The following is a 72,089-nucleotide window of genomic DNA, read 5'->3' on the forward strand; positions in this document are numbered from 1 at the left end:
GATTTAGAAAAGAAGGCATATGCTATTCTAACTCAGGCGTTGAGCAAGGATATCTATCATCAACTTGTCAGCTTCAAAACGACAAAGCGATTATGGGATGCATTGAAGACGAGAGGTGTAGGAAACGAAGCGACTCGGCAATTGCGACACGACTTACTCAAGAAAGAGTTTGATGGCTTCACGTGTATGGAAAAAGAATCCTTGGGAGATTTGACTAGTCGGTTTTATCACTTACTGACTGAATTGGGTAATTATGGGGTAGTAACAACTCCAGCAGAGGTAGTCACAAAGTTTGCCGATGCATTGCCACTTAATGGAATAGCTTCTTGGAAATCCTGAAATACAATGGAGTATTGGCTACGACAAACATCAATGACTTCGTTCAGCTCTTGGAAAACAAAGATCAGGAAGAAACCCTAAAGGCGAAAAGGGTTCCAGTGCCACGAAATCCTGATATGTATTATGGAACTTCCAATACTTCTTCTGCAAGACCAGTTTCACATGCTCCACTTCAAACGACGTTTGTCACAAGCACAGACTCACATGGCAATCCGATACAAGTTCCAGTAAAGCCAGCTCCAACAACAGACTTGTATGGAAATCCTCTACAACCAGCTCCACAACAGCAAGTCTATCGGCCATCTACTGTAGCAACTAATTTATACGGGAATCCACTTCCTGTTCAACAACAAGCTTGTTATGGGAGCACATCATCTGCTGGTCAGCCATCTAAGCCAAATACAGTACGGCTTCACACTTCAAGCTTCTCGAAAGTAACTGTTGAAGTAGCAAAGGAACATATGGAGCTACTGAACACCTTGGTGAGCGCGTATTGTGGGTTAGTAGAAGGTCAGATCGTAAACATCAATCTGACACAACAAGATTATCAGCAAATCGATAAGGAGGAAATGGATTTGATGGACATCAAATGGGCTTTCGCAAGTGTTGAAAGGCGGGCAAAGGATTTCATGGAAAGGACTGGCAGAACCAGCTTGGAAAGCAAGAAAGACACCAAGTATGGGTTCAATAAGCAGTCTGTCAGGTGCTTCAACTGTGGTGAACGGGGTCACTTCAAGAGAGAATGTACAAAGCCAGCTCAGCATGGGAACCAGAATCCGTTTAGGAATCAAGGCAATCAAGGCAACCAACAGAATCAGAACAGGAATAACGAGCGTACGTTGATACCTGTTAACAACCCAAGTCAAGCAGGACCATCAAATGTCAACCAGACTCTTGTGGTACAAGTAGATGAAGGTCGTCATTGGTCAATTCAGTTGGGAAATGATGTACTGGATGGAACAGCTTGTTTTGCTGAGGTTGTCAAGGATCTTAAACACGCCAGTGGTGGAGAATCTTCCACCAATGGTGATGAATCTTCTGAAGACGAAGACAGTTCTGGTTACAATAGAAGCTCGGATGAAGAATCCTCAAACTCAGGTGATGATTATTTGGATGACACATCAAGTGTGTCAGTCGATGCAGATGTTGATGAGCTATTGGAAGAAGCTGCAGCAGGAAATCATAGAAGATCTATATTGGTGGATCAAGCTACTTATTCTTCTTCTTCTCTTCATTCAGCCTTTATGGCTAATGTTGGCAGTTCGTCAAGTCAGGTATGTGTCGATGAACCTACTGTTGTTGATTGTGATAATTGTGCTAGCTTAAGTATTAAATGTGCAGATTTGGATGCAAATATGTCTGAGTTGCAAGGAAAATATGATGCTTTAAAAGCTAACTTGTTTGACTTGCAAAACAAACATGTTTCTTTTAATGCTAAGTGGTGTGATTTGCAAAGCAAACATGAGGCTTTGCAAAACAAGTATGATGTGACATTCATCCACAACCAAAAGTTGACCGTAGATCTTTCTAAATGCACAGAAGCCAACATGTTTTATGAAAACCATGAAAAGGAATTTAAATCGGTAATTGAAAAATTAAAGAAAGATAAAATCGAGCTGACAAAAATGGTTTCAAGAAAACAAACTGACATAAATTTGTATATCAATCGCCTTGAGATAATGCAAAAAGAGATGGCTTGTGTTAAAACTGAAAGTGAGGCAATCCAGCTCAAGTTAGACAGCTATTTAAGCTCTAGTTATGTGTTGGATCACATCATTGATGTTCAGAAAGAGAAAAAGGATGTCACATGCATTGGATATAAGAAATGTCCACCACCTGTTAGACATAATTATGATGCCATGCCTGATGAAGAGGATAGAACTTACTTTGAACCATCTATTCCTTTAGACATTTAGGAATTTGCGATCGGACTTGGATACAAGAAGGAAGTATCATCAGATTCGGATGTGTCAGCAGATACATGTGTGTCTTCTGCTGAACAGAATCAGGATTCTCCAGTTATTATTGAGGATGCTGATTCTTCTGATGATGAACCCGATGATATTAACTCAGCAAAGTCTGATGCGTAATCAAAGAAGAGGACATACCTCTTGAGAATCATATTCTATGTGATCCTCCCGCAAAACCTGCTAAGACTGTTCCGATCGAGTCCACGTTTGCAAAAGAGTCTGAGAGTGTGAATTTGCTGTACACTCTTGTTGGTGATGATAAAATCTATTCTGATAAAGATTTTCCGATTAAAAATGTAAATCAATCTTTAATCTGTAAAGTTTTTGAAAATTCGACAAGTAAGTTTTTGGGAAAGTCGGGTTCACATGTTGTGGTAACACAGTGCCCTCCGATTCCAAAGGCCGAAGTTCGAAAACAATATGGTAATCAGAAATTACCGACAGTGAAAGAGCAGCAAAATCATACCAAACCAAAAGGTAAATTACCGACTCAAGGTCAAAGGAAACAGACTCAGAAAAAGGACAAGAAGATGAACTTTGTGAAATCAAAGGGAACGGACAAAATTGAAACATTTGAAAACAAATCTAACTTAGATTTTGTTAAGCAAGCAAAAGTGTTAAAAAGAAATGAACCAAACAGTTCAAAACCAAGTACCTCGAGATCACAAGTTCATCATCGACAAGACAATCACATGTTACTTCGGGGTTTGTTGAACGAAGATCATGTTTTGAATGTGGTGAAATTGGGCATATTGTGACACCTGTGTCACCGCGACCATCAAACAAATACCAAGCCGATGAAATATTGTATTTCATACTTGGGATCTTGTATAAATATGTGTAAGTTTTGCACATATCAATTATTGTTCAATTTCAAACTCTACATTGCTTTCTAGAGCATTATACGCTAACTGGTGCGTAAACGTACTCAGTTTAGTGCGACAAATACTCCGGAACATCAACATATACTCAACATACCTTAGATAACCTTTACATAACTTAGAAATAAGTTTTGAAGGCTTTGGTATAGCAAAAACAAACTTTTGGATCATTCAGGGACTCAAAGTGTCAAAAAGTGCATAAGTTTGCACTTTCGCGCATAACTTACGTTCTGAATACATCCGGACATCCAAAAATTTATGTAAGCATCCTTATATTATGCCTTAGTGTTTGGCATGAGAAAAATCCATTCGTCGCGTCATTTGGATCGTCTTTTGTGCTTATGCGCATTCCGTCGTAATTAAGCGAACATCGCGATCGTACGGCCAAACGAACCGACATCCGACATATTTTTGGGCATGTTTCATGTCCACAATGTTTAGGCATCATTTTAGGGCCTTAAAGATAACTTTACAGGTCTTAAAGGGGCTGGAAATAGCTTAAACACGCAACAGGGACCAAATACGTAAATTCTGCAAGTGGTGCAGATCAGACGGGACTAGGCGACCCGCGTAAGACCTGCACCCACTTTCACGCGGGCCGCGTGAACATGTCTGACAGCAGATTCTGCATTTAATGCAGAATCTGGCCTTTCGTTCGATCAAAGGGCGATGCCTTTTCACCCAAATGAAGGGCCAAGGGTCAAGTACACTGAATCTAACCCCTGGACACGTGTACGCACGAGATCAAAGCACGTTATTCGATAAAACGATCCTAACGGTTCCACCTTTCCTATAAATACCCCCCCCCTTTTTGTGTAAAAACCCACAAATCAGATCTAAATGCTCTAGGTTGATGCTTTTGCTTCATACCTGAGCTATTGGATCTTGATTAGCACTCGGGGACCCTCCGTAAGTCTTCTTTCGCTCTTTTATTCGCTTTTCGAGTCCGAAAGTCAACGTTTTGTTGACTTTCTGCATTGACCAGCTTTTGGTCAATGTGAAGTTCATGGAACTTCATAACGTGAGCGTGATCACGATGGTTATGGTCCATAGTGACCATACCTACTGATTACCACGTTATCTAGGCTCAGTGACGAGTCGTAGTTTCGGCCAAAATGCGCATTCTTGCGTATTTTGTAACCAAACTACTCGAGGGCATCAAAGCCGTTTGTTTTGATGCCAAACCTGTTTCTAAACTTAGTTAAGCATGTTCTAACATGCTTAGCTCGTCACTTTTAGTTTAGTGCTTATATAGGGTCGTAAGGTAAGCGATTTAAACCATCGCTTATACTTTCGAACCCGACCCATTTGGTCGGTCATTAGGACCCGACCAAAACACATTAGGTGACCATAGCTATAACCTTCCGAGGTTATACCGTGTGGTCGCAATGTTAGGCGTTCCGAACGCGTTCTACGCGAACGGCGCGTAAGGTGGCATAAGCTACCTAAACGGGTCGTGATGGACCGTAAGCACTTAGGTTAAGTTTCATTTTAGTATGTAGGCTTTGTTAAACCATATTACACGAGTCTCCATACTCGTTTGGTTTACGAACCCGCGTACTATCCGATCCTTCCAATTTGGTCTGGTATATTAACATAAGCTACCTATTAGGTGCCGTTGATATTCCGTGATCTTTAGCATTATCCGGTTATTATACAAAGAACTCAAAGCAATCTCAGGTGAGTACATTGAACCCCATCTTTTACATGTTTTCGAGGAGTCAATGTGAGTACATTGAACCCCTCTTTTACTGTTTTCCAAACTGTTTTGGGGTGAAACACATGTGCCTACTTGCTACTTTTATGCTTTCCGGTTTTCACATCATATACTACTATGTTCGATAGTACATATATAGTACATGATTTCATTGTGTTTATGCTATGTATGCCCATTGTGTGCGTACTTAGTACATTGCTTTACATTTCATGCTACGTACGCCCATTGTGTGCATACGTAGTACATTGTTTCACATTACATTACTGTTGCATATGCTCATCCAGCATATGAACACATTACACTACATTTTGAACCGTTGTACTCTACAATACATTTCATGCTACGTACGCCCATTGTGTGCATACGTAGTACATTGTTTCACATTGCATTACTGTTGCATATGCTCATCCAGCATATGAACACATTACACTACATTTTGAACCGTTGTACTCTACAATACATTTCATGCTACGTACGCCCATTGTGTGCATACGTAGTACATTGTTTCACATTGCATTACTGTTGCATATACTCATCCAGCATATGAACACATTACACCACATTTTGAACCGTTGTACACTACAATACATTTCATGCTACGTACGCCCATTGTGTGCATACGTAGTACATTGTTTCACATTGCATTTCTGTTGCATATGCTCATCCAGCATATGAACACATTATACTACATTTTGAACCGTTGTAACCATTTGACTATACATAAACATTTCTACCGTCGTTAAACATTTCATCTTGATGGTTTGGTTTGAGTAAGTGATTAAGTAACGAGGCATGTGTAATATGATACAAGCATGGTGGATACGCCGCTGGTACTTCCTATATATAAGTGTTTGTATGGTATTACATATCGTAGCGTTATTTGAATCATTTCAATTTGAGACATAGAACATGTTATACAAATAACACGCTTTTCACAAGACATTGATTTACAAACAACAAATCTTATACAAACTCTTTTTACATGGTTATTCAGTTAACCATGCATTGTTCTCTTATTTATACATATCATTTGATCTTACCGTTTTTCAAATGATTTACAAGACAAAGCAAAATACGAGGTTCATGACTAAACATTTTCTCAAACTCAAGTCATGAATTCCGTTTTCACAAAACCAATGTATCTCACAGGCATTTTTATGCTGACGTACCTATTTTCACATGTGTTTTCAGGAGATGATGCATAGGACTTATCAAGACATACTTAGGCAGACCTGTGCCTTAGTGACTTAAAACGAGACAAGAACTAGTTAATTTATGTTATGTACACTTTGATTCTTGTTTAGACAATGTAAACCTTCATGTTTGATTTATAAAACGAAACTTCATTCGCCATGGATTTGAAACAATTGATTCTGTTACAACACTCCCCGACGTTTCCGCCACGTTTTGTATGTTCTACGTGGTCGGGGTGTGACAGAAAAGATGGTATCAGAGCCAATGGTTATAGGGAATTAGGTTATTAGTAATGCTTTAACCTAGTCTATAACCTTCCTAGGACCCTAACGCGAGTTTACTTGCGTTTAGTCATAAAACAATACCGTCACCTATCCTTAGGCGACGACCACAACAAGAACATAAATTTCAAAACCGCCTTGAAAACTAATCATCTGTTCTAGGATGATTGATTACTAGGTTTTGAACCCTCTATTGTAAGGTTTTGAACCCTTTGTTATAAGGTTTTGAACCCCTTTGAATTTTCAAAACTCTCGTCAAAAGTTTTGGGTCCTAAATAGTGTGAACACGTGCGAACTGGAAGAGTGAATGCCTGTACCCTGGGTTTTCTGTCTAAGGTTAGAGTGTTCGTACAAATCCACATAATCGGACCAGTCACTCTTACCTGGGAACTCTTGGGGTGAGTGTCCACTTATAGGCGAGCATGTCTTCGCGATACACTATGAGGATCTATTTGCTTTGATTCAGCCTTGGTGTTGTTTGTTTGCTTCATGATTCAAACAAATGACCATCAACCGTGATTATGGTCGGTGATTGTAACATCCTATTCTTACCCAATACCATTTTATTTGTTTCCTTTCATGTTTTCCTCTTTTAGAATGCCTCCTCGACGTGAACACCAGATAGCAACTGCCGAGCTGGCAGAAATTATTGCGCAGCAGATGGCTGCTCAATTCCCAAATCTCTTTGCTCAATGGAACCAAGCCAACAACAACAATGGTACATGCAATTTCAAGAACTTTAACTTGGCTAAACCACTCAAGTTTAGTGGTTCTGAGGGAGCAACTGGGCTTCTTCAATGGTTCGAGAGCATCGAGAATACTTTTCGCCACGTGCAGTGTCCGGATAATCGCAAGGTCGAGTTTTCTTCGAGTGTGTTTCAGAAGAGGGCTCTTACATGGTGGAACGGGGTAATGAGAGACCGTGGTGCAGATGTTGCTCTAGCACAGACATGGGCTGAACTGAGAGCTCTTATGATGAGAGAGTTTTGTCCTCGTCATGAACAACGAGCGTTGGAGAAGGAGTTTGATGATTTGAAACAAGATAGTGGCGAACACAGGGCATATACTGATAGGTTTGAGGAGTTGAGTCTACTTTGCCCGACTATGGTCGCCCCACTCGACAAGGCTATCGAAAGGTACATCGACGGCCTGCCTGACTCGATACAAGACATTGTCACTGGTAGCAACCCTACCACACTCCGTCAGGCCATTGAGCTATCTGCAACCTTGACTGAATCGCAGATCAGAAAGCATAAACTTTTTCAAAAGGGTGACAAGAAGCCAATCGAGGAATCAAAGACCATGGATGAACAAACTGAATCTCCTAAGAAGTCAAAGAAGCGAAAGGCTTCTCAGAACTTCGCCGTGGTCGCTCACAATGGTCAAGCCGTCCCCAACCAACCAGCTCAACCCCCTGCTAGAAAACCATACAATGGAACTGCACCCTTGTGCAACCAATGTAGCCTCCATCATCACGCCAATGTACAATGCCGCAAATGCCAAACTTGTGGACTCATAGGCCATACAACAAGAATCTGCCCAGCTGCAGCTGCACCAAACCAAGCTGGCAACAATCCCGCTCAAGGTCGTTTCCTACCAGGTTCTTGTTTCAACTGTGGCGAGATGGGTCATTTCCGAAGAAATTGCCCAAAGCTTGCTAATGCAAATCCAGCACAAGGATGATCACCCGACTGACTAGAAGACAACATCGTTTGGAAATAATCATGTCTTATGTATTAAGTTTCTTTTGTTGTCAAGACCCAAGGAACAGTTGATATCGTTGTTTATAAATAAATCTTTCATTTACATTGCAATGTATTTCGATGGTTGCATGTATAAACGACATATCCCTTGCAATACCGACAATCAAGGAACCGTATTCCTTGAAGAACAGACTACCCCCAAAATTCTCCCATTCTATAATCGCTTGCGTCTTCCACGGAATTCCTAAGTACCCGATTATTCTAAGGAAACGAAGTACAAGGCGCAGGTTACAACACAAGACGAATACCCAAGGTACCACTATAAATCCTTAATAGGGTACCTAGGAATTTCCCGTAAGTCTTTAATTGTTGTATACCTTCATTCGAATGTGGTGATTCCTTGTAATCAAAAATCGAATTTTGGGAGATCTTTCTATCTTCTCAGATAGATTCCAGTGAACATTGAGATCCGTCGACAGGTTTCCATATCCGTATTCAATCGATAACAAGTTAATAACAAATTATGATCAAATTAAACAATTATGTGACTATGTGCTTATGTGTTTCCTTATGTATTGTTGTGTGATCCAAATTATGTTATCCAAATCTTCGTATAATCTTACATATCCGTGTACAAGAGATTCATAGTAGGATGCCCAAAGGTATTACTTAAAATCTTCAATGGACTTCTATGTTATAGTTAAGTCCCTCGGATTATAAAGTACTACTTCATAATTAGACCCCTTGAGTGGTCTAGCTAAACAGATTCATCCAAAAATCTGGTTAGGGATATCATGTGATGATATAGCTGAGAGGACTCCTTGGTGGCCTAACCAAGAGGATCCCCTGTCGATCTAATTAAAAGGAACCGATGGAAGTCTAGTCACCCTCGTCACAAGTTTGATATCCTTCCCCAAAACATTACAAAACAAACTGTGCAGACTGTGCAAGGGATTACGTAATTATGGATGCATACATAATTATGGAATTTAGTGCACAGAAATCACAGCAAGTTCTGTCATGTGTCTAGAGTTAACCCTATTCATTTCCAATTCTGATGAAGCATCCGTTGAGGAAAAATGAACTAGCTATTCATTTTTCACTTCTGAAGAATATCCGTTGAGGAAATGAATATCCGTTTATCCTTCATTTCCAAATCTGAAGAATACCCGTTGAAGATGACCCCGTTTGCTCATTTTCGTTTCTGAAGATTTATCCGTTGAGGAAATGAATATCCGTTGTGTAATCCTTCATTTCCAACTCTGAGGAAGCAACCGTTGAAGATGACTCCGTTAGTTCATTTTCGTTTCTGAAGATTATCCGTTGAGGAAATGAATATCCGTTGTGTAATACTTCATTTCCAACTCTGAGGAAGCAACCGTTGAAGATGACCCCGTTTGTTCATTTTCGTTTCTGAAGATTATCCGTTGAGGAAATGAATATCCGTTGTGTAATCCTTCATTTCCAACTCTGAGGAAGCAACCGTTGAAGATGACTCCGTTAGTTCATTTTCGTTTCTGAAGATTATCCGTTGAGGAAATGAATATCCGTTGTGTAATACTTCATTTCCAACTCTGAGGAAGCAACCGTTGAAGATGACCCCGTTTGTTCATTTTCGTTTCTGAAGATTATCCGTTGAGGAAATGAATATCCGTTGTGTAATCCTTCATTTCCAATTCTGATGAAGCAACCATTGAAAATGACCCGTCTGTTCATTTTCGTTTCGGAAGAATGACCGTTAAGGAAATGACAAGATATTGCCTTACATATCATTGGTGATTATTTGGCAAATTCACAAATAGACTCCTACGAATAAATTTCGGGACGAAATTTCCTAAAGTAGGGGAGACTGTGACACCTGTGTCACCGCGACCATCAAACAAATACCAAGCCGATGAAATATTGTATTTCATACTTGGGATCTTGTATAAATATGTGTAAGTTTTGCACATATCAATTATTGTTCAATTTCAAACTCTACATTGCTTTCTAGAGCATTATACGCTAACTGGTGCGTAAACGTACTCAGTTTAGTGCGACAAATACTCCGGAACATCAACATATACTCAACATACCTTAGATAACCTTTACATAACTTAGAAATAAGTTTTGAAGGCTTTGGTATAGCAAAAACAAACTTTTGGATCATTCAGGGACTAAAAGTGTCAAAAAGTGCATAAGTTTGCACTTTCGCGCATAACTTACGTTCTGAATACATCCGGACATCCAAAAATTTATGTAAGCATCCTTATATTATGCCTTAGTGTTTGGCATGAGAAAAATCCATTCGTCGCGTCATTTGGATCGTCTTTTGTGCTTATGCGCATTCCGTCGTAATTAAGCGAACATCGCGATCGTACGGCCAAACGAACCGACATCCGACATATTTTTGGGCATGTTTCATGTCCACAATGTTTAGGCATCATTTTAGGGCCTTAAAGATAACTTTACAGGTCTTAAAGGGGCTGGAAATAGCTTAAACACGCAACAGGGACCAAATACGTAAATTCTGCAAGTGGTGCAGATCAGACGGGACTAGGCGACCCGCGTAAGACCTGCACCCACTTTCACGCGGGCCGCGTGAACATGTCTGACAGCAGATTCTGCATTTAATGCAGAATCTGGCCTTTCGTTCGATCAAAGGGCGATGCCTTTTCACCCAAATGAAGGGCCAAGGGTCAAGTACACTGAATCTAACCCCTGGACACGTGTACGCACGAGATCAAAGCACGTTATTCGATAAAACGATCCTAACGGTTCCACCTTTCCTATAAATACCCCCCCCCTTTTTGTGTAAAAACCCACAAATCAGATCTAAATGCTCTAAGTTGATGCTTTTGCTTCATACCTGAGCTATTGGATCTTGATTAGCACTCGGGGACCCTCCGTAAGTCTTCTTTCGCTCTTTTATTCGCTTTTCGAGTCCGAAAGTCAACGTTTTGTTGACTTTCTGCATTGACCAGCTTTTGGTCAATGTGAAGTTCATGGAACTTCATAACGTGAGCGTGATCACGATGGTTATGGTCCATAGTGACCATACCTACTGATTACCACGTTATCTAGGCTCAGTGACGAGTCGTAGTTTCGGCCAAAATGCGCATTCTTGCGTATTTTGTAACCAAACTACTCGAGGGCATCAAAGCCGTTTGTTTTGATGCCAAACCTGTTTCTAAACTTAGTTAAGCATGTTCTAACATGCTTAGCTCGTCACTTTTAGTTTAGTGCTTATATAGGGTCGTAAGGTAAGCGATTTAAACCATCGCTTATACTTTCGAACCCGACCCATTTGGTCGGTCATTAGGACCCGACCAAAACACATTAGGTGACCATAGCTATAACCTTCCGAGGTTATACCGTGTGGTCGCAATGTTAGGCGTTCCGAACGCGTTCTACGCGAACGGCGCGTAAGGTGGCATAAGCTACCTAAACGGGTCGTGATGGACCGTAAGCACTTAGGTTAAGTTTCATTTTAGTATGTAGGCTTTGTTAAACCATATTACACGAGTCTCCATACTCGTTTGGTTTACGAACCCGCGTACTATCCGATCCTTCCGATTTGGTCCGGTATAGTAACATAAGCTACCTATTAGGTGCCGTTGATATTCCGTGATCTTTAGCATTATCCGGTTATTATACAAAGAACTCAAAGCAATCTCAGGTGAGTACATTGAACCCCATCTTTTACATGTTTTCGAGGAGTCAATGTGAGTACATTGAACCCCTCTTTTACTGTTTTCCAAACTGTTTTGGGGTGAAACACATGTGCCTACTTGCTACTTTTATGCTTTCCGGTTTTCACATCATATACTACTATGTTCGATAGTACATATATAGTACATGATTTCATTGTGTTTATGCTATGTATGCCCATTGTGTGCGTACTTAGTACATTGCTTTACATTTCATGCTACGTACGCCCATTGTGTGCATACGTAGTACATTGTTTCACATTACATTACTGTTGCATATGCTCATCCAGCATATGAACACATTACACTACATTTTGAACCGTTGTACTCTACAATACATTTCATGCTACGTACGCCCATTGTGTGCATACGTAGTACATTGTTTCACATTGCATTACTGTTGCATATGCTCATCCAGCATATGAACACATTACACTACATTTTGAACCGTTGTACTCTACAATACATTTCATGCTACGTACGCCCATTGTGTGCATACGTAGTACATTGTTTCACATTGCATTACTGTTGCATATGCTCATCCAGCATATGAACACATTACACCACATTTTGAACCGTTGTACACTACAATACATTTCATGCTACGTACGCCCATTGTGTGCATACGTAGTACATTGTTTCACATTGCATTTCTGTTGCATATGCTCATCCAGCATATGAACACATTATACTACATTTTGAACCGTTGTAACCATTTGACTATACATAAACATTTCTACCGTCGTTAAACATTTCATCTTGATGGTTTGGTTTGAGTAAGTGATTTAAGTAACGAGGCATGTGTAATATGATACAAGCATGGTGGATACGCCGCTGGTACTTCCTATATATAAGTGTTTGTATGGTATTACATATCGTAGCGTTATTTGAATCATTTCAATTTGAGACATAGAACATGTTATACAAATAACACGCTTTTCACAAGACATTGATTTACAAACAACAAATCTTATACAAACTCTTTTTACATGGTTATTCAGTTAACCATGCATTGTTCTCTTATTTATACATATCATTTGATCTTACCGTTTTTCAAATGATTTACAAGACAAAGCAAAATACGAGGTTCATGACTAAACATTTTCTCAAACTCAAGTCATGAATTCCGTTTTCACAAAACCAATGTATCTCACAGGCATTTTTATGCTGACGTACCTATTTTCACATGTGTTTTCAGGAGATGATGCATAGGACTTATCAAGACATACTTAGGCAGACCTGTGCCTTAGTGACTTAAAACGAGACAAGAACTAGTTAATTTATGTTATGTACACTTTGATTCTTGTTTAGACAATGTAAACCTTCATGTTTGATTTATAAAACGAAACTTCATTCGCCATGGATTTGAAACAATTGATTCTGTTACAACACTCCCCGACGTTTCCGCCACGTTTTGTATGTTCTACGTGGTCGGGGTGTGACACATATCATTCAAAATTGTCCGTATCTTCATAAGTTAAAAGCCAAAGTTGATGATCCCCGTGAACGAAATTACCAAAAGCGATCTGTTTCCTTAAAACAAGATCCCCGCCTTGTACGAGAAAGGGAAAAGAAACAGAAACGCCAACAAGTCAAGGTAATTGAGAAATCACTTAAAACTGATGTGGTTCAAAAACAATCTGTTCCATTTAAACCAGAAAGTTCAAAGTTTCCAAAAACTTCAAACAATCACGAAGTTAAATTTTCAAACAATCAAACTGGTAAAACTCAACAGACATGGAAACCTAAAATGACCACAAATTCAGGGGGACCATCACAATTTCCAAACCATCAAAAAGTGGAAGTAATTGTTGTCGATGAAAATGGAAGACCCAAGACCACAATGGCTTGGGTCCCCATCTCCAACTAATCATGTGAGTTCAGGTGCAGGGTGTTCCAGGAGGAACTATCAGTAGTCATTGGATTGTTGATAGTGGGGCATCCAGGCACATGACAGGCGACATGAAGCTTCTCTACGACGTCAAATCTATTAGAGGAGGTTATGTTGCTTTTGCTAGAGATAAAGGCGGATATATTACTGGTGAAGGAATGATATCCAACGGGGTTGTAAGCTTTGATAAGATCAACTTTGTACAACAACTTGATCACAATCTTCTCAGCGTTTCACAAATCTGTGATAAGAAGTTTTCAGTACACTTTGATGCAAATGGATGTTATGTGCTGAAACCCAGCTTCAAGATTCCAAAAGAATTGATGTAGTGAGTAGTACGATAATGAAGATCAACACGTTGATTCTGTGAATGCCCGTGTCGTTCTTCCCCAACCCCAAAATTCAACCCAAAGGGCTCGGAATTTGAAGTGAAAAACTGTTTTTCTCAAAATTCAATTCTGATTCATCAAATGATTAGGGCAATACATAAATAGAGACAGAAATTCGAAACGGGACTAAAAAAGACAACGGGCCAAACACAAGCCCAAAAACAAAATGCCCAAAATACTTGAAAAAACATAAAAATGGAAAAAACTAATAGAAATAAGCGTTTTTCGGCCCGGACGATGACCCAAACCGCCATAGGCCGTTTGCAGCAAGATAGAGCTTGTTCTCCCGTTCGTTTTGACTGGTCACACGCCCCAAACGGACTCCCGTAGCCCAAGTTAGAGCCATTTCAATGAAGCCCCTTTTGTGACGCGATCCTGGGCCTCCAAGTACCGGATGGCCCGCTCTTCCACGCTTGGGCCCGCATCATTCCCTCCTGGGTAGACAAAATTCGACCTCGAATCCGCAGCAACCTCATCATCAGACGAATCCCCATGAAAAGGCAGCAAATGTTTGACATTGAAAACATCAGAGCAACGAATATGGCTTGGTAACTTCAGACGATAGGCATTAGAATTTATCTTCTGCACAATCTCTACTGGCCCAATCTTCTTGGCTGACAACTTATTATACTCCCCCACTGAGAAGCGATCCTTAGTCAAAATGGCCCAAACAAAATCACCCTCTTCAAAATCAACTTGCCTACGCTTTTGATCTGCAGCTTGCTTGTACTTTGAATTAGCGTTGGCCAAGTTATCCTGCACAGCTTTATGAACATCATGTAACCCAACCACAAAATCTTGCACCTTCTTGGGAACAGAACCTGGTGAAGGAATTGACATCAAATCAAGAGGACCCCGAGGCTTAGCAGAATAGACCACCTCAAACGGACTAAACCCAGTACTCCTATTAACAGCATGATTATGAGCAAACTCAGCCTGACAAAGCTTTTGATCCCACGACTTCACATGATCACCCACAAGACACCGCAAAAGATTACCAAGTGATCGATTAACAACCTCTGTCTGCCCATCAGTTTGTGGGTGATAAGCACTGCTAAAATTGAGCTGAGTGTTCACCATTTTCCATAAACTGCGCCAAAAGTGACTCAAGAAACGAGTATCCCGATCAGAAACTATAGAAGACGGCAAACCATGCAAACGATAGATATCTCGAAAGAACAACTGAGCCACATTAACTGCATCCGTTGTCTTCTTGCAAGGAATAAAGTGCACCATTTTAGAAAACCGGTCCACCACGACGAAGATCGAATCATTACCACGCTGAGTACGGGGTAACCCCAACACAAAATCCATGCTAATATCTACCCAAGGTTGCTGAGGAATGGGTAGAGGCATATAAAGCCCTGCATTGGTAGCTGTGCCTTTTGAAACTTGACAGATCCTGCAACGTCTAACAAACCGTTCAACATCCCTCCTCATAGTAGGCCAAAAATAAGAAGACTGCACCAGTCGTAAAGTACGGTCTCTTCCCACGTGCCCTTCTCCATGCAGTTCTTTAATTATTTGAAGTCGGAGGCTGGAATTGGGAATACACAATTGATTTTCCTTAAAAAGAAAGCCATCATACACAAGAAAATCTGCCCTCTTCCCAAACTGTACATCTTGCAAAATGACAGAAAAATATGGATCTGCTGTGAGCTGTTCCATGAGATTGTCTAGCCCGGGTACAACAACTCTCATAGAAACAAGCAGGCTACTCCTCCTCCTCAAGGCATCTGCCACACGATTCGAAATTCCAGACTTATGCTTCACAACAAAGGTAAACTTTTCCAAGAAATCCATCCACCGAGCATGCTTATGTGACACTTTATCTTGACTGCGGATATGCCTCAGCGAATCATGGTCTGTAAATAAAACAAACTCCTTGTGAAACAAATAGTGACGCCAATGTTTCACAGCCTGGACCACTGCATAAAATTCAAGATCATAAGTGCTATAACGTAACTTTGGCCCAGTCAACTTCTCACTGAAATAAGAAACTGGTCGCCCCCCTTGACTTAGGACTGCCCCAATACCACCCTGCGAGGCATCTGTGTGCAACTCAAAAACCCGAGAAAAATCTGGCAAAATAAGAATTGGTGCTGATGTAAGCTTTTCTTTGATTAACTGAAAAGCTGATTCTGCCTCCTCAGTCCATATAAAGGTCTTTCCCTTCATGCAGTCAGTCACTGGTGCCATAAGGGAACTGAAATTTCGAATGAACCGTCTATAGAATGAAGCAAGACCATGGAAGCTACGTACTTCAGTTATTGTAGTGGGGGTTGGCCACTGCTTAACAGCCGCTACCTTGGATTCATCCACCTCTATCCCGTCACCAGAAACAACATACCCCAAAAACAGGACCTTAGGGACCATAAAGACACACTTCTTTCTGGCTGCATACAAGTTATCCCTTCGGAGCAAGGTCAAAACCTGCCGTACATGCTTCACATGCTCATCAAAATTAGGGCTATAAATAAGAACATCATCAAAATAAACCACAACAAACTTGCCAATAAAGGGCCTAAACAACTGGTTCATGACCCGCATAAACGTACTAGGGGCATTGGACAAGCCAAAAGGAATCACTAACCATTCATACAACCCCTCACAAGTCTTGAAGGCGGTTTTCCACTCATCCCCAGGCCTGAGTCGGATCTGGTAATACCCACTCTTCAAGTCTAGTTTCGTGAAAATAGTGGCACCGCTAATTTGATCAAGCAAATCATCAAGTCGAGGAATAGGAAACCTGTACCTCACAGTGATCTTGTTGACTGCACGACTGTCAACACACATACGCCACGTCCCATCCTTCTTTGGAGTCAACAGAGTAGGAACAGCACAAGGACTCATGCTTTCCCGAACATACCCTTTAGAAATTAAATCTTCAACCTGCCGACGTAATTCCTCATGCTCCTTTGGACTCATTCTGTAATGGGGCTTATTGGGTAGCTGGGACCCCGGTTCCAAATCAATGTGATGTTGGATGTCTCGTAGGGGTGGCAACCCGGCAGGTAAATCATCTGGGAAAACATCAACAAACTCCTCGAATAACGGAACCATACATTCAGGAATGTCGACTTCCTCGGCCACAGGCTTCCCAATCAAAATAAAAACATTGTCTGCTTCCTCCAACTCATCTTGAAACTGACTAATGGTCAACAGAGCGCCCGACTGTTTCGTGGCTAATTGCTTAGGCTTGCTAGGAACAAGAGTGATCTTCACACCACCAAACAGGAAACTATACGTATTGGACCGCCCGTTATGTTCTATATTACGCTCGTACTCCCAAGGCCTGCCCAACAATAAGTGACACGCGTCCATAGGGACCACATCACACACGACATCATCCTTGTACGTGGACCCAATGGAAATTGAAACAAGTGCCCTTTTAGATACCGTCACTTCACCTCCCTTTTTCAGCCATTGAAGCTTGTACGGTTTCGGGTGACTCTCTGTCTTCAAGACCAACTTTTGGACTGCCTCTTCAGAAATCAGATTGTCACAACTCCCGGAATCGATGACGAACGTGCAAACCTTTCCCAAAATAGTACATGTTGAGTGGAAGATGTTATGCTTCAGCCAATCATCCCCATCTGCCTTTGGTGTATAGCAAGAACGTCTAACCACCAAACTCACCCCAACATCACCGGCCACAACCTCCTCTTCATATTCAGTTTCCTCATCGTAGACTGGATTATTCTCATACTCTTCATACTGTTCATCTTCAGACTCAGCAAATAAGTGTCTTTTACCAGCCTTTTTGCACTCAGCTTGACGATGGCCTGTTTCACCACAATTGAAACATCTGGGACCACTACTGCTAGCCCCCTTAGAAGTAGGCCCGGTATTACTACCCCCCGGCTTCCCCTGACTAGGCCCGCCACGAGGTGCCCCACTGCCTGACCAACGTTTCCCCCAGCGGGGGTAAATGAACCGCCCACCCGACGGTTTTGCTTCTCAAAGGCCAACGCCCGTTGGTGTGCCTCAGGAATGGTTAACGGATCAAAAAGATTCACAGCCACCATGATCTGAACCCTTAGACCCCCAATATACCGGGAGACAAGTTGCTCCTCCGGTTCTTGAATGTCATTCCTTGCAATCAACTGGTAAAACTCAGTTGTATAATCATCAACCGATTTAGCCCCCTGTTTTAAATTCTGCAGACGCTGGTACATCAGCCTTTGAAAGTTATGAGGCAAAAAGTTGGACCGCAAGCATTTTTTCATCTTGGTCCATGTCACGATCCTTGACTTCCCGAGCCTGTTTCGTGTTAACTTCAATTGTTGCCACCACGCAGAGGCCCTACCACGTAACCTGGTAGCGATCAAGGCCACCCGCTTATTTTCAGGCACCTCCTTGTATTCAAACACCTCCTCCACGGTAGCCAACCAATCGATGAACCCCTCTGGATTCAAACTAGACCCATCAAATTCTGGAATATCAACTCTAATCCCAGAATCCCAACGCCTGTTACCCCCTCCACGTTCACCCCTTGGTCGCCCTTCCTGTTCGTCTTCGGAAGCCGAACCGTCACCAAATGGGTTACTAAAATCAGAACCATACCCGTCATTGGGTCCCTGCCTCCTACGATTGATCAAATCGGCCATCCGATCAGTCAACTGATTGACCACTTGATCCAACCGCTCATCCACTCTCGCCATGAGTCGCTGCTCCAACTCTCGTTCATACACTTCATCGAGAGGCCTGTTGTTGTTTCTCCTCGGAGGCATTTTGAGCCAGGAATTCGGCTCTGATACCAACTGATGTAGTGAGTAGTACGATAATGAAGATCAACACGTTGATTCTGTGAATGCCCGTGTCGTTCTTCCCCAACCCCAAAATTCAACCCAAAGGGCTCGGAATTTGAAGTGAAAAACTGTTTTTCTCAAAATTCAATTCTGATTCATCAAATGATTAGGGCAATACATAAATAGAGACAGAAATTCGAAACGGGCCTAAAAAAGACAACGGGCCAAACACAAGCCCAAAAACAAAATGCCCAAAATACTTGAAAAAACATAAAAATGGAAAAAACTAATAGAAATAAGCGTTTTTCGGCCCGGACGATGACCCAAACCGCCGTAGGCCATTTGCAGCAAGATAGAGCTCGTTCTCCCGTTCGTTTTGACTGGTCACACACCCCAAACGGACTCCCGTTTAGAGCCATTTCAATGAAGCCCCTTTTGTGACGCGATCCTGGGCCTCCAAGTACCGGATGGCCCGCTCTTCCACGCTTGGGCCCGCATCAAGAATGGATTCTCTTATCAGCTCCAAGGATAAATGATTTGTATGTCCTTGATATGAGCCAAGCTATTACAACGTCTACACAAGCAACCTGTTTCGTTTCCGAAGCCACAGAAAAAGACTCAATCTCTTGGCACAGACGAATGGGTCACATTCACTTACGCAAAATGAATCATTTGGTGTCAAATGATTTGGTGAATGGTGTTCCTCTTAAAAACATCCATCTTCAAGACGTCTGTGTTTCGTGCCAGAGAAGAAAATAAACAAAGAAGCGACACCCGACTAAGAAGATCAACAAGGTGGTCGTTCCGCTAGAACGTTTGCACATGGATTTGTTCGGTCCTGTCAAGCATAAAAGCATCCGGAATGATCAATATTGCCTCCTGATAACTGATGATTAATCAAGATTTTCTTGGGTGGCGTTCATGGCACACAAGAGTGAAACTTTCGGTATTATCAAAAACTTAATCATTCAGATTGAGAATTTGTATAAGTTGAAAGTTAGACGGATACGTAGCGACAATGGTACCGAATTTAAAAATCATGCCATGGCGGAGTTTTGCACTTCAAAAGGTATTCTTCACGAATTTACTGCGGCTTATACTCCTCAACAGAATGGCGTCGCTGAACGTAAAAACCGTACATTGATCGAGACTGCTAGGACTATGTTGGTAGAGTCGCAGTTGCCCATTCCATTCTGGAGTGAAGCTGTGGCCTCTGCATGTTACACGTTGAACCGAGTCCTTACAGTAAAAAGGCACAACAAGACCTGCTTTGAGCTTCTTAACAAACGGAAACCAGATTTGTCATATCTTGAACCGTTTGGAGCTCCGTGCACAATAATCGATCCTAATGGAAAGTTTGGGGCAAAAGCAATTGAGGGATACTTTCTTGGGTATGCCACCCCGAACATAAGAGTCTGGAATCTAGAGACTAAAAGGGTCGAGGAATGGTCTGAGGTAAGAGTACAAAGGCACACATTGCCAGTCAAATGTCCTGGTCAGCCTTGGATGTTTGAGTACGATGACTTTTTCAATTCGATCAATGTTGAAGCAGTTGAAGAAAATGCTGCCGCAAGGATGTTTTTCGAGAGTGACAACGCAATAGATTCACCGTTGGTTCGTCCAATTATTGTCAATCAAGAATCATCTTCAGTGAACAATAATGCTCTCGACAATGAGGATTTTCACGATGCTACCGAATTGAACGAATCTTCAGATGATGAAGAATTTCTCGATGCAGATTCAGAAGCTCCAACAACAGCAGTTCATGGTACTTCAGAGGCTACACCTCCAGTGGACGCCCCTAGAACAGCTGAAGCTACTGCATCATCCTCTTCGTCAATTCCGGGTATTGAATTGGTTGTTGATCTCAATCTCAACAATCTGGGTACAAATATTCCAGTTCAAGATAATCCAGAAACAAGGATTCACAATACCCATCCTCAACAAAACATCATCGGAAACTTACAAAGTGGCATTCAAACAAGAAACATGTTGCGAAACAACAACAATGCAGGCTTGTATGCAGCGATTCGAGAATCTGGTCAACAAAATGATTGGTCCTTTGCGTGTTACGTTTCACAAGAAGAACCAAAATCTATTAAAGAAGCTTTGAAAGATAATTCTTGGGTTGAAGCAATGCAGGAAGAAGTGCAACAATTCTAGAAGCTAGGTGTCTGGAAGCTAGTTGAAAAACCTGAGAACTACAAGAAGATTGGTACCTGTTGGGTGTATAAATGCAAAAAGGATGACCGTGGAGTAGTTATCCGAAACAAAGCAAGATTAGTCGTTCAAGGTTTTCGTCAAATTGAAGGGATCGACTACAACGAAGTTTATGCACCTGTTGCACGTCTGGAAGCAATTCGGATCTTTCTGGCTTATGCCTCATTCAAAGGATTCAAGGTTTACCAGATGGACGTCAAAAGTGCATTCTTAGATGGTGTGGTTGAAGAAGAGGTGTACGTCGAACAACCTCCAGGTTTGAAGATCCTGTCCATCACTATCGGGTTGGTTGCTCAACAAAGCTCTCTATGGTCTACATCAAGCACCACGAGCTTGGTATGCAACCTTATCTAATTATCTGCTGGAGAATGGATTTCGCAGAGGTCTTATCGATTGTACTCTTTTCATCAATGAACAAGATGGAGATCTTCTTCTGGTTCAGGTATACGTTGATGATATTATATTTGGTTCTACTAATGATGTTTTGTGTAGGAATTTCGAGCGTATTATGCAGGATAAATTCGAGATGAGTGCTATGGGGGAAATGAGTTTCTTTTTGGGCCTACAAGTGCAACAAACTGAGTCTGGGATATTCATCCATCAGACTAAATATGTTGGTGACATCTTGAGCCGGTTCCAGATGTCTGATGCAACGTCTATCGGTACCCCATTGCAGCAAAATCACGGAATTAATCCAGACTTGAAGGGTGAAGCTGTTAGCCCCTCATACTACCGCACGATGATCGGATCTCTTATGTACCTCACAGCATCAAGACCAGATATAATGTACTCAACGTGCCTTCTTGCCAGATATCAAGTCAACCCGAAGGCCTCACATCTTGCAGCTGTAAAAAGGATTTTTCGTTATTTGAAGGGTTGCCCTGACACCGGTCTATGGTACCCTAGGGATAATAACTTTGACTTGATCGCTTTTAGTGATTCTGATTTTGGCGGATGCAAAATCGACGGCAAATCCACAACGGCTGGATGTCAGTTTTTGGGAAATCGCCTAGTCACATGGCAATGCAAGAAGCAGACGTGTGTCGCTACATCAACATGCGAAGCTGAATACATTGCTGCCTCAAGTTGTTGCTACCAAGTCCTGTGGATCCAACAACAATTACGCGACTACGGTTTTGAATTCCTAACTACTCCTATTTACGTTGATAATTCTGCTGCCTTACAGATCACTAGAAATCCTGTGCAGCATTCAAAGACCAAACACATCGAAATCAAATATCACTTCATACGTGATTGCTTTGATAAAAGGCTAATCGATGTTGTTAAGGTCCACACCGATGACCAACGTGCCGACCTTTTTACCAAAGCATTTGACAAATCAAGATTTGACTTTTTATTATTGGTAAACGGCATTAAGGTCAAGCAAGAGTAAAACCAACATCGGAAAATCATTTTTGTAAATACCTTTGTGTTTTAAATTTATCTTAGTTTGTTGATTTTAGGGGGAGTAAATCCAAATTTGAAAATCCAAAAACATCGAAAAATTTCAAAAACACAAAAACAATAGAAAAACAAAAATGAGTTTCCTGGCGAGCAAAAGAGAAAATGATAGTACATCAGTGGTCTGTCTAAACCTCATTAAACCTTAAATGAAAAATATGTTAAGCAGCTCTATATAAGATGTATCGGTAGGCTCACAATCATTTTAAAGTGTGCAGGGTGATATAAACTTAAATCGACTGAAGACCAGGTGGGAACCATTCATTGGCATATGGTCTTAGTACCGAAATTTCGTTTGAGAGATTGCCGAGGTTCTGAGATATTCGGTCTTTATGATGCTTATCATCTGGGTATCATGGTTGTATCTTTTACCGAAAAATAACGGGGACGCAAGTCTAGATCTTCCATGATACTATACATACGTGTACATACTGCATTCGACCTCAATAAGTGATAAACAATCACATGTCCAAACAATTAAGTGATAAAATATCACATATATCTGGAAGTCAAGTTCGTCTCTCTGTTGTACGAAAGTACTGACCTATTCACGGACTTGCTCCTGTACCCTCATGCATATGAAAATCAAGTTCCTCATCAATAAGTGATTCTATCACATAGGGCTTGTTTTCAAATCTCAATAAGTGAGTTTCTCACATCATATACGGTCAAACAGATGATAATCGGTATACTCACCGGTAAGATGAACCCTCGTGCATACCTTGATACGGGAATGTGTCGTGATGTGGATGAACACCGGTCGGTAAGTATAAATCATACCTTAACGTATCCCCTCGCCATGATTACATCTGATAAGTTGAGCTTATGTGGACAACAATACCGATAATCGTTATAGGATGCTTATCTTAATGTGAACTAATTGAACAACAAGAGCGTTTTGGCGTGACCGTACACTGATATGATTCTCTTACCCTCGAAACTCACAAAAAGAATGTCTGTAAATATTTATTTAATGCTTTCAGTTTCTGCATCTTTGTATATATATTTATTTACTGCTTCTTGTCTTTACATTTGAAATATTCAAAAATTCCAAAAAGATTTTAGGTGTGTTTTAATATGAACTTTATAAAATCCAAAAAGATTTTTCTTCTATCTTATTTTCGATTGTACGATGTTGGATCTCGAGTCTTCGTTGCCTGAAACCTGATTGAAAACCAAATTGACTAAATCTTCATAAACGGACAAAACTTGCAAGTTTTGAAAGTTAAAAACTAAAATTGATAAATTTGTTAATCTTTCAAACTGTCGGACGGAAGTTGATTGAATAATGGTCACATGTGTGTCATTTGTTTATGTTAACTATATTCCAAGCAGTTGTTCTCATTACGCGTTTAGATTTCTTGCATGTGCAGATGCTAAAGGCAAGGAGAACATGTTCGATGATAAGCTTCGGAATAAAGACACTACGTGAAGGCACTCAAATGATAAAGATGATCGAGTTGCTGCTGACCAATCATCAACACCACAAGGATCTCAAGTATTGAAGACCAAAAGATTCACGAGCATAACTCAAGGGAGAGCTTATGTTAAGGGGGAGTTTGTTAACACACTTCCTACATGAAAAAGGGAGTTTGTTGATACACTTTCTACTTACGACACGTGAAGACTTTGAAGATCCTCCGACATAGAAGACATGGAAGACGAATCTCACGAGTAACGTCCAAGGGGGAGTTTGTTGATACATATTTTGTGGACGCAACTCGGTTCGACGCGACTCGACGTGATTCGATTTAAGTCACGACATTCCTCCGTGGTGCACAACAACACTTGTTTAAGTGACTTGGGCATTGGGCCGAATCACAAGTCATCGAGCATGAAACCAAGTAGACGAAACAAACAGCTTGGGCCAAAGCCCAAGTCGACGAAACATGTATAATGTCGATGAAACATGTCTGTTTCGTCGACCTTGATTGAGTTTCGTCGACTGCCCTTCCTTTTCATCGAGTCAATGTGTTTCGCCGAGTCCTGCTTCTGTTTTGCCGTACCTAATCCTATATAAACAAGACTCAAGACAGAAACAAGTAAGAGAGGACACAAGTGTGAGAACCAGAGAGAACCGAGAGTTTAGTTGTATTTCTTATGATATATTATACGATTGTTAAACGGTATATGTGTCTTGTATCTCGTGTTTCCTGATATCTATCTCGGTTTGCTATCTCGGTTGGATTCCGCACAACCGGGTTGGTTGGTACACAAGGATTAGGCGACTAGATCCTCCCCTAGCTGGACCTACACAGTATGCTAAGGATATTATTGCACGGGCCTCTATGACAGAGTGTAAGCCATGTACCACTCCCGTTGACTTGTCTTCCAAGCTGAGTGCCACTGATGGCCCTCTATTTGCAGACCCCACATTATATCGCAGCTTGGCTGGTGCTTTACAGTACTTGACCTTCACCAGGCATGATCTCTCTTATGCTGTTCAACAAGTTTGTTTATTCATGCATGAGCCACGGGACTCGCACTTTGCCTTCATGAAGCACATCATTCGGTATATTCAGGGGACCGTTGACTATGGTATTCGTATTATTAAATTCTCCTCCCATTCGCTGGTTGCTTATTCAGATGCGGATTGGGGTGGTTGCCCCGATTCACGTCGTTCTACCTCAGGCTATTGTGTCTTCCTTGGTGACAACCTCCTATCGTGGTCGTCTAAACGACAGCCTACAGTATCCAGGTCAAGTGCTGAAGCAGAATATCACGGGGTAGCAAATGCTGTGGTAGAGGTTACTTGGATTTGTAATCTGTTATTCGAGCTGCATACGCCATTGAAACATGCTTCAGTTGTCTATTGCGACAATGATTCTGCCATTTACTTGTCCAATAACCCGGTCCAACATTAGCGTACTAAACACATTGAGATTGATATTCATTTTGTCCAAGATAAACTGCGTGTGGGTGACATTCTGGTTTTACACGTGCCTTTGGCTTTCCAATATGCTGATATTTTTACCAAGAGTTTGTTGCGGCAGCTCTTCCAGTCTTTTCGGTCCAGCTTGAGCGTCTGTCCACCGCCCGCTCAAACTGCGGGGGTGTCTTAGCGATAATTATTATATATTATTATATGTTTTGTAATATCTTTATTATTGGTGTAGATTTGGTAGATATCTCCTGTATTTATAGATGATTGTATTTTCCCCTATATAAGGGTGTTTCTTTTATTCAATAAAGATCATCGAAAGTTTATATCATTGCAGTCTTTCAACCTGGTCAAAGCGGGATCGGTTCTCTTTGCATCGGGTAAAGTGAACCTTTGGGAAGGAGAAAGGATTCAGGAGGTTTGCGGGTCTGATGATCTTGAGCTTACTCTTGGAAATTCAAAAAACTAGGCATGTCGTAACTCGTAACCAGTTTTCTTATAAAATTTGTTATTAAACATGCATGCATCTACATTTTGCTTGTGACAGGTAAATTGCAACCTGGAGGTCTCATGATGGTTGGAGGATGGATCAATGCAAGTTTGTGAAATTGGTATTCTTTGTTGAGTCATGTTTCCTCAAATCACACTATTATAATCCATGCATGTATAAACAAGTTAAGCCAGGAAATAGGTTACCAATATGAGTTTAGGTCAAAATAAATCGTTTTAAATAAATATCGTATTAGGTATGTTTGAAACGGGCCCTGGCAATGAGTTTGCCTTCAAATGTGTCGACCTAGAAAGAAAAAAAACACTATCAAAATTGGTCACCTGCTGGCAGTGGTGGTAATGAATACATTAGTGAGTCATAATTGCTTTTGTAATTCATAATCAAGTAAAACATCTACCACACTTTGTAAAATTATTTGCGTAACAAAGGAGCATATATTTTACATAAATACATACCAATCATTCATCTATGTCTATAAACCATTTATTACAAATGAACAAAAAACATTATAAACCTTACCAATTGATTCAAATATCACATCATAATGATCGAGAATAAAAATCGGGAAGAAGCTTCTTTTCTGAAGAATAACTTTCCTGGCTCTCATCCATGTAAGTTGACGAATTTACCCAAGGAGGCCCTAGACTGTCGGCTGAGATAGTGGTTGCTTGTGTTTGACTGTCATGTGATATCAAATCAAAGGCTTTGAACCTCATGTCTGGGTCCCCTGGACTTCGTTTGACGACCATTGGGGGCTGAACCGGCATTTTACCTTCCAACATTTTGACCACGGATGACATGGGTGGCCTTAGGGTGGGAGATGCATTTGTGCATAGAAGAGCCAGGTAAAGCATCCTCATTGCCTCTTCTTTTGAGTATTTTCCTAGACTAGGATCCACTAACTCCAAGAGATTACCTTGCTCTTGCAGCACATATGCCTTTGCAAACGAAAATGATAATCATTAGCTCTTGTTTTTATCTCAAATCGGATAGACATGGTGAAATGAAATCAACCCACGTAATCTTAATCTCCTAAGTTGTTTCTATATGAAGATTTAGATTGTTATTAACCTAACAAAATTGTTATTTTTAACAATAGCTAACACTTCAAATATTTATAAAAGGGTTAATTGTGGTTGTGGTAAAGAACAATAGTGTCCTAAAATGACTCATTTGAACATGTTACCCAACCCACATGAAACAAAATACGGTTTGAAAGATTAAATTTACCCAGTCGAGGAGGTAGACAAACTCTTCCTTTGGCCTGTAATTTGTATTGCTTTTCCCGCTGACAATCTCTAACGCAACCACTCCGAAGCTATAAACATCCGCTTTATCCGTCAAGTACCCTCTCATTGCATATTCTGGAGCCATATACCCTCTACAAATATGCACCAATAAATATCTCCGCATTTGTATAATTCTACCAAATCATGTAACATGCAAAAAAACAACAAAAAATAGAATGTGAAACTCACATTGTTCCGGCGATTCGTGTGCTGATATGAGTATTCTCTTCTTCATCCAATTTTGCTAAACCAAAATCTGATATTTTAGCATTAAGATCCTTGTCAAGAAGCACATTGGTGGCTTTTATATCTCTATGAACTATTTTTAATCTCGATTCCTCGTGGAGATAAGCTAAGCCCCGTGCTATTCCCACACATATCTTCTTTCTTGTGGGCCAGTCCAAATTAAGTTTCTGGTCCTCACGACCTATATAAAATATCATATTGTAACTTGAGTGGTTTTTTATAATAAAAAAAACATGTATATATACAGGAATATCAGAATACTACTGAAGTATTTACCGAAAAGGGCGCGTGCAAGGCTATTATTTTCCAAGTATTCATATACCAGTAATAATTCTTTTCCTTCAATGCAACATCCAAAAAGTTTCACAAGATTTGGATGTTGTAAAGCGGATATCATGCCTATTTCAGTGACAAATTCACGGTTGCCCTGTTTCGATCTGGAGGATAATTGCTTAACAGCAATCTCAGAACCATCTGTGAGTACACCCTGAAAATAAACGAAAAAACTTTGATATAATCATTTAAATATACAAGCAAATAAAAAAACCATGTGGAGTTGTATTTTTTTCACCTTGTAAACTGGTCCAAAGCCTCCTTCACCAATCTTATTAGCAGAATCAAAGTTATGAGTTGCACTTTTGATTTGTCGTAAACTAAAATAACCCGTTTGTAATTCAAGTGCGCGAAGCTCTGTGAATAAGATAACGGTTTTAGCTTGAGGGGTAACAGCAATTTCAGAAACTATATTAGAGCTAGAGGTGACTGACAACAACAACCCGAATGAGCCGATTTGGGCTCTATATTGCAGAAAGAAAAAAGGTTAAAAAGAGGTAACGGGTCAAACGGGCTAAAAGTCGCCCATAGTCTAATTTTATTCCACACATCCTCCGATACTATTTTATTCATAGGTGTAGATTATTATTTTAATAATATTGTTTTTACATAATTTACACGTTAGTTATTTATTAAAAGAAATGGACAAAATAGTGGTTACGGGTAAATCAAACCTGACCCGGCCCGATTTAACCTAAACCCATGTGACATACACTATCTTTTTGTATTGTTCTTACCTTTATCTTCTTTATCTCCACCTAAATAACCTTTCTTCCAAAGTATGGCTAACACTAGCACAACAAATGCGCATGAACCGATCACAATTCCAGCTATAGCTCCACCAGAGAGTCCTGATCCTGTACTGACGTCAAAGTCTGCAAAAGGCGAATAAGTAGGTTACACTTGCTCTTAAAGTAAGAATACAAAATAAAAGCAAATAAACTAATAATAACTTGAAAGGTAATAAAAATCCCATGTGACATGATCAGTAAATTGAAAGATTGCACTAACTTGGTGTTATTGCGATAGCGGATAGAAGAGGCCCGTATACGCCTCTATCTGGAATAGCAGTAGTCCCCTTCCCTGCCCAGTACAAGTGGATCTCCAGGGTCGTTCCATTAACCATAACATTATCGAAATCTATGAAAGTACCAATGCCAACGCCGTTCGCTCTTTCCACTATGTTGAAGTTTTTCCTTTGTAGAACTCCCTATGTGAAAAGCCAAATTATATTCGTAATTAATCTCCAATGAAAGGTGGTAATTTTATTCCATTTGCTTCAACCTGATTTCACTTACTTGGATGGATATATCAAAAAAGCGTCTTCCAAGACTACTAAAAGTCGTGTCATTAGTAAAACTTATTTCAGCAAAGTGAAGCCTCACTTTATAACTCCCCTGCCGCAAACACAGTGCATAGTACCTTAGTGAAGTTGGAGAAAAACGAGCGGTGAGATATATATCACCACCTGTCCCATTTGAGTCAGGGGATTTAAATGGAGCTTTCTCTTTGCCCATGAAAACACCATTCGTGCTGTAAGCCCATCTCTTATCCGGATTATAGTTAAAGTAAGATTGTTCGTCATTTGAATCTTGTAAATATTCGTTACCATCAACGACTATACTAGGTCCACCACAATTAATGTATAATGAATGAACTGCAATGTATTGCATTTGTGGTTATGTTAGTGATGAATATAACAAAAAATGGAGGTGAAAATTGCAAACCATTGTTTTTTATTCTAGATTTATCAAAACAAGAAATGTCGCTAGAAACCCAATGGTCAAAAGTTATCAAAAAGGTTTAGAGAACTATTGTAATAATACAATCTGTTATTTTTTTCATAATAATACAATCTGTGATTCATATATAACACATTAACTATTTACAAAAAAAAGGTTGCCTAACCCACCCGTTGTTGCCCAGAATCTTCTTAATGAACAATGAAAATCACAATGAACAAATAAACATAAACTAATCTTGATTACAAATCTTGAATGTATATACAAGTGAATTGAGAGTGTGTAAGTTACAAATGAATCTAACTATCCCTATTTATAGTTTCCTACGGGTACGAGTGAATAGACGCGTCTCTTCGTGAAAAGTCATGTCTCTTGGATGTGTGGTTGCGATTGAATCATGAAAAGGTATGTCTTTTGATCTTGTGGTTGATAATGATTCTCGAAGAGGTATGTCAATTCTGTCCACTCGTTCCAACCGTCGCGTCCCTTTGTTCTTTTGTCTTGCACCGATTCGAAATGGTGTGTGTGTAGAGACACACCCATTCGGTTATTGAGGGTAGTTTCAAACTTCCATCTTGTCAACTTTGGTCCTTCAACTTTGTAACCGCCACTTACTAATAAATCTAAACTATCTATCTAACTATTAACTAATTACATAATAAACCCTAATACTTATATAGGATGTGAAGAGATTATGTTTTCATTCACCCCCCTAATCTCGAACATCCTTAAGTTGCACCTTGATCTTTCTCCATATCTTGCTTGCCATCCTGCACTTCTCCATTTTTTTATCATGAGCATGTTGTAGTAGATCGCTGCAGTCTTCTTTGATTGCCATTAGGAGAGTTGGTTCATCGTCTTCCTGCACCAGATTTGTTTCTTCTTCTCTTTGATTTGATTCAGGACAATCTGAGGCATAATGACCAAACTTTTGGCAATTGTAGCATTTAATCTTGCTTAAATCCTTCCCGAACTTCCTTTGGTTGCTTCTACTCTTGTAAGCATCATGTGATGAATCTTCATTATCATCTTCTTCTTGTTGTTTGAACTTTCCATCACGCCATTTGCCTTGTGATGAACTGAACCTTCCTTGTCCATTGTTCCCAAAACGCCTTCCACGACCATAGTTCTTGTCACGTCGCGTATACATAAGTCTCTCTTGATTATATACCGGGTTTTCATCCACCAAACCGGTCCTTTCTTCATAGGCTTTCAACCTTCCAATTGTCTCGTCTAGCGTCGTTGTTTCTAAATCAGCGAATTGTTCAATGGTTGCAACAATTTGAACGAACCTTTTTGGTACAGAACTCAGAAGTTTTCGTACTAAAGTTGGTTGATCAAAAGTTGATCCAAGACCACTTGCCCTCGTGACAATGCTATTTAGTCTTGCAGTGAACGAATCGATAGTGTCTTCCTCCTTCATTTTTAACATCTCAAACTCTGTTTTGAGCGTTTGAAGACGTGCCTTTTGCACTCGATCTGCACCGACGTGCCTAGTCTTTAATGCATCCCAAATTTCTTTTGCACTCTTGCAACTTGCAACTTGTATTATCATATCTTCCGGTAGTGCTTGAAATAAATAAGCGGTCGCCATCATATCCTTCTTTTCATCCGCTTGCGTATTTTCTTTTGGTTCTATCATTTCCCATAAACCGTTTGCCCTCAAAATGGTTTTTATACGGATTGCCCATACCGTATAATTTGTAGACTTTAAAATAGGACATTGAAACTGGGAGAACGAACTACCCTCTCTAATTACTACCGCGTTTGACGGAGAGGCTCCTCCTGAATCCGCCATAATTTCTTTTCCAACAATTTTCACTTTCTAAACTTTGGTTTTCTCCTAAAACCGAAGTCTATGATTCCAAAAAATTTACACTAACTTTCGAATGTGGAATCAAACTAATTTCTAACCCTTATATAAATTCCAGAAAAATAGAATGTAGAACCTGGAATTTGCGAACCGACCGACTTCTCTTATCGTGATTCTCCGCACGGTTTTCTGACTTTTCTTAACAACCCTCTTGGCTGCGTTTTTTTTTTTTTTGCTTGATTTGCGACTCTCTAAATACAAACCAAAAATCAGCCCCAAACCCGCTTGATTTGCGACTAAACTTCTCAACCGAACACCCTCTTGATGCTTTGATATCACAAAACTTCTCAGATTTTGTGTCTTAAACAACCCAAACTTCTCAGATTTGCGATTGCTTCTTCAAACCGGAATACAAACTTCTCAGATTTGCTTCCGTCTTCTTAACCCGAATCGTAGCCTCTTGCCGTGATTTGAATTAACAAAAAAAAAATCTCAGAATCCAAACACCCTCAGTGATGATCGGATCAAAATCGAACACCCTCCTGATGACCGATTAACGAACGAACAACAATCGTACCCGCTTGATGCGATTGATGTTAAAACTTAACAAAGAACAACCCAATCAACGCCTCCTGCGTGATCAGAATTGTCAGGGAATTCAACCACCCGCCTGATGATTATCTTCCCGAAACGAATTTGAGCCCTAGGCTCTGATACCACTGTTGCCCAGAATCTTCTTAATGAACAATGAAAATCACAATGAACAAATAAACATAAACTAATCTTGATTACAAATCTTGAATGTATATACAAGTGAATTGAGAGTGTGTAAGTTACAAATGAATCTAACTATCCCTATTTATAGTTTCCTACGGGTACGAGTGAATAGACGCGTCTCTTCGTGAAAAGTCATGTCTCTTGGATGTGTGGTTGCGATTGAATCATGAAAAGGTATGTCTTTTGATCTTGTGGTTGATAATGATTCTCGAAGAGGTATGTCAATTCTGTCCACTCGTTCCAACCGTCGCGTCCCTTTGTTCTTTTGTCTTGCACCGATTCGAAATGGTGTGTGTGTAGAGACACACCCATTCGGTTATTGAGGGTAGTTTCAAACTTCCATCTTGTCAACTTTGGTCCTTCAACTTTGTAACCGCCACTTACTAATAAATCTAAACTATCTATCTAACTATTAACTAATTACATAATAAACCCTAATACTTATATAGGATGTGAAGAGATTATGTTTTCACCCGTTTTGCCACCTCCAAAGAAAGAAAAGAAGAGAAAGGAAAGGTTTATTTAATCTTACGGTTGGGTTTACTGCTGCAAGTAAGTTGGTCTTTCAAACACCAATCATATCTATAAGTTTAAATCAAGTTAGGTCACATCATAATATATAATACAAAAGCGTGTGTGTATAGGTGGTGATGGGACATACTCGTTGCTTGTGGCCGAAGGTGAAAGGGCTGAAACTAAATTCCTGTGGTAAAGGTACCCGATGAATCAGTGATAAGCGAAAATACAAAGTAATGTTTGTATATCTAGCATATAATTGGTTACAAAACTTACAAACTAGATGAGTAACAGTTCTTTTGTTGAGACTGGTTAAAGTTGTTGTAAGACAAGTCGCTACAATATAAAAAAAGTGATATGAATCATAAGTCTCTACATTACTGTCACACAGACTGAAAACATATAACATAATTATAAATTTATAATGATTAAGAGGAATCACTAACATCTTTTGTTTGCTCGAAAATACCCAAGCAGGTATCTCTCCAGATAGCGAGTTGTTATTTAAAAACCTACATCCATGGAGTCATACACAACATTTTATCTCAAATTATGAAACAAAGTCAAAATAAATAGGAAATTTAGGTGTAATATTTTTCTAATTAGTTGCATACAAAAAATTAAATCGTAGTGTAAGAAACGATTTCGGTATTGGACCGCTCAGATTGTTGAAGCTCAGGTCTCTGCAAAATGAAATATTTTGGATAAATTTATAGATATTTAACACGTATTTAGATATCTAACCAAAAAAAAAAAAGAAAGAAAATACTAACATAAGCTTGAGATCGCTCGGCTCTCCTATGTCTTCAGGTATTGAGCCATTAAGTAAACAGTTTCTCAGGATCCTGCAGAAAAATTATGTTAATTAACTCATTAATTCATTATTTTGTCTTGCATTCAATCAATTAACTCACAATCTAGTCATCTGTGTCATAGCTTGCAGATTCGGAAAACTTGAACTTGATGTTCCAGCCAAATCGGTTATCCTCCTGACAAATGTAAGGAATATATAAAAACTCAAACATAAAATAAAAAAAAATAATGAGAAAACAAAATGGAGGCTTAATAATGTGCTCACAATTCCTTCAACTTTGTCAATAGAGATATTGAAGAGGGAATTGGTCCCTCCATTGATGTTCCTTGCAAATCACTGCACCATAAGTTATATATGATTAATATTTTAGAAGTTGGACTATTTAACAACCGAAAGCAAAATAAGACTCACAGTCTCATGAGGTTTGTCCAGTTTCCGATAAAATCAGGAATTCTCCCGGATAATGAACTGCCGTCTATCCTACTGCAAGAAAAATACAAAAGCTTCAAAATTTTGATAAATGTTTATTGAATCACTAATTCACATTTTTGGTTAAATGAAACGAAAATGACTTACAACTCTTCTAAATTGGTCAGGTTGCCATATGACTCAGGTATGGTTCCTGTAAAGTTATTTGCAGAAGCAAGGCTGCAAGAAAAACGGTAAGTAAATTATTATATCATTGAGCCAAATATAAATTATACTTGGAACATGGTCAAGTAATCATACAATCTTCTCAAGCGGGGCAAACGGCCAAGACTTTGAGGAAGTGGCCCTTCAAGCAAATTGTTTTCTAAGACTCTGTTGTATAGATCAAAAATGTAAATAAGCAATCAAAGGTCAAAATTGTATATAGTGTTGCCATGTAAGGATCTTCACTTACAGCTCCTCAAGTGTAGAAATATCACCAATTTCTTCAGGTATAGACCCACTGATTCGGTTCCCTATGAGATTCCTGTGGATAATAGAGTATCAAGAGGCCATTCTCAGAGTTTGAGTAAAGAAGGGAAATATTGAAGCAAATAAATGGTATAGTAACTCTTACAAAATGCTAACGCGAAGCTGACTGAAACGAGTCGGAATAGTGCCATTTATATAGTTGCGAGATAGATCACTGTGTAGTAAACAACACAAAACGTGTATTCGTATAAGATAAAATGAGTATTTACCATATACACAATACGGTTTATTAGCGAAGTGAGTATATTGTTTACTACTTCCAGCATAATGAAAGTTTGATGATCCACTTACATTTCTGTCAGATTAGTGAGATTAGCAAACTCTTCAGGTAGAACTCCTGCCAAATTGAGTCCTCTTAGTTGGCTGCAATTTAACAACACGTGTGGAAATATATCCAAAACACCGATTAGCGCTAAAGTGGACTTTGAGCCTTCCAATAATAGACATGAAACAATATATAACTGACATGGATAATATTTTATGGAAAAATAAATTAGCAAACAAAGTACATCTGATGTTCAAATGATAACATATAAATAAAGATATGTAGATTCATACATTCTTGATATGTGGCAAACAGTGGCGGTACAGTTGCAAGTTACATTGCTGCCAAAGTCCACAAGCTGTTCCTCCTCATCAAAGGTAACTGTGTTATTAAGCCCAAAACCTCTGCTGCATGAATCACTAGCAACATTCCAATTGCTATATTGTAGTTTTGAGGCTATCAACTTCATAGCTTCAACTGTTACAAACAGAAAAAGAAATATATATGAATTGGAATAAAAAGATATAGTAATAGTAATTCTTATACCAATCCCGAAAAAAAAGTCCACGATAATATCTATATAAAAGTCAGTGTTTAGGTTATATTTTTATAAAAAAAACAGTGTTTATTACATTTTTTTATAAATTACTAATATGATTTTTTTTGTCTAAAGGGGGCGATTGAAATTTCCAAGTAGTACGGGTGAAAAATTCCATCGGTCGAGCTTTTATCGAAAATTAAAACTAAAAAATATTTTTTCAAAGGGTGTGGTCGTCCACCTACAAATGTGAGTAGGGGTCCGCCTCTGCAAGATATAACCCTTGAATGTAAAGAAGAAGTTAAGGTGATATAATATCTCATTGAAATATGTAATTATGATGTTTGGAGAAAGTGTTAAACCGGACCTCACGTGTCAGGGACCAAGAACAAACACTACACGTGAGGATTCAAGAGAGTAAAAGAAATATATAAAAAAAATTGCATTTTGCATGGCTGACCAAAACAACACATCCATTCAGCCTTAAATGCCAGCAGCCAAGTGGCTAAAATCAACGAAATATGGTCAAACTTATGGAAAAAACACACGCTCCACAGCGCCGTTCCTACACTTTTGGAGACCCTAAATGAACTATGAAGTGGGGGCCCTAATTTTGTCGATAAACTAGAAATTACCCTTTCTTTTTTTGTCTAGTGATACTCGATAGCCTAGAAATTAAAAGAAGGTTATGATGGAAGGTGGGAACAATGATTGCGGTTGTATTAGGGGCTTTGGGCCGCTAAATGTTGATGATTAAATCGATGGTTGTTGTGTTGTAATAGTTGGAAATCAAGGCGAAATTGGTTTTGAAACTTAGACTTTTTTGCTAAACAATATTTATTTGGGCATCTTCAATGAGAAACCAGTTTAGTTTTGAAATAAATGTATTTATTTGGGCCTAATACATATACTATATAAAAACTTTCAAAAAACTTGGAGGCCCTTATTTTTTTTTTTGCCCTAGGCGCGTGCCTAGGTTGCCAAGCCTATAGAGTCGGCCCTGACGCTCCATAATTCTACACCACAAAAGCTTGGATTTAAAAGTTTAAGTTAATTATTCGAAAGTGGAGACGCAGGTTTGATTCCCGTTTGTGTCATTTTTTATGGACATCTAGGTGAAGAGACGAATCTAGACTTTAATCTCTGGTTTGAACCTGACGGGAGGGAAGGGTTTACGGATTCCATCCGGTTCCGCATATAGGGGGTACAGTCTCACGGCGGTCGAGGAGTCGACCTTAAACATATCCCCGAGCATGATGGGTTTACACGTGACTTTTTTGCCGTTAAAGTCAAGAAATTCAATTTAAAGAAAAGAAAACATCGTTCACTTTCATCAATATATTTAGAAATTTACAAAAAAATAGACAATGTTAACCATGACTTTTCAAAATAGACATGCTTTTTAACTTTCGAAAGTGTTTAGACCGATCGAAAATCCACACCTATCTCTCAGTTGTACTTTTTGGCACAAATTCAAGTTTAATGAAGAAATATCTTCAAGCTTTTGTCACACTTGATTATTTTTTGAACTTGATCAATGATTAAACATTATTTGTTTATCGAAGCATTTTTTAGTAGTAGAAAGAAACAAATCAATAATCAAAACTTCTGTAACTTTCTGGAGTATCATGTTCCCTATCTTATTATACATTTAACTGATACTAGTAATCAAATAGCTAGTATAATTGATTAATTTCCGTATTGTTGTATTCTGGTTTAAAAAAATCTGGGTGAAGGGACGAATATGTGCTTTAATCCCGGGTTTGAACCTGACGGGAGGGAACGGTTTACGGATTCCTTCCGGTTCCCGCACATAGGGGGTACGGTCTCACGGCGGTCGAGGAGTCAAACCATATCCCCAAGCATGATGGGTTTAAAAATATCGGTTATGTGACCACTGACTTTACTAACCGATATTTTTAAACCCATCGAAATTTGATCTTGTGCACTTAAATAAACATTGTACAAGTAGCTCCAAAAATATCGGTTATGTGACAACTGACTTCCAAAGTTTAAAAAATCACATAGGCTTCATCATCACTAATAAAAAAAAAAAAAAAAAAAAAACGAGAAAAAACGAGAAAAAACAATAAAATCAAATTGATAAGCAATCTACCTTCTTCAGCAGGTAAAAGTTGCGCAACGGATCTAATATCACTGAGACTAATCAATACAAACAAAACAAGCACCAACAACTTGAATTCCGGCATCGTCCATCGAGACGACTCCATAATGCGACTTCCGTTCGTCAAATTAAAGCTTCTATCGTATGCGTTTCAGTGTGCTTGTGTTTGATATAATTGTTTGAACCGTCTGGGCCAATAGACGCGGATTGCAGTTGAGTTTGTTAGTTACAGAAAGAGGGAATAAATAATGTATGATATTTCCTACGAGTCGGCGAACACGTTCATTTAAGCTTCTACCGTGTACACTATTTCCTACGGCCCCCACATAAACGACTCTTTCTGAACGTTGATTTTTCAACCAAATTAGTAATTAGAGTCTTATTGTAATTTTTTTAATTAAAAAAAGAGTGTGCCTATTGCCACACTAAAGTGTCTATTGGCACACCAAACCCTAGCAAAACCGTAGCAAAATCAGGGTTTATCTACGCTGCGTATTGGTCAATACGCAGCGTATAGGGTTAACCCAATACGCTGCGTATTGACCAATACGCAGCGTAGATGAACCATAGATCTCAGTGCCTGATAACCAATCATTGCACAGAAAACAAGGTGTTTATACGCTGCGTATTGGTCAATACGCAGCGTATATAAAACTGATGCACATTTGGGGTCATTTTGGTTGGTTTGAAGTGTCAAATTTTTGCCAGGTTTCTATACGCTGCGTATTGACCAATACGCAGCGTATAAAAACTTGGTAATAATTTGACACTTCAAACCTGGAAACATTTGTGTCAATTTCTGAAACTTGAGGGATCATTTTTGTAAATCCTGGAAACCTCAGGGACCATTTTTGTAAATTTATCAAACCTCAGGGACCATTTTTGTAAATTTATCAAACCTCAGGGACCATTTTTGTAAATTTTGTCAAACTTCAGGGACCATTTTTGTAAATTCATGAAACTTCAGGGACCATTTTATAAAAATTGAAACTCCAGGGACCAAAGTGTAAATATATATAAAATCTGTATAAAAGGGGGTCTTCTTTAAAGAACCGGCCCTTTGCATGGATCGAACTCGTGACCTATCGTTTAGAACCGTAACGCCTTAACCAGTTTATCCTCCGTCTCGGAGCTGTTAGAATATGAAACTTAACTGTTATATGTAGTATTATCTTATATGCTGCATATTGACCTATACGCAGCGTATATGGACACTTTGTATACGATGCGTATAAGCCAATACGCAGCCTGTATGTAACCTTATATACGCTGCGTATAGGTCAATACGCAGCGTATATAGCCTTCTGAACTTTAAATGCACACAGAACCTGTTATATTCCAGAGACGCTCGTTAGGCCCGTACGCGCCTTACGGACGACGTCGACTAAATAATAAAAAAAATATTATTTAGTCGACGTCGTCCGTAAGGCGCGTACGGGCCTAACGAGCGTCGAAACTAAGCCCGTCGTTAAAATATTTTATTAACGACGGGCTTAGTTTCGACGCTCGTTAGGCCCGTACGCGCCTTACGGACGACGTCGTCGACTAAATAATAAAAAAAATATTATTATTTAGTCAATACGCAGCGTATTGTGGTAACCCTATATGCTGCGTATTGGTCAATACGCAGCGTATGTAAACCCTAAGTGTGCAGATAGGCAAACTCGTTGTGCAGATAGTCAGAGCCTAAAAAAAATATTAAAAAATGAACTCTCAGACATGGTTGCTTCCTTGTACTTGGAAAATTAGTTTTGTTTTTCAATTTTGATTTGCGCTCACCATTTCAAAAGCTAGTATTGTGCTACGTTTTCATCCAGTTGTGTCTTTAGTATTTTAAAAAATATATGTTATTAATTTGTCTTTATTTTACTAACATCTCTATCTAGATCTGCTACTAAATATTATGACTAAATTTTTGTACACTTATAGTGTTGTATATTTAGTGACAGACCCGTCGCTAAAGTTGCAACACAATATGCCCACGACCGGATTTCTGTCACAAATACGACCCTTCTCAAATTCCCAATTTTTGTCACAAATTTGTCGGCGACCAGAGACTAACGGCGTTAGCATTCTGTTAGTCAGAGTTCATAGAATGTCAATATGTGAAAAGAAGTGACCGCTAGTGGGAACTTTTGAAGTTGGGATCGTTGCCGGCCAATGATCAATAGTTGTGATTCCTTTCTTTTATTATACAACCATGATTTTATTATCAATCAGGCTTTCTTTCTTTCTTTTTTTAGTTGCCATAGGTGAATATGCTTATTAACACACATAATTTTGCAAATGCGAGGAGTGTCAAAACTAGTATTAATTACCGGCCGGCAATATTTGGTTATAATGATTTATAGCAGGTCTTACGGATTCATTTGGTTGCATAAGTTGTAACTGTTGTATTTTATAAAGATGGTAGTATTTGATATTATATTATATAGGTAATTAATTTGAACAATTGTATTATTTTATACAAGTTTTTTATTCTAAATTTCTAGAAACTGGGGGAATATTCAAATATAGAAAGAAACACGTCTTACAACTTACAAACAGCACACCTTCGAATCTTCGATGACATTTCCCTAATGGGCCAGCATGCAACCAACAATAGTTAAAACACTGTTAAACTAGCTATCTAAGTACGGAATCAAACGACCAAATACTAAATAATTTAAGCAAACAGTGCAACTGGAATTTATTAGTAAACAGGAAATGCTGAAAGTTCAAAAGATTTTTCCTTTTCTAATTAATTCCGTAACTATTTAGCGATGGATTGGCAAAAATATCTATAGCAAAGTGTTCAATTGCAAGCAAAATCAGTTGCTAAGTTGGTAGCTGAATCAAACGCAAACTCGTTTGGTCTCAAACTGCTATGTTGAAAAAGATATTAGTCAGCTTTCCAGTCTGTTGACAGGGGTCCGTTACTGGGCTCCCTGTCTAGGCAAGTCTCACTGGACTTCTGTAAGGGACCAAATTATACTTTTAATGGGTTGCAAAGGCAAAAGGCGGGAAACCTTCAAAGGTTATCTCTTCTGCATACTCATTAATGAGAAAGAGAATATAACGGTCGGAGAAGTACAAGATGTGTAATTTCTTCGTAAATGCTGATGGTCTCCTCTCCGGCAAAAGAGTGGCACGCAATTCTCGTAGTCCGAGATATGGGCTGGCACATGGGAATCCGTTGGATTCATGAGAAGGAGCTCAGTGACTGATATGACATTTTGGTTATATAAGATGATCCCATGATCATCCATGGTAAGCATTCAATTCTCTTAGCATTAACTCACACACAACACATTTACTTCGGACATTCTCCGAGTCATATTTAATACGTCCAACCCTAATTCACACCTGGATATTCCGGCGACTCTCACTCATTTGAATAAGCTTCACATTTTTGGAAAGTTTTCTTATTCTCACGCTGGAGCTTGGTCACAGATCCCCCCTCTGGGCCCTCCGTGACGAGGCTAACGGTGTTTTGTTTTGTAGGCCAGCAGGAAAATCCATCGAAGTGTTGACGAATCTTGTAGACATCAAACCGGAGTCAGGGGATTCGACATTGGCGCCATCCGTACGACATTTATCAACAGAGATATCCAAGCAAGAACCTATACACTGTGAAGGGTTTTTCCTTCAAAAATGACACACAAAATGATGGCTCCACCACCTCCCAACTCCAAGGTTTCAGAGATAACTCAGGCCACTTATGGACCAGTGACCGTTGAAGACATCACCGATGGATTTGAAGCCATCGACGGCTCAGGACCGTCATCCAAAAAGAGTGATACCACACCAGAGTTTGTGTCCAAACACAATGATGAGCTACGAAAGTAGCTGGAAGATTTGGAGAAGATGGAAAGGCTAGAATTCCTGTGGTCAAGACTCATCTTTGACACACCGCAAAATGAAGGTAACACCACTCTCCACGATGGGAGTGTTAACCCAAACCCGTTGGCAACCTTCAAGGCAGTATTCAAGAAGATGACCCCCGAGGAGAAGGTTGTGATAATGAAGGGGAAAGAAGATGACAAAGGAGACGGTAAGGACGGCGAAAGCAAGGGTGATAGTGTGTTAGACAAGCCATATCTGCCTAAGTACCTAGTAGAGGTCTCGAAATTCACTAGAAGGATGGGCGAGGCTCCTTTCCTCCAAAACTCAACCCTCCAGTTAATCTGGATAGGTATGATGGGACCAAAGTCCGAGAGGACCATCCCCATGCCTTTAGAGGAGCTGGTCAAGTGGGCAGGTGGTCCATGTCCACCTGGTGCCACATGTTCATACAGACGCTGACCGAATGAGCTTGCCTCTAGTTTGATAGTCTCCTTGTAGGGAGCATTGACAGCTACGAAGACTCAAGGGGGAAGTTCCTTAGGAACTTCAATCAGCAAAGAAAGCTGGTAAAGAACCCCCAACGAGATCATGCACATCCACCAAAAGGATAATGAACGGGTGGATCAATACATGGAACGGTTTATCAAGGAAAGCATGAATATAAAGGGGGTTCCCGGGGTAATGAAGATAAGCAACTTCATCAATGGTCTGAAGCATACTTCATCAATGGTCTGAAGTATACCCAGTTGTGTGAGAAGTTGGGATATGAGTTCTCCGAGACATTTGATGACCTCATGGACAAAGTCAGAGCCTTTGTCAGGGGAAAGGATACAAGTAGCAAGGCCAAGGAACTAGACGCTGCTCCCCGAAGGACCAATCCTACCCTAGACCCTAGGAAAAAGGTAATCTTTATCCTAAAAGACCTCCTTATGATAAAGTGCAACATGACATGTCTAGATCCACCTATTCCTCCTACAAATCCCGAGGAAGAGCACTAGCTCCTTATTGTGAAAACTTCACTCCCCTAACCAAAACGCCAATTGAGATATTGGCAACTGAGAGGGTCAAAAACTCTTTCCCTAGACCCCCTTCCTTTAAACCAGGGTTGAAGTCCTACCCAAATGAATAATTTGAATTCCATAAGGGATTTGGTCATAAAATGGATAGTTGCATGTACTTTAAAAGGGAGATTGAGTTAGTAGTTAAAATCGGGAAGTTATCTCATTTGATAAAAAGAAGTAAATGAGGGAAGGGACAGGAAGGGAAAGGAAACTAAGGTTTAAGAACCTAAACGAGTGTACATGGATATGATTAGGAGAAGGGAGGAATATGGTTCAACTCGAAGTGTTAAAGAAAGGGTGCTAGGACCCCCAAATTTTATGAAAGCTCCCATACTTATGCCCCACCTGGAGGAGCACGAAATCAAGAGGCTCCCCTTCAACATTTTAGCCAAGATAGCAGGTCATAGAGTTGCCCGAATACATGTGGACGGGGGAAGTGGGGTATAGGTGATATATGAACACGGTTTCCTTAAGTTTGACAGGGACATACGGGACAGACTGGAGGAGGACTTCATACCCATGGTAGGCTTTAACAATAACATCTCACACCTTTTAGGAAAGATAAGGCTCCCATTCATGGTAGGAGTGGGTGACAACGTACGAACTATAGAGTTGGTGTTCACTGTGGTCAGGGCTCCCTCAAAGTATAATGCAATTTTGGGAAGACCGGGAATTAGAGACCTTCAAGCACAGTCTTCGACCACTCATGGAGCTTTGGTTTTTAAAACTCTCAGCGGCCTTGCTTGGGTAAAATCCTCCTATGAGGTAGTATCGTCAGTTTCAGAAGGAGGAGTCGGAAAAAAGCCTCCGGATGAGGGGATAGAAGAATGGGTCCTTAATAAATGATTCCCGGAACAGGCTGTACGAGTGGGAAAACACCTGAGTGACAAATGCAAAAGCGCCCTCAAGGAGTTATTGCTCTTTAACATAGATGTCTTTGCATTCCAACACAAGGACATGTGCGGTATACCCCGAAGCTTGATGGAACACCGGCTCAACACCCACAGCTGGGTGAGACCCGTCAAGCAAAAGAAACGTAGTATGGGACCATACAAGAGAAGAGAAACTTTTGAAGAGACCAGGAAGTTCCCCAGGGCAGGCAGGTATTGTAAGGGAAGTTAGATACCCCACGTGGATTACCAACCCGGTTATGGTAAGCAAAAAAGATGGAGGATGAAGAAAGTGTGTAGATTACAAGGACATGAACAAGGCATGCCCTAAGTATTGTTATCCCCTCCCAGAAATTGATGTTCAGGTGGACTCATTAGCCCAGTATCCTTTGAAATGTTTCTTGGATGCATACAAAGTATACCACCAAATACAGATGTCCCTTGAAGACCAAGAAAAGACGACCTTTGTGACGGATGAAGGGACCTTCTGTTACACCAAAATGTCATTCGTGCACAAGAACGCGGTAGAAACTTACCAAAAAATTATGAACATATTATTCAAATATCAATGTGGGAGAAACCTGGAAGTATATGTGGATGACATCGTCATTAAAAGCCTCATAGAGTCTGCCATCTTAGACGATGTAGCAGAAACCATCAAAACCATGCAAGAGGTTAACATGAAACTAAACCAATGAAAGTGTTACTTCGGAGTGGAAGAAGGAAAGTTTCTAGGAGTAGTATTCATAAAAGGGGGGATCAGAGCAAATCTAAAGAAAACACAAGCAGTCGTGGAAATGGGGTCCCCCAGGTCCCGCAAGGATGTCCAGCAACTGAACGGAAGGCTGATAACACCTAATCGCTTCTTATCAAAGGGGATCGATGGAACTCTTCCCTTCATGAAGGTGCTAAAGGATTGCCTGCAAATAAGCTGGTTCCGTTAGAGGCCGGAGGCTGAAGCAGCCTTTCAAGAAATGAAGGAGCTCATGTGTAATTTGCCTACTTTGGCCACTCCCGTGCCTGGGGAAGATATTTTGTTGTACTTATCTGCGTCTAAGACAACCATTAGCGCCATCATGATGGTAGAAAGACTGGGAAAGCAAATACCAATATATTTCATTAGTATAACGCTCAAGGGACCGGAGAAGCGGTACCCACCCATGGAAAAACTAACGTTGTCGCTAATCTTTGCATCGAGAAAACTCAGAAGGTACTTCGAAGCCCACAAGGTAGTCTTGCTCACGGACCAACCGCTACAGAAGGTGCTAAGGAGGCCGGAACTCTCTGGTCGGCTCGTCAAATGGGAGGTGGAATTGGGATATCATGCCATTGAATACAAAACAAGAACATCCGTGAAGGGGCAAGTTTTGGCGGACTTTTTAGCAGAAGTTCCTAAGGAAGAGAAAAGAGAACTTCTCAAGTGAAAGGAACTAGAGGAACAAGAAATAAAGTAAGATTAAGACACAATATGGAAGTTCTACACCAACGGAGCTTCTAGCGAGAAGGGAAATGGGGCAGTCATCACCCTCATTAGTCCGGAAGGAATTGAATTAACCTACGCGATTAAGTTAGACTTTGAGAACACCAATAACACGACTGAATATGAAGCACTTCTCGATGGACTAAGGCAGGCAAAGAAAGTAAAAGCGAGGAACAATGAGGCCAACTCAAATTCACAATTAGTAGTCAAACAATACAATGGGGAATATGATGCCAAGGATGACACCATGGCCCAGTATATGACTCAGGTGAAGGAACTCGCCAAAACCTTCAACACCTTCAAGATGGAATACGTCCCTCAGGGAAAAAACAGAAAGGAAAATGTCCTTAGCAAATTGGCCTCTGTGGCTTTTGACCATCTGGCTAGGGAGGTGAAGGTGGAAGTCCTGCCCTCTCCCTCCATCTCATACAAGGAGGCATCGTACGTCGAAAAAACAGGGGAATCATGGATAACCCGTATTATTGAGTTCTTAAGTGAGGGGACTCCACCTGAGGATGAAGCATTGTCCAAGAAGATATGGGAAAAGGCCCTCCAATATGAAATCATCGATGGACCGCTTTTCCGGAGGTCATATCTAGGACCGTGCCTGAAGTGTGTGGACGAAGAAGAGGCAAAGTATGTAATCCAGGAAATACACGAGGGTATCCGTGGAATGTATTCAGGACCCAAGACAGTTGTAGCTAAGGCGATGAATGCATGGTTTTACTAGAACCACATGTACGACAGTGCCTTGGAAGAAATAAGGAAGTGCGACAACTATCAAGTCGATGCTCCTATGACCCACCGACATAAACACCCTATTGTTCCAGTCTCGACATCGTGGTTGTTCTAGAAATGGGCCATCGACATTATAAGGCCTTTTCCGGAAGGCCTAGGTGGGGTAAAGTTTGTGGTGGTTGCTATTGATTATTTCACGAAGTGGGTAGAAGGCAGACCTTTGGCAAAAATCACGGGCGGAGAGATGAAAAGGTTTGTCTTTGACAACATCATCTGCCAGTTTGGAATCCCTCTAGAGTTGGTCAGCGACAATGGGGTCCAGTTCGTGAGAAAGCCCTTCAAGCCCTGGTGCGAGCAAATGCAAATACAACAGCTCTTCGCATCTATCACTCATGCTCAAAGCATGGTGGAAAGGGCAAATCAAATCTTGATCAAAGGAATGAAAGGAAGACTAGGAAGAAAGCAGAAAGGCTGGCTAGAGGAACTGTCATTTGTCCTGTGGTCATATCGGACGACCCCCAAAACCTCCAACGGGGAGACACCTTTCAGCTTGACTTACGGAACTGAGGCAGTCATCCCCGTCGAGGTTGGTTATGTCACACCCCCAAAATCCACAATGCGGAGTATCACCGCATGGAGGCGTGACATGACCAGGATCAAGCCACCAATCATATTGAACGACGTAAATAGTAAATGAAATTCAACCAACAATATGAATGGTGTTCAAAACAAAAGTATAGTATCAATGTTTAGCGGAAGCATAAATGTAAAACCCAACAATAAGTAATAAGTTTGAAATGTCATAAACGTTTAACATGGCATCCACGATCCTTGTCCCACAACAACTGTGCCTCCCCGTGCAAGCTCCATGAGTACCTAACGACCTGCAAGGCATGTAACAAAAAGTCAACAACAAAGTTGAGCAAGTTCACAATTGGTTGTTTAGTTATAGTATTCGTTTCGTAATCATTTTTTCGTTCTGTACCAGGTTTCGTATTAATTCATATCGCGGTCTCCCAGACATGTATGCGAAGGTTAGTGGGGGTTTCCCATGTATCCTAGACTAGTTGTATTTGTATCGCGGTCTCCCAAACATGTATGCGAAGATTAGTATTCGTATTGCGGCCTCCTAGGCATGTGTGCGAAGATTAATGTTCGTATCGCAGCCTCCTAGGCATGTGTGCGAAGATTAGTGGGGGCTTCCCGCGTTTTACTAGTCTAGCTGTATCTATAGGCGTCCTACACCTAACGAGGTCAGTGGTACGTATCTCAGTAGTGATGTAAGTACAAGTAACCATTCAATCCCATTTCCCAACCCCGGGAATCCCATGCCTTGGTAAGAGTGTGAACTCACCTTGGTTTGCTCGGAATGTTAAACTACGTGCTCGTAAACAATCAATCAAAGCCTAAAGTATGTACATATATTTAATCAGTTCCAGTTTGTAATGATTCACATGCCATTTATGTCACATAGTGTGTTTATGAATCATCATCAAGTAGCACATACCAGTTAGTTCATGTTCATACAATCGTACTCCATATAACTATAACTGAGTTCTTAGTAAATTCTAACATGGTTAATCAATTAGCATGCTTAGCAAACCTAACAAAGTTAATGACATAACATAGTTAATGAGTTTAACAGAGTTAATGAACTAACCAGAGTTAACAGACCTAGCTGAGTTTACATTCTTATCATACATCACGGAGTTAACAAACTAACTGAGTTAACTGAACTAACAGGGTTAAAGTTTCACAGGTTTAACGTGTGACAGCACTCAACGAAAACATGTATGTGGCGAAAACACCTTCTGGCGAAAACACTTGGGCGACGAAATCCCAAAGTGTTTTCGTTGGATAGTGTTTTCGTTGAGGGAAATGTTTTCATCGGCTTCAACCGTCAACGTCATCAACACAAACTACAAAGGAACAAAACAGTCTCATTAATTTTACATCATCATCATCGCACATGCATGAACATTTGTTTTTCAGTTTGCATTTGTAAAGCTAACACATGAACTTATCATCTCCATCAATCAACTCAATTAATATTAAGTGGATCACATGGGCTGCCACTTATGTTTTTGATTATCACATGGGCCGAATCCCTATACTCTAGACGTTACCATTATAATCATCCACCCAAATCAGATTTATGGCCAATCAATCATTACTAAACCTCATGTGCATGAGTTTTACTTTAACAAATATGTTCCATTAACAACTTCATGTGATAAAACAGTATTACACCATGTCCTAGATTACATCTAGTGTTCGGTAACATCAAACCCTACAACCCAGTTATCATGCAGAACCGTATAATATAACAATCGGCTACACATAGACAAGCAGAATTAAACAAATATTCAGCAACATATTCGTACTAACCGAAGAATGATCATTGCTAGCGCAAGGGACAAGTTTCAAGGGGGATGCAACCTTCAGACGGATGAATTGCCGTCAAGTTCTAAGGGGGCGATCAGGAGTGCTAGGGTTTGAGATTAGGCTTGTGATTGAGATAATAAAACGATCACACAAAACCATGTGTGTATATACGCTACGAAGGGAGCCAGGCCCATCTTTGGCTTCATTTGGGCTTTACAAGGCCCATGCATATTTATGGTATAATTGAACGTATATGCGAGCTCGGGCTGGGCTCAAGTAAACTCGCGGCTCACAAGTGTCGAATAATTCCGTGGCCCAATTTAGTTAGTTTCCTAAATTTACTAACTACACAATTAAACGTATCACAGTTTCTTGTAAACATACACACATAAATATTTAATAGTATTCAATTATAACTTTCAAGTAATTTAAACATGTATTCGCCAACTATCGTTTAATAACAAAGTCCATATGGTATTCGAGTGAACCACCACATACAGTAAAGCATGAAACGAGCAATACAGAAAGGAATGGAGTTTGAAAATACGAGTTGTCACATCATCCCCAAGTTGAAAGAAATTTCATCCCGAAATTTAGCACGTGCTCACTGAGGAAGCTAGTTTAGTTGCATGGTTTTCCTGGTTTTCCTGGGGTGTCACATCCTTCCCCCGTTGGTTGGGAATTTCGTCCCGAAATTCCGTAGTAGCTTCAGCCTCAGTAGTGGTTGCACTGTTCCGAATAACTGGGGATACTTGAGTTTCATTTGATCTTCTCATTCCCAGGTAAACTCTGGGCCATGACGGGAGTTCCAGCGAACTCGAACAAGAGGTATTCTGGTATGTTTGAGGACCTTAACATCCCGGTCCATGATTTCAACTGGTTCCTCGACGAAATGTAACTGTTCGTCGATAGTGAGCTCCTTCAAAGGAACTATGAGGGTCTCATCTGACAGACACTTCTTCAGATTTGACACGTGTAAAACATTGTGAACTCCCCCGAGTTCTGCTGGTAGGTTTAGTTTGTAGGCCACCTTGCCTATTCTTTCAACGATCTCGAACGGTCCGACATACTGCGGATTGAGCTTGCCTTGTTTGCCAAAACGAACTACACCCTTCCAGGGTGAGACTTTGAGTAGCACCTGATCCCCAACCTAGAACTCGAGCGGTTTCCTGCGCTTATCAGCGTAGCTTTTCTGACGGTCACGAGCTGCCGCCATTTGTTTTCGTATCTGAGTAATTCTTTTGGTTGCGTCAACTACAAGTTCTGGACCTATGATCTGACTATCGCCCACCTCTGCCCAACAGAGAGGTGATCGACATTTACGCCCGTATAGTGCCTCGAATGGAGCGGCTTGGATGCTGGTGTGGTAACTGTTATTGTACGAAAACTCCACTAAAGGGAGGTGTTTTTCCCAGCTGTTGCCGAAGTCGATTACACATGCACGTAACATGTCTTCCAGAGTTCGAATAGTGCGCTCAGACTGCCCATCCGTCTGAGGGTGATAAGCTGTGCTCATGTCTAATCGAGAGCCAAAAGATTTGTGCATTGCTTGCCACAGTTCCGAAGTAAAACGTGAATCACGATCTGAGATGATAGAGGTTGGCACCCCGTGCCTCGAGACAACTTCCTTAAGGTAAACATCTGCTAAGGTGGAGAACTTATCCGTTTATTTGATAGCCAAGAAGTGTGCAGACTTCGTGAGTCCATCCACGATCACCCAAATAGTATCATTCCCATATTGAGATCTAGGCAGGCCAGTAACAAAATCCTTGGAAATTTACTCCCATTTCCATTGTGGTATCTTTGGTTGTTGAAGTAGGCCTGATGGTTTCTGGTATTCCGTCTTGACTCTCGCGCAAGTCAAACACTTGCTAATGTAAGTTGCTAGTGGGCTTTCATGCTAGGCCACCAATACGTAGTTCTGAGATCGTGGTACATTTTATCCGAACCTCGATGTACCGAGTAGCGAGACTTATGTGCTTCATCCATTACAAGCTCACGTAAGTTGCCAAAAAGTGGGACCCAGATGCATCATGTTACGTAGTAGGCGCCGTCTTCCTTTTGTTCCAACCGTTGACTTGAGCCGCGTAGGGCTTCAGCCCTGACATTTTCTGGTTTCAATGCTTCTACCTGAGCATCTCGTATCTGTGCCGGAAGACTAGACTGGATGGTAAGTTGTAATGCTCGTACGCGTCTAGGCGTAGTGTCTTTTCGAATGAGGGCGTCAGCTACAATATTGGCTTTGCCTGGATGGTACTTGATGGCACATTCGTAATCGTTCAAAAGTTCGACCCATCGATGTTGACGCATGTTCAATTCCTTCTGCTTGAAGATATGCTCGAGACTCCTGTGATCGGTGTAGATAGTGCACTTGGTACCGTACAGGTAATGTCACCATATCTTAAGCGCGAAAACGACAGCTCCCAGCTCCAAGTCGTGTATGGTGTAATTCCTTTCGTGGATCTTAAGTTGGCGCGAAGCGTAAGCAATGACTTTATCCCGTTGTATCAATACACAACCAAGACCCTGAATTGATGTGTCGCAGTAGACAACAAAATCGTCTGTGCCCTCTGGCAATGAAAGAATAGGTGCGCTGCAGAGTCTATCCTTTAAGTGCTGAAAAGCTGTTTCCTGTGTATTACCCCAACGATAAGTAACACCTTTCTGAGTCAGTAGTGTAAGCGGCTGTGCAATCTTTGAGAAGTCTATGATAAACCTCCTGTAATAACCCGCCAAACCCAAGAATTGGCGTATTTTCGTTGTTGTACGTGGTGCAGGCCAGTTCCTGACTAAGTCTACCTTGGATGGATCAACATGAATCCCATCCTTGTTTACCACATGGCCTAGAAAGTGGACTTCGCGAAGCCAGAAGTCGCATTTCGAATACTTGGCGTACAGCTGTTCTGATCGAAGGAGTTCCAAATTAAGTCGTAAATGCTGCGCGTGTTCCTCTTGACTCTTAGAGTAGATCAGAATGTCATCGATGAAAACAATCACAAACTTATCCAGGTAGGGCTTGCACACTCTGTTCATAAGATCCATGAAGACTGCAGGTGCGTTTGTTAACCCGAATGGCATAACTAGAAACTTGTAGTGGCCGTAGCGAGTTTTGAATGCAGTTTAGGATACGTCCTCATCCCGGACTCTCAGTTGATGATAGCCTGACCTCAGATCTATCTTTGAATAATAGCTCGACCCTTGTAGCTGAAGGAATAAATCATCAATACGGGGCAGAGGGTAGCGATTCTTTACGGTCACCTTGTTTAGTTCGCGGTAATCTATGCACATCCTGAAGGTACCGTCTTTCTTTTTCACAAATAATACTGGAGCTCCCCAAGGCGAAGAGCTAGGACGAATAAAACCCTTATCCAAAAGTTCTTGCAGTTGCTTGGACAGTTCTTCCAGTTCGGTTGGGGCTAAGCGATATGGTGCACGAGCTATTGGTGCTGCTCCAGGAGCTAGCTCGATCTGGAATTCGACCTGGCAATGAGGCGGTAGCCCAGGTAAATCTTCAGGAAACACTTGAGGAAAGTCACGTACTATTGGAATATCCTCTAATCTCTTCTCTTTTGTTGATGCGTCAGTAACAAGTGCTAAAATGGCAGTGTGGCCCTTTCGCAAACACTTCTGGGCCTTCAGGAAGGAGATGATGCCAACCACGGCACCACTCTTGTCGCCTTGAACTTCGAGAGGTTCTTTACCAGAACGGGGAATACAAACAATCTTCTCCTTGCATATGATCTCTGCTTGTTATTGGGATAACCAATCCATACCAATAATGATGTCGAAACTACCCAGAACTATGGGAATGAGATCAATAGAAAAAGTTTGACCAGCGAGGATAAGATTACAACCCTGAACTATGTGTGTGGCCTCTAGACTTTTACCTAATTCTACGACATGTTTGGTGTTCAAAAGTGTGGGTGTGCGCTTGAGCATTTGACTAGCTTTCAAAGACATATAGCTGGTATCCGCACCCGAATCAAATAATACAGTAACATAAAAGTCGTCGAGAAGAAACTTACCCATCACCACGTTAGGATCATTCCTTGCATCACCCTGACCCAGCACAAATGCATAACCCCTGGCGCCATTATTTCCATCATTGTTTCCCCCGTTGTTGTTCCCATTGCCCTGATTATTGTTGTTATTCTGATTCTGGTTTAACTAGGGGCAATCCCGCTTGAAGTGGCCTTCAGCACCACACTGAACGCATCCCCTATTGCCTCGCTGCTGTTGTTGCTGCTGGTTTCGTGGAGCGGGTGGTTGTTGTTGCTGATTCTGATTCGTAGGTCGTGAGCTCCTGCAATCTTTAGCCTCATGACCCATGTTGAGACACCTCTGACAACGACCCTTGTTGCACTGGCCATTGTGGTGCCTGTTGCATGTGTTGCACCTTGGAAGGTTTCCTCGATATCCACCCTGTCTTTGACTTCCAGAAAATTGTTGACCAGGGCTCTGGTAGTTATCAGTCTTTCGTTGCTGTACCTGAGACTTAGCTGTAGCTGAACCCTTGCTGGAATCCCCATCCCATTTTCGCTTGTTATCACTGGGAGTAGCGGAAATAGTAGCATTAGTAGCACTTATACGTTTGGGCAGCTTGTTCTGTTCCACTGCCTGGTCTGTTAGGCGATGAGCAAGACATGTAATATCCTGGATATTAGCAAGGTTGGCCGATGTCACATGACTTTGAATTTCTGGTGCTAGCCCTTTGAGATACAACTCAATACGCTTGATAGGAGGGTCCACCATAGTTGGACACAAGATGGCCAGCTCGTTTGACCTTTTAGTATACGCCTCAATTTCTGATCTCGTCATTTTCAGATTGAAGAATTCCACTTCTAACTTGTGGATGTCATCTCGTGTGCAGTATTCTCGCTTGATTAGTTCCTTGAAATCATTCCAAGGGGTGGCGTTAGCAGCTGCCAACCCTAACATCTGAACTTGCGCATTCCACCAAGTCAGCGCAAGGCCTTCGAGAGTACCCGTGGTGTATTTCACCCTGCGAGCCTCAGGGCATTCACACATCTCAAATACGGACTCGAGCTTTTCAAACCAATGGAGGAGTCCAACTGCTCCTTCAGTGCCACTGAATGTGCTAGGACGACAGTCCATGAAAGTCTTGAAAGTGCAAACAGGTTGCTGAGCGTGTTGACCTGTTGTGTATAAAAATAGGACAAGGTTAAACACAAGAGTTGGTTTAGGAGTGTAGGATCCAAAGATCCTAGTGTGAGTTACGACTGCAGGGTATACCTCCTGCTTGTGCGGCTGCAAGTGCCGCAGCAACTTGTTCGTTAATCAGAGCCGTCAACTGGGCTTGAGTCATGTTAATGCATCCAACCATGATCTTCATATCAAAGGCAACATAAGTGAGAGAGGTTCGCGAAAAAAATGCGATGACAGAAGAGAGTAAGCACACAAGTGTTCTCAAGCAATAGTTGTTACGTTTATCTAAGCATACCATGAGCAAAGTTCTATGTAACCTAGCAAGTAGGCAATGTAAACATAAACAGTATTACCTATAGTGTTGAGTCTTGCACGTGGAACGAAGTGTCGTTGTGGATCGTTGAGCACTGTACTGGTTATAGTCTGGTTTTAATAAAAACATTTTTCCCATTATTAAAACCAAGTTCTCTATAACCAATGGCTCTGATACCAATCTGTCACACCCCCAAAATCCACACGCGGAGCATCACCGCATGGAGGCGTGACATGACCAGGATCAAGCCACCAATCATATTGAACAACGTAAAATGTAAATGAAATTCAACAAACAATATGAATGGTGTTTAAAACAAAAGTATAGTATCAATGTTTAGCGGAAGCATAAATGTAAAACCCAACAATAAGTAATAAGTTTGAAATGTCATAAACGTTTAACATGGCATCCAGGATCCTTGTGCCACAACGACTGTGCCTCCCGTGCAAGCTCCATGAGTACCTAACGACCTGCAAGGCATGTAACAACGAGTCAACAACAAAGTTGAGCGAGTTCACAGTTGGTTGTTTAGTTATAGTATTCGTTTCGTAATCATTTATTCATTATGTACCAGGTTTCGTATTAATTCGTATCGCGGTCTCCCAGACATGTATGCGAAGGTTAGTGGGGGTTTCCCATGTATCCTAGACTAGTTGTATTTGTATCAACGTCATCAACACAAACTACAAAGGAACAAAACAGTCTCATTAATTTTACATCATCATCATCGCACATGCATGAACATTTGTTTTTCAGTTTGCATTTGTAAAGCTAACACATGAACTTATCATCTCCATCAATCAACTCAATTAATATTAAATGGATCACATGGGCTGCCGGTTATGTTTTTGATTATCACATGGGCCGAATCCCTATACGCTAGACGTTACCATTATGATCATCCACCCAAATCAGATTTATGGCCAATCAATCATTACTAAACCTCATGTGCATGAGTTTGACTTTAACAAATATGTTCCACTAACAACTTCATGTGATAAAACAGTATTACACCCTGTCCTAGATTACATCTAGTGTTCGGTAACATCAAACCCTACAACCCAGTTATCATGCAGAACCGTATAACATAACAATCGGCTACACATAGACAAGCAGAATTAAACAAATATTCAGCAACATATTCGTACTAACCGAAGAATGATTATTGCTAGCGCAAGGGACAAGTTTCAAGGGGGATGCAACCTTCAGACGGATGAATTGCCGTCAAGTTCTAAGGGGGCGATCAGGAGTGCTAGGGTTTGAGATTAGGCTTGTGATTGAGATAATAAAACGATCACACAAAACCATGTGTGTATATACGCTACAAAGGGAGCCAAGCCCATCTTTGGCTTCATTTGGGCTTTACAAGGCCCATGCATATTTGTGGTATAATTAAACGTATATGTGTGCTTCGGGTTGGGCTCAAGTAAACTCGCGGCTCACAAGTGTCGAATAATTCTGCGGCCCAATTTAGTTAGTTTCCTAAATTTACTAACTACACAATTAAACGTATCACAGTTTCTTGTAAACATACACACATAAATATTTAATAGTATTCAATTATAACTTTCAAGTAATGTAAACATGTATTCGACAGCTATCGTTTAATAACAAAGTCCATATGGTATTCGAGTGAACTACCACATACAGTAAAGCATGAAACGATCAGTACAGAAAGGAATGGAGTTTGAAAATACGAGTTGGCACAGGTTACCCCACAGCAAGAATAAGAAGCTACAATTCAGGGACCAAAGGCCCAAGGTACCAGGAACACCAGAATCCTTCTAGAACATGAAAACTGGGCCTCAGCTTCAAACAATCCCTAAAAAACAGAAAGGAAGGAGGGAGTATAAAAACACTCCCCACAAACACCTGCACATAGGAATAGAGCAAAAGACGTAGCATAGTATGTGGCAAACAGTCAACAGTTCTCTGGAAGGCCCCAACACAAGACCTTCCAGCATGCAAAAACGAGTATCAAAGTTCAGCAAGTATTAGGTTACAACCAAATCGAACAATTATCTTAACAGATTATCAAGGAGATTCATCTCCTGAAGGGGAATCGCCAGAGATAGGGTCGGTAGAGACAAACAGGGACTTAATTTCGTCAAGGGTTATCATCAATTTTTGCAAGAAGGGCCGACGTCTGACCACTAAATTCTTCATCCAGCTTGGTCAACTGTTTCTTGGCCTTGGAGTTATAGTGAGGGGTTTCCTTCCTCTTCGTAGCTTGGGAAGATAAGGATACGTATCTTTCAACTTGGCTTGATAACCCACATCCCAATAGGCTTTGTCAATCCTCTCCAAGGAACCCTTAAACTCCGCAGACTGAGCATAAGCAGAGAGGAAACACCCGAATCGCTGGGACAATAACCAGTGGTGCTCGGCAGCTATTTTATGATTGTCCTCCTGAACGATCCCTAACTCAGCATACAAAGCACCAACGTCTGAACCAGATACCAAAGAAGCCACCTTGAAATGCATCACGTCCTCAAGCAACCGCTCCCTCTCCACCATTCACTCAACCCGCTCCTTTTTCCCAATCTTTGTCCTTCCCCTTCAACAAAGCTCTAGCATTCTAAACAAAAAAAAACATCGTAAGGTGTATGTACATGAAAAAAGAGAAAGGGGAGGGGAAGAACCTACCTCCCTCTCCAAAAGCTCTCATTTAGCACTCTCCATCCGACACTGAAGCTCAGTAGCCTTGGTTTAAGAAGCCTTCAACTCACTCACCAACCCCTCGTTCTCATCCTTCAAGAATTGAACCCGCTGCAGCACACCTGTACTCCTGAAAAAGCCCTCACAAATGGACAGACTGTATTAATCGTCAAAGATCTCCGGGTCCAAGGCAAAGTTCATAAACCTATGTGAGGGAGGGAGAGCATGAGCCATGAAGTCCCGAGCTGTTTCAGGAGTACTAACAATGGTGGAAGGAGTTATCTTCCAGTGGGGAACGTAAGGGGTAGGAAAGCTCTCAGCAAACAAAGGAGCCAAAGGGGTACGCGATCGCAAACAGGCAGGAAGCTAGGAAGCTGAAACTTACTCTGGCCGGCGGCCTGGGTGCGAGAAGTAGGAATTACAGGTTCGATGGGTGTTGCACTTATTTCCGGGCCCTTCCCTTTGGCTTGTGATCGAGCAGGAGTTGCTGGAATTGTAATAGGAACCTTGGAACTCCCCTGCAGTATAAAAAAGGAAGGGGGAGAAATAGAGTAAGAAATCCAAAATTGCATAAGAAGCAAAACAAGATACCGCAAGCAACGTACAGGAAGAGGCCCAGACACAAGACCTGAAGACGGCTGCAGGACCTTCAAGTGTTTCGACAAGGAGCCTTTTGTGTTAACCGGGGGGGGGGGGGGGTTTAGACATTGTTTGGGAGACTGGCTGGGACTTCAACTTGTTGGTACTCCGTAGCCTTAAACGATTGTTTCGAGTCTTAGGGAATGCATCACTGGTGCCCACGGTTGGATCAGGTTTACTCTTTCGAGATAAGTGTGTCTCCAGGTCTTCGTCATTACTGCGAACGTTCACCACCGGGGGAGATTTTTGTGAACCCTCCAATCCCTTAGGGGAAACCCCCTCAAGGGAAGGAGTCCCATCTTCAAGAACCAACCTAATGTTTGAACCTTCAACATTAGGGGCACCCCTCCGAGAATGCCACCTATCTTCTGATTCACTACACCCTCAACAACATACGACACTCATCTGCAGTCAGCTTGCAATAAACTCCATAGAGACATCTCTACACGAAGCAGCAAACACAAAAGTGACTAAATAAACAGTACCCAAAGTTACAAGTAGAGAAGGCATAGTCAAAATCATCACGAAAGAAAAACTCACCTCTGCCTTCATAAAAAGTTTTAGGACGGGTCAGATAGAAGGAGCTCAAACCCCCCATTGCTAGAATACTCTCAAGGAAGTTAAAGGAACGGGTAGAATGCTCATACATCTTTTGCCACAATACGTCTTCAGTAGCTGACAAGGGAGAAACACCATCATATATAACTATAGAAGGATCCCTTATAGGAAGGGACTCAGGTGCTGTTTGTTTTTTTTTTTTTGAAGAAAAGCTCTTCTGGCCACTTATGTCTGTGTCGCGCGGACACATGCAGACCTTTGGGTCCTGCAGCTTGTTTGTTTTCTTGAAGCGTTTCTCACCAAAAACCTCTTCCCCACCTCTTCCCCAAGCAGACATGAAGCCAAGTCTTCAAACCTCTTCTCTACTCTTCTCTCTACCATTCAAAACAGACCACCACCACCACATCTTCTCTGCATCACCTCCACCACCACATCCACCCCCACGTTTACCCATCTCCTCCACCGACAAAACTGTCACACCCCTAATTTCCACGTGTCACCGGTGGGCCTGGTGGGGGATTAACGTGACGTAGTTGATATCATCATAGTCAAACAACACAAATTATAATGCACAGTGGAAGCAAAGATAGATTTATTTCAACTTAAATTATTGTAATATTCGAGTATCACAAAATGTCGAAATAGAATCCACAGGCAGAATCAAATAAAAAAAAGAAACTTCATTTCAACAGACTTCATGTATCCTAAGCTTGCGAGACTTCTATGGATGCTTAAGGAGTGACCAGCCTATTACGCGTAGTACCTGCACTTAGTCTTTTTGGAAAATACGTCAGTTTACACTGCTAAATACAATTCAACTGACTCATTTGAAAATGTTTAAAATTGATTTAAATGCTCATGGCATAAAACTTTTTATAACTTGGGATAATTATTTGCTTAATAATCTTGTAAAAGAATTTCATGTTCGTTCTGCGTTCAGTAGCCCGGGTCATGCCGGGTTAAAGATTAATAGACACACCACTTAATATAATTCCGCCGCGAGACTTCTCTCGTACCGACGATTATACATGTTGTACAGCACTACGGGTGTACGCCTACACCCGAGTGCTAAGGTCGTGGCCATTCTTTGAATGATGCCAAGGATATCCGGGACATGGTCATTAAGCCCCCAAAGGCGTTAAACAAACAAAACAACATTTTTAAACGGGTTAATTTGACTGCACATAACCAAGACCGGTTAAGGTCAATTCCCCGACCAAGCGGTATTTTATATACCGTACCCCAAGCCCGTATAGGGAAAATAAGTTAAACGTATTTACCTGAGCAAAGTATAAACCAAATATAACGAGTGCACGTAGCTTTTACTGGGCTCCTAGATCTGGAAATTAAGGTTTTAATAACCTATTAGAATCCTAACGGGTCTTAAGCTTAGACCGGTTAGTTTTATATGAAGATTACGGTTTTGAACGCACAATAAGGCGAAGACCGCTTTAGAATGTGGTTTTGTCCCAACAAGCTTGCATACTTGTTTTATATGGGTAACATAATCACATTCTGGATTTTGAGACCAAAAAGATATGGTTTGACCCGTTTCGGCTAAAATGGCCAAACTAGTCACATATGCCGATCCGAACGCGCATAATGCGTAATGAGTAACCATACGAGTCAAATACAAGTTTCTGAAGTCAATATGCTTAAAATGTGTTGTGATATCAGAATGATACCTTCCATTATGCCCCAAATAGTTTTAAACCAAAACTATGCCTCATAAGGGCGTTTTGGTCATTTTATAAGGTGTAAAAGGGTTAAATTGATAACCTGAGTTACAGGTCTGATTAAATTAGTAAATATACTTAATTTACTAAGTTATAACAGTAGGGTATCAAATTTATGTGAAATTTATTATCTTTAACCTTACTATGCACCATAGGGGCATTTTGGTAATTTCACATGTGCCTAAAAGGTAAATTCTGGAATTCTGAGTTCAGAACATTTGCCTACTGTTTAAAATATAAAAATTCACTAATTACATCAGTAGGTTCAATCCTTTAAGCTTAATAAGGTTTTAGAGCACACTTATGTGTTAAAAATGCCTAAAAAGGTGATTGGGAGCCATTTCCGGGTTTTCTGTAAAAAGCTGATATTTTTAATATTCTAGAAGGCTCAAAATAATTTATTTATCATAACAAATCAGTAGAAATTGGTTTGAGGTCAAAAGGTTTTGTAAAACTCATTTTATGGCTAAAAAGGGCAAAATCGGCATAAACCGAATTAATCTTAGAACACTAAGTTATGCTCAGCCTAAAAATAAATAAAAATCTCCAAAAATCCCAAAATATTATTTTATAACAGTGAGTAAAAAGTTTTGTATAAAAATTTGGGTTTTGATAGGCTATACGTAATTTACGCCATTTAATTAGTAAAGAAGCTCTTAATTACGCCATTGAGCATAACTCTTAATCTAGACCTCAAACTGACTTCAAATTTTGGGTGCAAGTTTATAAATCAGTAGCTAAGGTGCCTACCCTTTTACATTCTCAAAAATCACGTTTTAAGGTCAAATGGGCATAATGGTCAACATATAAGCGATTAACGGAAACATGCATGTGAATAGGATATCTAATGAACCAAGTTGTATAATCTCAGAGAGTTATACTAACATGCAATTAGGTTCAAAAGAAGCTCTAAGGCAATCCTAATCTTGGCTTAAACGGGTCAGAACTGAAAGTCAAAGAAGAAGTCAAACTTTGCGACTTTCGGTTCCAAACCGAGTCTAAACTGAAAATTGTCGAGTTGAACATGTTGGAACATGTTCTTACATTAATTACCAAGTTATTTTAATGATCAAACAGGTTGCATGTAACCTACATTGCTAATTATGTATTAATTTGCAAATAACCTTTCTGTTGACTTTTTATAATAAGCTTTGACTCGACAATTAGCATAGTTAGAGTGGGAACCTGGAAATACCCTCTTAGGGGTTTGTTACCCACATAATTACCTACTTATATGTATTTTTAATTCGGGATATTAGTGAGTAATTATTGACTAATCCCGAAGTCAACCCTTAATTACGATGGTTTGACTTTTAGCTAATTAATTAAGCTAAAATGGACTAAGGATGATTAGGAACACTTACAAAGATCCTTAATAGGATTATGGACTTAATGAGAACTTGTTGCTGTCCAAGGAAACTCCAGAGAATGCTCCAAGTGAGTGACACAATGAATGATCAAAGTTCACCACACTTCACTCCCTTATATAGTGACCAAAAAGTTCTAGGATTAAGACATGGAAGTCTATGATGGTTAGAAGATCACTCCAGGTGTCCCTAACAAGCTAAATACTGCCTAGCAAGCCCCTTGTTTCGAAAACCAACCTTTTAAGTCGGTGTAACTGGCTGAACAGGCAGCTGTCCATTTTCTGCTGCCAGCGACTGTCTTACGGACCGTAAGCCTAAGCTCTTGCGGTCCGTATGCAGCCCTTGCGGACCGTATGCTCAGATGGTTGCGGTCCGTAACCGACCTTTGCTGAAAACGCCCAGATATGCATCTTATGGACCGTAAGCCATGACCCTTACGGTCCATAACCGTTGGTCAGAGGACAAAAGTTTGAAAACTTTCAAGCTTTGACCATGCAACCATACAAGTCCGAATTCATGCCATCTTTCTCAGTTGTGGGGCCTCCTTACACAACCATTGCATGCTTGTGAATGCCTTACATGTTTCCTACTTTAATTTGGAATCTTGAGGGTTTTAAAGTGACGGAATTCACAAGAACAAGTCTTGGATTTACTAGTTGAACAAATTTTGATTTCTTATTCAATTTTCCATTAGGATAGCATTTAAGCTAGCATTCCCTTGTAGTAACATTATTAATAATCCAATCTCCATATAAAAGATGGAATTTTTATTTATTTAGAATCAACCGGTAAAATATATTAGATATTTATCAAATAATTTATGGATCTTGGGATTTATAAATTCGGGTCGCTCAGAGGTGTTTTAATAACATGTCGCCCTTGGGTCGTTCAGAGGTGTTTTAATAACATGACGCCCTCTTAAAATCCTACCACGCATCTTTGTATTTGACCCGGTTTCTGACACATTTGTCCCACATGACACGTGTCTTTAATTCGTTGGACAGGAATTTTCAAGGTGTTACATCCTCACCCCCTTAAAAGAAATCTCGTCCTCGAGATTTAGGGAAACAGATGAGGGTATTTCTCTTTCATTGTGGATTCTAGCTCCCACGTGTATTCAGGACCTCTGCGGGCGTCCCACTTCACCTTGACAATAGGCACAAGCTTTCTCTGAAGCTTCTTTACCTGTCGATCCTCAATCGACACCGGTTTTTCCACAAATTTTAAGCTCTCGTCTATATGCACATCTGTGTGTGGTATGACTAGTGACTCATCAGCTAGACATTTCTTCAGATTGCAGACGTGAAATACATTATGAATACCATCGAGCTCTTCAGGTAAGTTTAACTTGTAAGCCACTGATCCTACACATTCGATGATCTCGAATGGTCCTATATACCTTGGGCTTAACTTACCTTTCTTACCAAATCGCATCACCCCTTTCCAAGGTGATACCTTGAGTAAAACTTTATCGCCCACCTCAAACTTGAGAGGTTTTCGCCTTTCATCTGCATAGCTCTTCTGCCTGTCTCGAGCAGCCTTCAGGCGGTCACGAATTTGGACAATCTTGTCCGTTGTCTCAAAGACTAAGTCAGGACCCGATAATTGCGTATCTCCCACTTCTGCCCAGCAAATGGGCGTTCTGCACTTTCTACCATATAGTGCCTCAAAAGGTGCAGCCTTAATACTAGTATGGTAGCTATTGTTGTAGGAGAATTCGACCAACGGTAAATGCCTGTCCCAACTTCCTCCTAGATCAATTACACATGCACGCAGCATGTCTTCCAATGTTTGAATGGTACGCTCACTCTGCCCATCCGTCTGAGGATGGTAAGCCGTACTGAAATTCAATTGAGTGCCCAGAGACTGTTGGAAACTCTTCCAGAAATGAGATGTGTATCTAGTATCCCGATCTGAGATAATAGATACTGGTACGCCATGCAAGGCCACAATCTTATCCACGTACAGTTGAGCTAACATGTCAGAGCTGAAGGTTTCTTTAATGGGCAGGAAGTGTGCTGACTTAGTCAGTCTATCAACTATGACCCATATGGTATCATTTCCCTTCGGCGTCTTAGGCAATTTGGTGATAAAGTCCATCGTTACCATTTCCCATTTCCAAGTGGGAATCTCAGGCTGTTGCAGCAAACCTGACGGCTTCTGATGTTCAGCTTTGACTTTAGCACATGTCAAGCATTTAGCTACATAAGCAGCTATAGACTTTTTCAAGCCTATCCACCAATAATTTTCCTTTAAATCCTGGTACATCTTATCAGCTCCAGGATGGACGGAATACTTGGAACTGTGGGCTTCCTTGCGGATAACATCCCGAAGTCCTCCATATACAGGAACCCATATTCGTCCATTTAATCTCAACATTCCGTCTTTATCGTAGGACAACTGTTCTTCAGTTACTCCTAATTTCTCCTCAGGATAGTTAGCTTCCGACACAGCTTCCTTTTGTGCAGCTAAGAACCTTTCATTCAAACTACTCTTAATTTCAATGCTCTTGGCATTGATCCTTATCGGCTTCACCCTTTCCTTCCTGCTCAAAGCATCTGCGACTACATTGGCCTTGCCTGGATGGTATCTTATTTCACAATCATAATCGTTCAAGGTTTCCATCCATTGTCGCTGCCTCATGTTCAAATCCTTCTGATTGAACAGGTGTTGAAGGCTCTTGTGGTCGGAATATATTACACACTTCGTCCCATACAGATAATGCCTCCAAAGCTTAAGTGCAAATACAACGGCACCCAATTCCAAGTCATGGGTGGTGTAATTCTTTTCGTGCACCATTAATTGTCGTGAAGCATAGGCTATGACCTTGCCCTTTTGCATTAACACACAACCCATTCCAGTGTGTGATGCATCACAATACACCACAAATTCTTCAATGCCTTCAGGTAGAGTCAGCACTGGAGCGTTACTCAACTTCTACTTCAAGATATCAAAAGATTCTTGCTGCTTAGGCCCCCAATTAAACTTAATGTTCTTACGCGTTAACGAAGTTACGGGTGCAGCAATCCTTGAGAAGTTTTCAATAAAACACCTATAGTATCCAGCCAAACCTAGGAAGCTACGAATCTCTGAAGGCGTCTTTGGCTCCTGCCAGTTCATAATAGCTTCTATCTTTGCGGGATCCACTTGAATTCCACGTTCACCCACAACATGTCCAAGGAACTGGACTTCGCGAAGCCAAAATTCACACTTTGAAAATTTGGCATAGAGCTTCTCTTGATGGAGCAGCTTAAGAATGCACCGAAGATGCTTCTCATGGTCAGCTTGGTTCTTCGATTAGATGAGGATGTCGTCGATGAAGACGATGACAAATTTATCCAGATAAGGTTTGCATACGCGATTCATGAGATACATGAATGCGTCAGGTGCGTTAGTGAGCCCAAAAGGCATCTCTAGGAACTCGTAATGACCATAACGAGTCCTAAACGCGGTCTTATGTACATCCTCCTCCTTGACCTTCAGTTGGTGATAGCCTGACCTGAGATCTATCTTAGAAAAGTAACTTGCTCCCTGCAGCTGGTCGAATAGATCATCGATTCTAGGCAAAGGATATCTGTTCTTGATAGTAACCTTGTTTAACTCACGGTAATCAATGCATAGACGCATTGATCCATCCTTCTTTTTAACAAACAGAATTGGTGCTCCCCACGGAGATGAACTAGGTCTAATAAAACCTTTAGCTAGTAAATCATCTAGCTGTGTCCTTAATTCCTTCATCTCCGTTGGTGCTAATCTATATGGTGCTCTGGCTACTGGTGCAGCTCCGGGGATGATGTCAATCTTGAATTCCACCTGCCTATCTGGTGGCAAACCAGGTAGTTCCTCCGAAAAAACCTCGGGATAGTCAGAAATGACTGGTATGTCTTCGATCCTGGGCTTCTTCTCGTCAATGGTTACTTGTGCCATATAAATGACACAACCCTTACTCATGCATCCGGATGCCTTAAGCATGGCCACTTGCTCTGGCAATCCATGTTGAGTATCTCCCTGAATAGTGAGTGGCTCAACAGATGGGGTCTTGATTACTACCTGCTTCTTGTTGCACACTATCTGGGCTTGGTTACGCGATAACCAATCCATTCCTATTACTGCATCGAAGCCTGCTAGCTTAAAGGGTAACAAGGATAAAGGAAACGAGTGGTTCCTAATGGATAGGACACATCCATCTAATACAGTCGAAACTGTTTCTATTGTTCCATAAGCTAATTCCACTTCATATTTCATACTTAGGGTTTTAACAGGTAATTTCAATAAATCACAGAACTTATTATCTACAAAGGATCTATCTGCCCCAGAGTCAAACAATATCCTTGCGTAGACATCATTAATGAGAAAAGTACCTGTTATGACATTATCATCCTGAATAGCTTCCTTCACATCCATGCGGAAGACCCTTGCATTAGTCTTCTTTCCCTCTTCTGCTTTCTTGGCAAGTTTCGGGCAGTTGGGTCTAATATGTCCCTTCTCATTACAATTGTAGCAGGTGGCATCCTTAAGTTTCTTGCAATCTAATGCCTTGTGATCCGGGGACTTGCAAATCCCACATAGTTTCTGCTGAGATTGGGATCTAGACTCCTGCCTGCATTTCCCGAAATGGTGCTTCTTACAAACTTTGCACCTGGGTTTTTCACCCGACTGTTGATCTCCCTTCTTGGATCCCGACCCTTTCTTGTGGTCGTCATTGCCCTTGCGCTTCTTGTCTGAGCGCCGCGAACCGTCATCTTCGTGTTTTCGTTTCTCGGCATCTGCAGCTCTCAGGGATCTCTGTCTAACTGCGTCTAGTGTAAGGGACAGAGATATGTCAGCTACTGATCGAAACGTAGTGGGCCGAGAGGCCTTGACGCTTGCTTTAATTTCTGGGGCCAGACCCCCAATGAAACGGGCTATCCTCTTCGGTTCAGGTGTTACAAGATAGGGAACTAGCCTTGACAAGGTATTGAAGGTTGTGAGGTACGCCTGGCAGTCCAGGTTCTTCATGACTAAGGACAGAAAATCAGATTCTATCCTTTCAACCTCGTGTTGGGGACAGTAATTCTCCTTGATCAGGGCAACAAATTGTTCCCAAGACATGTTGTATAGAGGTATCTTCCCGGTGGCTTGAATCAGCGACTTCCACCATGATAGGGCATCACCTTTGAAAGATTGTGTCACAAACTTCACAATATCTCTTTCAGCACAGCCACTTATATCCACTACTGTCTCCATCTCATCAAGCCAAGTCATACAGTCCACTGCCCCCTTCTCCCTAGTAAAATCCCGGGGTTTACAAGACACAAAGTATTTATACGTGCAACCCTTGGCACGTGGGGCATCATAAAGCACGATCTTCTTGGAATGATCACCATTTTCATTCGAAGAATGTCTATCATCATGTAACGCCCGGCTATTTTGTACTTTCCATTTATAGCAAGTTTGATTCGTAATTCTATTTTTGGAAACTTTGTATTCTTGTAATCGTTTCTTCCCTTGTAATCTTTATCAAATCGAGACTTGGATCATTAATGAAGCTTGTATTTTGTTACATCTATGTTAAACGCATTCTATGTATACTCGTATGTTCGATTTGGTGAATCAATCTATGTTTAATCGTGATTCTTGGAAACTATGTGCGAAACTTGTAATTAAACTAAACTTATGCATGGAACGTGTTTTGAACGAGAATGACACTTGATTTGATACTTATACGCTTGATTATACTTGGTTTATACTCCTCGTGCTTAATCATAACCTAATCTATGCTTTTGTGGCGAAAATGGTCCTTAAAACACCTTAATTGCATCAAATAACAACTATAGGGGCCAAATATGTCAAAAATCAAACTTGTTTCCAAACCCCAAAGGGCTCACGGCCCGCGTGAACTTACCTGGATATCCCAGGCGGGCCGCGTGAGGTCCCTGTTCGGCAGAAACTTGGACAGTCGCGACCAGCACCAATTTTGAGCGGGATTCTTGAGTTTAAACCGAGTTTTGGCTCTTGTAATCACCTCTAATCAACCCTAATCACTCCCCTATAAGTACCCAAGCTCCCCCAAGCACTTGGACACTTTCACCACTCTCAAACCTCACCAAAACACTTTCAAATTCAAGCTCAAAGCTGCATTTTCGGGCAGATTGATACACCTACACTAAAAGTGGTATAACTTGCTCATTTCTTAACGAAATTGCTTGATTCTTTTTCCTACTTGCTTGGTTAATCATGTAGTTTGATTCCTTGACTTCTCCTTGGAGAAATCAGACCTGGAATTGCTCCGAAATTGACCAAAACTTTCTGTTTTGTTTCAAACTTATGCAAACTTCATCTAACTTGTGTGAAACACATCTCAAACCAATGTCCTAATGCTTACAACCCCTCTTATGGTTGGTTAAGCTTAAAAACATGGTTGAGACATCCAAATCAGAGGTTAAAACCTCATAAACTTACTGTTTTAATTAGGGTTTTACCCACAAGTAATGTTCAAGTGTGAAACTTGTTGAATGTGTGATGGTTGGATTAGCTTGGGCTATCCTTCATAAGAATCCACTCATTACTTGATGTTTTACTATAGATTAGTTGTTGTTAATACCTTGATACTTGTATGTTCATGACCCTCCTTGTTGTTTATAACAACAAGTGTAGTGGTGAACAATAGAGGTGCCTAAATGGAAGCTTGTTCTTCCTACCTCATGTATGTATTCTATGACACAAAGAGGTACCTAAATGGAGACATTAATCTCCTACCTCATGCTTGAATCTTAAGACTTGTAAAACTATATAATATCTAAGTTATTCTATATGTATACATCTAAGTAACTAAGACTTGATGATGACTTAATAGTTATTTGTTAAGTGGACGTTACATCATCTATGACCATGCCCTTGTTACGACTCTAATGGATCTTAGAATCCATGAAATCATACCAACTCTTTTGAGTTTCAATAGTGTCAAGAACAAGAGTTATGTGTACAAGATGATTATTTTCACCTATGTTACTTTCTTTATATTTTAAAAACTCCGAATCTATAATCTTCCGTATACGCCAACTCACACACCTACGTTCGCTTGTGTAGAAGGACAAGGTGCTCCGAACTAATTCATCTACAAACTTGCTCTCGGAATTTCAAGTCACCACTTGTAAACCGTGAGTATACTCGTACTTTTCCCCTTTTTACTTTTACCACTTTTGGGGCGTAACATGTTTACCTATTGAAACTTACACATGAACTTTTGTCTAAACACATGAACATTCCTATAACATGCTTGTATATGTGATGACTTGATACTTTAAATTTGGGTGATTCTTATGTGTTGAACTTATCATTAACTTCGTACGAGCCAAACCTTGACATATGTAGTGCTATAGGATTAACGACCCGCCTCTACTGAAACTTTGGTTATGTCATGAGCAAGTTGCGTTTTCTTGGTTTGATATGTTAGACACATGCCATATTTAATGTTTATCTTGAATCGCATGCTTGCTATGAGGAATTGTTCACACTTTTATCTTATGCTATGTATGTACCAAACTTGTATACTCGCCCTTGCTTTTGCATTGAATTGTATTTTAAACATGTTACAGGTTGATGATGATGAAATGAAAGAGGTAGCACGATGCCTAGATACACACTTTAGACGTTAGGTTTAATATGTTGTATCGAATTTTGGTTATGTTGGTTTGTTATTTTGATTAAACTTGTTGTTATTTGGGATCTTGTATTGATGACTACTTGAAGTTTGGAAATGAAATTTGGATTATTAAATTATTGTCACAAATAGCGTTATGATGTCTCGAGCAATCTTCACACTTCGTCTCATCCCGATGTTTCCGCCATTGGTTGGGGTGTGACAGATTGGTATCAGAGCCATAACTATAGGGAATTAGGAAAATTGCCATGCTTTTGCCCTAGTCTATAGTTTTAGGAACTTTGTCTCTTATTTGTTGTTTAAAACTTTTGTACTCTACCATGCATGCTTCCTAGCTACACTTCTTGTTATTAAACTTATGCGCCTTTCCTAAGGCTAACACGAATACACTTATGCTATTTTATACTCTTGTAACATCAACGAGACAACTTTACCAAAATAGGCGTGAAACCCACAATTTGGTAAACGACTCTTACTCTACCTTTAATCTATTTTTGCACGAAATTTCGCCATTAAGCTAGGAGTGACATCCACAACTTAATGGTAATTTCCATTTCAACTCTAGTGGACCCTTGTCAAAGTGTCAAAATTTTATTTTGGCCGACAAGTACCAACCACATTTAGGGTACGAAATCGTCAAGTTAGGGGTGAAACCCGCATCTTGTCAATTAAGTCCCATTCCTTGATTTTTATTCTCGCCAAAGTCCCGAATGTTCGAATCAATTAGAGATGTGTAGTAACCGGAAGGGTAAGATACCGTTAATCGCTTCTCGACGAGAGTATCTTACTTATAGGCCAAAGCACAATATCTCTAAATCGAAAGGACTTTCGACCCACTTTGGAATTGTCGACGTTTCTCTACCCGAAACATTCCTATGTTTTATTGAGCCTCTCTTTTATGTATCTCAATTTATATGTGATTTTATACTTGAACATTCATTCGTTTCGAAATGTCGTTTTAATCATTTCGCACGTTACCGCAATCACAAACAATAATAATTTTCGTGAACAAACTAAATTTATACCTCTTTACGCAACTTATGTGTTATACTTGTCGAATGTATGTTGGAAACTTATGCTCTATGTGAACTTTACTTGATACATGAACATTTACTTGCTTTTACATACACAAACCTTGTTTTCGATTAATGACCAAAGTCTCATCCTTTCCTTCTCTTTCGATCTTTTAGATGTCGTCTAGCTCCTCCAAGAGACTCAAGTCTAAGAAGGGTTCGACTTCCTCCACCATGTCTCAAAAAGATTGCATGAAATTCATGGCCAAACAATTTGCTAAAGTCCTACCCGACATCGTTAGCAAGATTCAAACCGACTCACCACATGGCTCTGTTGACTCAAAGGCAGACAAACCCAAATCGACCTTCCAATTTAAGCACTTCATGGCTTGTAAACCCTAAGAATTTACTGGCAAGAATGGCGCTACCGCCATGATGAACTGGTTTGATGCCAACGAGCTTACCTTCTTGCAAAGTGGTTGCCCTGACGAACTAAGAACCTTGAATGCAACTGGGGTGTTTCGTGAAAAGGCACTCGAATGGTGGACGACTGAACGTAACAAAAGAGGAAACGAGGTCGCACATGCTATGCCTTGGGACGATCTCAAACAGCTCATGAAAGACCACTTCTGTCCCCCTCATGAACTCCAAAAATTGGAGAACGAATTTTGGAACCTTACTCAAAAGGGGAGTGACATGGATGGCCTGATTACGCGCTTTAAACAACTCAGTGTTCTCTGTCCTGGACAAGTTGAAACCGTACCCAAAACCGTAGCCAAATTCGTCCGTTGTGTTGCACCTTCCCTGACAAACCATCTTGCCTCTGCCAATCCCCAAACCATTGAAGATGCTTTTCGTATAGCCACCGAACTTAACAACAACTGCGTTCTTCATGGAACCTATGACAAGGTTTCAACAAAGAATGTACACCAAGCTACTGTTGACTCTTCTGATGAGCCCAAACCCTCCCAACAGTCTAAGAGGAACCAAGGCAAGAAGCGGAAGGCTTCAAGCCAAAACTGTGCGGTCGTCACTCCGCCAAACCCACAACCTCTACAAACTGTGCCTGCTTTTGCCAACAATGAAACTCCACGCAAGGTGTATACTGGAACGCACACAAAGTGTGACAAGTGCCGATATCATCACCCTCTAAACACTCAATGTCGGAAGTGCGACAGGTGTGGCCGAGGTGGGCATACCGCCCCATTCTGCCGCTACACCACTCATGTCAACCAAAACCAAGCTCTCTTAGCTCCAACCCAAGTCGCTCCTGTGCGAGCATGTTTCACGTGTGGTGATACCAACCATATGGCCAATGTGTGTCCCCAACGATATCAACCACAACAGCCTCGACAGCAACTACCACCGCCACAACCTCAGCAACAACAACAACAGGTTCAAGAGCCCGCTAGGGGTCGAGCTTTCCTCCTCACCACAGCTCAGGCTCAAAACGCCAACGACGTCATTACTGGTACGTTTCTCGTTAACCATATCTATGCTTCATGCCTATTTGATACTGGTGCCGATAAAAGTTTTGTGTCGTTAGAATTCGAGTCCTTGCTCAAGTGTAAATGCTCTAAGTTGCCAAAATCTTTCGCTGTCGAAGTCGCTAATGGTAAAACCGTCACTGTCAATTCCGTTCTCTCCAATTGTTCCTTGATTCTCAACGATCATACGTTTTCAATCAACCTTATACCTATGCAAATGGGTAGCTTTGACATCATAGTAGGCATGGACTGGCTTAGGCAAGTTCGCGCTGAAGTTGTTTGTTCTGAAAAGTTTATCCGCCTTCCTCTTCCAAACGGTGATTCTCTACACGTCTATGGTGAAAAGCCTTCTCAAGGCCTTAAGCTTATGTCGTGTATCAAAGCAAACAAATGCTTACGCAAGGGTACCTTCGCCTTTCTCGCCCACATTGTGGAAAAGAAGGACAAAGGCCCAAGCATAAGCGACGTTCCTGTTGTACGCGACTTTCCGGATGTATTCCCCGACGATCTTCCTGGTCCGCCTCCTGCTCGTTCTGTCGATTTTCGCATCGATTTAGTGCCTGGTGCTACGCCTGTCGCTAAGTCCCCCTATCGTTTAGCACCCTCTGAGATGCAAGAGCTCTCGAGTCAACTTCAAGAGCTTCTTGACAAAGGCTTTATACGCCATAGTACTTCTCCTTGGGGCGCTCCCGTTTTGTTTGTCAAAAAGAAAGATGGATCATTTCGTATGTGTATCGACTATCGTGAGCTCAACAAGCTTACTATCAAAAACCGATACCCCCTTCCTCGCATTGATGACCTCTTCGACCAATTGCAAGGCGCGACCTGCTTTTCAAAGATCGATCTTCGTTCTGGGTATCATCAACTTCGAGTACTCGAAGAAGATGTACCTAAAACCGCTTTCCGTACACGTTATGGTCATTATAAGTTCGTGGTCATGCCCTTTGGTTTGACCAACGCACCTGCTGTTTTCATGGATTTAATGAACCGCGTGTGCAAAGCATACTTGGACCGTTTTGTGATCGTCTTCATCGACGATATTCTCATCTATTCCAAGACGCAAGAAGAGCATAAGCGACACTTGCACCTTATCCTTGAACTCCTTCATACTGAACGTCTATACGCCAAATTCTCCAAGTGTGAATTTTGGCTAAAAGAGGTTCAATTCCTTGGTCATACTGTCAACGAACTTGGAATTCACGTTGACCCCGCTAAAATCGAAGCTGTGAAGAATTGGATCGCACCTAAATCCCCATCTGAAATCCGCTCGTTTCTTGGTCTTGCTGGTTACTATCGTCGTTTCATCTCCAACTTTTCAAAAATTGCTGTTCCTTTGACCTCCTTGACTCAAAAAGATAGACCTTTTGTTTGGGGTCCCGAACAAGAGGAGTCATTTCAAACGCTCAAGGACATGCTTTGCAATGCTCCTATCCTAACGCTTCCTGATGGTAACGATGATTTCGTCGTGTATTGCGACGCTTCAAACCTTGGCCTTGGTTGCGTCCTTATGCAACGTGACAAGGTTATCGCTTACGCATCGAGACAACTCAAAATTCATGAGAAAAACTATACTACCCACGACCTTGAACTTGGTGCAGTCGTTTTTGCATTGAAGATTTGGCGACACTACCTCTATGGTACTAAATGTGTGGTCTTCACCGACCATAAGAGCCTTCAACACATCTTCAACCAAAAAGAACTGAATATGCGTCAACGTCGTTGGGTGGAATTGTTAAACGACTACGATTGCGAAATCAAATACCACCCAGGTAAAGCGAATGTAGTAGCCGACGCTCTTAGTCGTAAAACTCACGTCAAGAGTATCCGTAGTTTCC

The 72,089-nt window shown here is 40.8% G+C and overlaps 2 protein-coding genes across 2 annotated transcripts; one reads left to right on the forward strand and one right to left on the reverse strand.

Moving 5' to 3' along the window:
• Positions 1-26,289: 26,289 nt before the first annotated feature.
• Positions 26,290-37,541, reverse strand: LOC110899313 (probable LRR receptor-like serine/threonine-protein kinase At1g53430). Its single transcript, XM_022146199.2, has 24 exons — positions 37,288-37,541; positions 34,927-35,110; positions 34,660-34,731; positions 34,454-34,522; positions 34,292-34,363; positions 34,138-34,209; positions 33,985-34,056; positions 33,820-33,891; positions 33,673-33,744; positions 33,509-33,583; positions 33,368-33,439; positions 33,209-33,277; positions 33,041-33,106; positions 32,871-32,930; positions 32,740-32,781; positions 32,611-32,660; positions 29,045-29,403; positions 28,758-28,956; positions 28,484-28,621; positions 27,985-28,103; positions 27,690-27,900; positions 27,357-27,594; positions 27,109-27,259; positions 26,290-26,816 (listed from the first exon to the last, which is right to left on the reverse strand). Exons 1-24 carry the CDS (start codon positions 37,400-37,402, stop codon positions 26,418-26,420), a joined length of 3,048 nt encoding a protein of 1,015 aa, XP_022001891.1. The 5' UTR covers positions 37,403-37,541; the 3' UTR covers positions 26,290-26,417.
• A 6,505-nt stretch (positions 37,542-44,046) lies between these two features.
• LOC110901694 lies at positions 44,047-45,282 on the forward strand. The gene is made up of 2 exons (XM_022148497.1): positions 44,047-44,436; positions 44,548-45,282. Exons 1-2 carry the CDS (start codon positions 44,047-44,049, stop codon positions 45,280-45,282), a joined length of 1,125 nt encoding a protein of 374 aa, XP_022004189.1.
• The last annotated feature ends 26,807 nt before the right edge of the window (positions 45,283-72,089 follow it).

This window comes from Helianthus annuus, chromosome 11, assembly GCF_002127325.2.
Source record: "Helianthus annuus cultivar XRQ/B chromosome 11, HanXRQr2.0-SUNRISE, whole genome shotgun sequence".
Lineage (NCBI taxonomy): Eukaryota > Viridiplantae > Streptophyta > Magnoliopsida > Asterales > Asteraceae > Helianthus > Helianthus annuus.

Coding starts and splice junctions, on each gene's coding strand:
- LOC110899313 (XM_022146199.2), bottom strand. CDS start 37,402: ATGGAGTCGTCTCGATGGACGATGCCGGAATTCAAGTTGTTGGTGCTT. Junction 35,111..37,287: donor ACTTTTACCTGCTGAAGAAG/GTAGATTGCTTA, acceptor TGTTTGTAACAG/TTGAAGCTATGAAGTTGATA. Junction 28,104..28,483: donor TGGAGATAAAGAAGATAAAG/GTAAGAACAATA, acceptor TCTTATTCACAG/AGCTTCGCGCACTTGAATTA.
- LOC110901694 (XM_022148497.1), top strand. CDS start 44,047: ATGAAGGAGCTCATGTGTAATTTGCCTACTTTGGCCACTCCCGTGCCT. Junction 44,437..44,547: donor GAACATCCGTGAAGGGGCAA/GTTTTGGCGGAC, acceptor ACAATATGGAAG/TTCTACACCAACGGAGCTTC.